The following is a 72,089-nucleotide window of genomic DNA, read 5'->3' on the forward strand; positions in this document are numbered from 1 at the left end:
TGAAGAACAAAAGAATTCTTTTTGCACCAAAATGTAATTGTCAGTCAAAGTTTTGTAAGGAAGCAAAGTGTGTATAGGGATTTTAATCCCATTTACATACAATGTCTGTCTCCTTTACATAAATTAGAAAATTGTGCTGTAAACTTTGGAGCAATACCTAGATTGGCCAAATACATCAATAAGGAAAGGTCCCTAATTTAAGGAAATATTTCCAGTTCTATAAAATTTTCCTCTTGATTTATGAAGACAAGATTTAATCCTTCCCCGTGTGTTTCTATTTTTAGTTTCAGATGGTTACTGAGTGTGTGATGCATTTAATGCACTGTGTTAGGTACTTTCAACACGCTTCTGTTTCTCTGAAAATACAATAAAATATAATTAAAAAAAGTTCTAGGTGGATTTAAACCCATCTTTAAAAGTAGATTTCATTATCTCTTGCTGATTTTTTATAAGTGGAGCAAAAATAATGGAATATACATTGTGTGTGAGTGAGTAGGAAGGGAGCAGTTATGCTCTGCAGATTGTGTTCTCAATAGGATTTTATTTACACAGAGTTGTTTATATTTGGACTTGTAATTTGCATTCACTGATTGGCATAACTGATAAATCCACTTATTTGCCCCTTTTCTATTTTTTTTCCCCATATATTTTAAGAAAGCTGGTACTTCCTTTTTTCACCAGATTTTTAAGGTTCCTTCTTTGACCTACCAGTTTGCCCTGTAGTCACAGCAACAGAATCCAGCTGACAAAAAAAAAATCAATAACACTGGGAGATTTTTAGGAGTTTTGCTACTATTGCCATAATCCTCTCTCACAAGCAGAAGCATCCACTGATGAGTCAGAACATGTCATGCCTCCTACCTTGTCTGCTGACCAGGAGTGGATGCACACACACTGCTGCCCTTTGGTTTGAGCCTGGCCAGCTGCAGTGATAGAGCTGTAGCTGCAAGGTGCCTCTGTAGGCTGCCCTAGATCTCCATGGCAATCTATGGCTCCTCTTTACATGAAACACTGACATATTAATCAAGAAAGTTGACACAAGATGATTATTAGGTACTAGAAACAAAATGGGATGTGCTAAATGTTTTCTCTCATAACAATGTGAAACTTCTGTTTGTTTTTAAGTAAATAATATGTCTGTGAAATGTGGTTTCTGAACATATTTTCAGAGGTACTTCTGTTTTTTTGTTAAGCACATCCTTAATTTTATTGCCTAAGGTTTTTCTCCCCACTGTTAATTTGCAGCTCTAAAGACTCCAGCTGGGACTGTAAGGAGTTCTTCCTCATTCAGCACTGTCCTTGCTGACAAAGTCTCCAAACTAAAAAGTGCAACTCAGAGCTCTAAGCTGGGTGACTCAGCTTTCCTGTACAGCACCTCCAGTTGCATCTTCACCTCACCCAATGCTAGGGTGTCTCTCAGCAGACATTGCAATCTTCTGCCTGTAAACTACTTAGATTATGTCCAAGGTGCTTTCTAAAATGTACTTGTATTAAACTCAGCAAGTATTCCTGAGTGTGTGAAAGGAAGGGACAAGGAGATTCTGGTTCTCTAATCTGTCCTCATATGGGAGCCATTCTGGATATGCAAAGGTCTACCTTGAACTTTCATGTATCTTGTTTAATAATTTTTTTTCTGAGGCAATTCAGGGAATTCAGTTTTCTGAGGTAGTGTTCATGTTTCATGTATGCACACATGGGTTTATTAAATGGCATCATTCTGTGCATCCCCTTCCTTCCTAACAGCCTGTTTTTCTTCTTGGCTACAGAGGAACACTGAAAAGGTTCTTTTAAAGATTCATGCAAAGTGACTCATGGTTCCTTTGCTGCATAGTGATTGCTGCCTGAGAGTCCAGCACTGTGTACACGTAGATAACTCCTTTATTTATGCATGTGTATATACAAATAGACTTTCATTATTGGCTATGTGGAACTGGCTTTTTTAATCTTCAGTTTTGAATTTGCTGTCTTTTGTCTATTTTGTATCAAAAGACAGTTCTGAAACATTCATAGATGGTTTTAATTCTGACTGCTCCAGACAATTTTGTATCATTATTCTCCAGTTTTGAATTTGCTGTCTTTTGTCCATTTTGTATCAAAAGACAGTTCTGAAAGCATTCATAGATGGTTTTAATTCTGACTGCTCCAGACAATTTTGTATCATTAAAAAACTCCACTACCTCACTACTCACCTTTTTCCAGACCATTCACAAATATGTTGAACATCTGGATGCCTGCAGGATTTCATCAGCAATTACCTTCCACAATTTATCACTACTTTTTGTTACAAATCTTTTTGAGCAGTTATTAATCCAAAGAAGGATCTTCCCTCTTATCCCATTAAATCCTATCTACTTTAAATGAATCTGATAACTGACCTCATCAAAAGATTTTTAGAAATCTAAGAACATTACATCAAATATGTGACCTTTATCCACAGCCACATTTTCTGCTTTGAAGAACTTTATTACACTAGGAGACATAACTTCTCTCTATGAAAGCCATTTCAACTCTATTTCTACCAATGCTTGAGACAGAAGTCAGACATGTTAATCTCTGCCTCTCCAGACATGCAACAGATCCTTTTAAAACCAGGTGCCACATGAACCTCTCTCCCTTCCTCTGATCATGAGGCTGATTTTCATAACTTATTCAAAAATTTCAAATTTACATTTGTTAGGGACTTGGGGAACGCTGTCTGTCCTGGAGATTTGACACAATTTATTGTATTGATCCATTCTGTAATTTCCTCCAGTGCTAGGAAGAGCTTACAGCTTATGATTAGGAATCCATATGCAAGGGAAGAAATATGGTTTGGATTTCCTCAAGCAGCTGAAGGAATGGGATGTGGATCTCTTTTCTCCAGCATGGGAGCCTTGATCCCTGTTATTTACTGGTGTGTGTGTGTGTGTGTGTGTGTGTGCTACATCTTGTGTTCTGCTGATTCTTACTAGATCAAACCCTTTTTGAGGTGAATAGGCTGAGGAATGACTGTTTTGCAGTTTTGGCATAAGCTAAACATCCTGTGAAGGCTGGGATGAGTCTCACTGAGCATGGATACAGAAGCTCAGCTGTTTAGGGACTTGAATGTTAAGAGAGAGGTGTCTGTAGAATTTAGGAGCTGTACACTTGAGTTCTACTCATATCTGCATACCTGCCATTTTATATCTATACAACAGTAAGCAAAGAGGAGTGAAGTTATTAATTGCAAAGATTTTTTTTTGTTTTAGTAGAAAAATAATTCTTGTAAGGATGTGTTTTGGTAAAGCCTGTGAAAGTAGAGTAATGAACTTTTCATCATTAATATGCTACCCAAACGGAACTTGTACCTGGAATTTTACTGTTACAAAGAAACATATCAGTCAGTCATTTCTGCAAGTTTTCATGCCAGACTCTTGCTGAATTCTGGCCCTTGGATTTACAGTGCTTCACTACCCTGCGTAAATAAAAGCAGCAGAACCTCCTGGCTTTGTAGTATCTACATTATGGCATGGTACATAGCAAAATCAAATCCCATACATCTCTTAAATGATCTTTTCCTGTAACTCCTGTCTATGTATAACTAGACATTCAGGCAAAGGATTTTTTTTTCCTTAAATATTTTATTTGACTTTTTAGGAAGCAATATTCAAGCAATATTTTATTTGACTTTAGGAAGCAATATCCAGAAACTCCAGAGTTAGGATGGAAGTTGTTTAAGCAAACAGAAGTCACAGAATGACCTGTAATTTTATTTGAGGCCCAGTGGCCCAGCATGTAGGAACCAGCCAGACGGTGGATCCCGCTGGGACCTCCGTGGAGTGACACTCCTGCCTGCTGCACAATTCCCATTTTGCTCTCTGCTTTTGTCACTCCAATGCAGATGGACAACCTCTGCATTTTGCAAGCGTGCAAATGGTTGCAGACCACCGAAGGTGACATTGTCAAATGTATTATTTCACTCTTGATCTTAATGTACATGCGAGAGTGTCTCTTTACATGTATGCTTCAAAGAGCTTAATCTAAGAGGCAGCTTGTAACAACAGCTTTCATGGTCTCTTACAGCCACTGTTTTGTAGTTTTACTAACCATGATCAGTGTAATGATCTGATAAGACAGTATTATATGTTGTAATATAGAATCAGAACATCAGTAATGGAAATTAATATCAAAAGATTGTGACCCACCTTTTCAAAAGCAGCCAGCATCATTTACCATCACCTAAATTCTACTTGGTTTCCTCAGGAACTAAAGTATAATTTCTTTCATACCAACCTTTGCAGATTTTTTCCTCTGCCCTCCAAGCCTCAATGACTGACCTTTTCCCATGGAGCACTGAAGCGGGGAAAATTACTTCATGTCATCCAACTCATGAAGTTCACAATAGCCCATGCAGGCAGAGTTTTCAGAGCATTATGACAATGTAGGGAAAGGTGACATCAGGGGATGAGGTGAAGATGCTGACAGAGGGAAGAGAAGTTCTATCCTAGTAGCAGGAATTTTATTGTCATCACAATAAATCCTACTCAGAGGAAATACAAACTGCATAACTGCAGATGCTCGTGTCTTAATCCCAAAACCTAAAGGGAGGGAATCTAGCTGGTACTTCACACATGTGGTGAAGTCTCAACAGTTGCTAAAAAACATGGGGAGTCTCAAAGTGTCAACATTTCACAGCTTCTTTTCTGAGCAGAAGGAATCACATGCTGGTGGATTTACCTCGCAGTGAATTGATTGATGATGTACCGAGACAGGAGAGATGCAAAACAAGAACAAAAGTGAGTGAGGGCCTGAAGAGCTGAGGAGAGGAATGGAAGAGGCAATGTGATATTTTTGCCAAAGAAAATTAGATAACAGTGCTTGAAAATGTTGACTCAGGCTAAGATTTCAGTGTAATACAGGGCAGTGCGATGATGTACTGAGACAGGAGAGATGCAAAACAAAAGTGAGTGAGGGCCTGAAGAGCTGAGGAGAGGAATGGAAGAGGCAATGTGATATTTTTGCCAAAGAAAATTAGATAACAGTGCTTGAAAATGTTGACTCAGGCTAAGATTTCAGTGTAATACAGGGCAGTGTGCTGTGGAGAGAGACAGGAAAATGCCCATGTGGCCGTGGAACTCCCTGAGCTGGTGCTGCATTCCCCACTGTGTTGTGAGATGTGCAGACAGGTAATTAATAGATATTTGGGACAATGGTGGCTCTGCTTGGATCAGTAGGGCTTTCATTCCATGCAACACAAAACCATAGAAACCCATGTGCAAGGACAGATTTTTGTTCATCTCCTTTCCTAAACCAGATGTGGAGCTTCTATAATGCTTTGTCATGAGTAATATTCTGGGGAAAAAAAGGATTCAGATGCTAATCATAAAAAGCTCTTTTTGCTTTGCATATGTGGCTTTATTTCAATTTGACACACTGTAAAATACAGGTAATGGTAGAATACTGGAAATGCCACCTCAAATTTTACAGTAATTAGTGGGAATCTAATTTCTAACTGTATGCAAACCCCTGAAACTACTGTTTATCTACTGGTGTTAGCATCAGTCTCTTTATGTGCTATGGAAAAAGGTGCTAAGATTTTTTTGCCAGATTCTAGAAAGGTAGACCCAGCTCAACACTCAGCTCCCCCATATCTAATGGGGAAGTAAGCTGGGGAAAAAAAAAAGACAAAAAGACAAATACACAGAAATGTGAAAAAGATTAATATTGGTAACTGAACAGTCTGGTTTTAAAGTGGTGAGCCACCAGTAAAGTTAGGAACACCACTGCATGATCTGCAGGTTTTTAGACTAGGGCAGACAATATTGATTTAGCCTAAAGAATGGTAAAGGCAGAGGATATAAAGTTCCTGAAAAGACAACCTGTCTGTTCCTCTCTAAATCTTGCCCTAAAAGTCTTAACATTTGTTTTCTTTTTTATTCTTTTTTCCTTTTTTTTTTTTTTTTTTTTAATAAATCTTGACCTTGCTGCATTCCTGGGACTCTTAGTGCTGGATTAAGGGCATATTTAGCTGTGACCAGTCTGTTATAGCTGAACTCCTGAGTCATCTGCAGTCTCCTGACTAGTGTGAATTGATGCTTGCCAAATGCCTCTCTCTTTTATTTGTATTTGCTCCACACTATGTTTGTTTCTTATACTTCAAGAAAGAGGATTTTTTTTCTTGTGACCACTTTCTTTTTTCCCTAAACATTTTCAGAATTTTTATTGATTAAAACTATAGGAAGAAAAACAGCGTGCTCGTTTTCCTCTGTCTTTCTCTCTCTTCTCTTTTTAACAATTTTTACAATGTGGATTTTATTTTCAGCTCATTTAACAAGGTTTGCATGTTGAAACACAAACTTAATCCACTTTGCTTGCACCATTCTCCTAAGCAGAAGTACACTACAATTTTGATGAGCTAGAAAACTCCTCTAAATTTGCAGAGGATTTATGGATTTATGGTCATATAACTATTTGAAGGGAGAAATTGCATGCTGGGTTAATTAATCCCAAGGTGTATTTTTCCCACACAGATCCAGGTACTTGTGAGCTTGGGAGGAAACCAGTAGGACTCCCCTGCATGTTGTGTCTCTGAGGTACGACCATTATTTTCCAGTAAAGAGAAACTGCATTCCTAGCCAGTGTGTGTGTTTGTGGTAATAAAGACCCTTAAATATCTTCAATTTCCACTTATAAATACTGAAGATGGTTCAATTTTCCTTTTAAAACTGGACTTCCACAAATTTTAGCACAGTGCTGATGACCAGCCATACTTTCAGCAAAGCTTAGGAAAGCAGCAGCCCTGGGATCAGGCTCAGTATTTCCTGTGGAATGGCATGAAACACATTGTACTCTGTGCCTTAATATAAGTGAAATAAAAAAGAGGTTAATATTTATTAAAACTCAAATGCATCTGATTGTCCAGCCCTTACAGGGATGAAAATATGTGTTTTCACATTTTTCTGTAAATAACTGCTGCTAATGCCGTTCCAAAACACTGCTACCACTCTAAAAAGAGAAGTCAAAACTCCCTTTTTGTTGATGGATGATTTACCCACATTTTAAAGAATTTGTGAATTAACAGATAATGTGGTGCTTATGTATGTATGTCTGTACTTGCTTGTACTAGATGATGGTTATCACTTAAATAAAAAACCTCAGTGGAATCAATCTGAAAATATTCCACATCTTTAACATGGTAACAGCTGAAAAAAATAACAAGTCCATTAAAGAAATCTTGCTCTTTACTTTCTTTTTTACTTTACTTTTGCACTACCACTTTCACTCTTGTATTTGCCTTTGTCTTAATGAAAAATTGCCAATTGATGATGAGAATAATAAAAATTCTTATAGGTGTGCTTTCCTGATTTCGTCGCGGTTTCCACCCAGCTTCTCAGAGGCAAGGCTGGAGGATGAACGGTACCAGGAATGTTTGCATTCCCGTTTCAGAGGCTCTGCGGTCCTGCCGGGGGTTCTGGGGCAGCCGAGCCCGTTCCCCTTTCCTGGAGCGCTGTTGACATCTAGCGGCGCGCCCGGTCCCTCCCCAAGATACAAGAGAAATTTAAATAAAGAGTTGGGGGTGAGCGTGGAGGGGGGTAGGAGCGAATGTGTATATATTTGTTTCCACTAAATACTAGCAGCAATCCTTCCGAAACTAAGGGAAGCTTTCCCAGTTCTTTCTCATCCCAACCTGGCTACTGCGACCCTCCCAGAACTGCAGTTCCCATGAGAAATTTTATGCAACGTGCTCTATTTTTAGGCTGATAATATCAAAGACACTCATAAGCTCTGAAGCTGAAGCAACGCACAGATAGTTTAGGACAGTGCAGTTCCCTCGTTCACAACCCAGTGGTACAAACTCCTGGTGATAAAATTTTGTCTTTCTGAGGAACAACTCAGTCCTTGCATAAAGAGAAGAATGAAGTGAGGACTGTCACCTCTCAGCTGAAACCAAATGCTTCTCACTGAGGAGATTTCCAAATCTTCTATAGGAGCTCCAAGGGTGGGGAGGCAGGGAAAAGAGAAAAGGAAGGGAAAGCAGATCAGCTAATTGTAGGAGAGATGTCTGCTTCACTTAGAGTTATTCTACTGATACTGCCAAGCACTTCTGCCTCTGACAGTGCTGGGCAGTGACTCAGGTGTGATGCTGTGATAAGCAGAGATAGAGGGGTGATATGAGGGCCAGTGGCTTGCTCCAAAGCCCTTTGCTCTTTTACTGTGAATAAAAGTTAGAAGCAGAGCCCATGTATTTATCTTTGCTGTTCCATCTGAACATCTCTCTACCTGCCTGAGTGGCACTGTGGAAATATTTCCTACTCCTCCCTGTGGATGTCCTTGCTATTAAAGCAGAAGCAGTGCCTGGGACCAGGATGTGTGGGACCAGGACATGTGGGACCAAGATGTGCCAAAATGCATTGCTGCATCCCTGGCAGCAATGCAAGGCTGACCCACACCCCAGGACCCAAGGGCTGCTCTCCTGAGCCAGCCTCTCCAGGGCTCCTCTTGCTTGCTGCATTTATCTGCCCCACCCAAGGAGCACCAAGGGTACTGGACACGGTGCCCTTTGCTGGGCATCCCTCCTGAGGGAGCCTCTCTCTTGCCCCATCTTTGCCACAGTCACAGTACATAAGACAAGAATCACAGATAAAAGTATGAGAGGGAGGAGAAATAAAGTGGGTAACCCCTTGGAGGCACAAACTATACTGGCTCAAAGTTTGCTGATCAGGGTCTCTAGAGGAAATATTGCTGTGACTGAAAGTGAATAATTTTCATTCAGTTTTGACCTCAATATAATTTAGAAAGTGTTGCAATACTAAAGGGGAAAGATTCCCCACCCCCATTTTTTTAAAATTTTTATTTTATTTTATTTTTATTTCAACCTGTTAGACAACGTGGACTTTAAATTTTCAGTTGGGATGAAAGAAACTTTTCAGAATATCATATTTTTCCATGAATCAGGAAACCTTAGTTTCACCTGGACTTTGCTGAAGTTAATAAGGATTCAAACAGCTGTTTTGGTTTGCTTTGTTTTGCTCTTATAGGTAACAGCTCCATTGAATAACCAGAATGTATTCCTTAAGACCAAGCTGAGAACACCAGATGAGATTCAAAATAATTTTCTTCTCGAACATTTTCTAGAGCACATACATGCAGAAAAGAAAAAGGAAACATCATCTTAATATATAGATTTGGCAGAGCTCTTTGAAGAGATTCAAGAACTGCTGTTTGATCTTAAAACCTGGAAGACTGATAGGATCATTTTATATGCCCAGTCCAGCAATGGTCACTAACCTAACTGGTGACTGAAGGAGGACAACAATTCTCAAGCTTTACTGTTCATGTACTACCCCTAATAAATTGTGTTAAAGTAAAAGAGTGAAACGTTAAGATCATCCATCATCATTAGCTCATGTGCAACTTGCAAACTGCTGAAATGGAATTGCTCTGAGCCTTCCCAGCATGACTTAAATTTTCAGAGCAAGTTTCTCTAATTATGTGCCCTTGGATAAGGAGTAAAAAGGGAATTTCAGACTGGAAAGTGCTGCTGGTTCTGACAATCATCATCAGCATCTCTCCACAGCAGTTAAATATGCAGCAGTAGAGTTCTCTGGGGCCTCTGGCCAGGAGCAAGTTGTGCTCCAGTTCTCCTGTAAGGCTGCCTGTTAGTTAGATTTATACATTTTGTATTTCTCCATCTCCTGTTCCTAACCCTTCAAAATGCATTTATTGGCAGCAACTTCAACCAATTCTCTTATCAAAGTATGAAGATAATATTTTAAAATTTTCCACAAATTTATGAGTAGGAAATTTTATTATAAAAAGGAGGAAAAAGTGATCAAACAAAACAAGCTCTGGGCAAAAGAGAAATTAGAGTTGAAGTAATCTAGGGTAGTTCTGTACAACTGTACCTCATTGTTGTATTTAAAGAGGGGTCTTGCAGAGCAAGCTAGACAGGAGTCAACACTCTGGTGGTGGTACTGCAATGTCTCTTAATATAAGTGGAACACACTACACTTGGAAGTAACTTCTGTAGGATAACTCATCTATTGAGAAAGAGAATTTAGGGATATAGATTGATTTCAATTTTGCATACCATTAATCCTATTTTTTTAATTGGGATTTTTGCTTATTACTTGTCCTGTCAGTCACAAACCCAGAGAACTGGTTATTCCCTTTTCCCCTTCAAAAGACTTTTCTATATTTGTCTTCATATGTGTCTCATATTTCTCATGTCTCATGAGTTCTCATCTCATCATTTTTTCTTTTTCCACGCTTTCGACTCTCAGCTCTTCTCCTGGTTTTGGCTGGGATTCCTCCAGCCTTTCTGAGTAATTTTTACACTTCTGAGTTAATTCCTGTGGTTCTCACCAAGTCTATTTTCAAATAGGTCCCGCTCAGCACAGAAAACCAAAAAGAGTATTCCGGCAAGGAGCAGAGAAGAACACGCCCTATATTTCAGGCTGGATTGTTTATACACCTTGATGTATATACAGGATGTTGTTGAATCAGCTTTGCCCTATGTGGCATCATCATCCCACAGATTCTTCTCCAGCCTGTGTTACCAACCAGTCCCCACGTCTCTCTGCTTTGCTGGAGTCACACTGAGCTCTAACCCTGCCCAACAACATTCTCAAGGACTGCAAATTTTGTGCCATCTGTCATAGACAGTTTTGTTGAACCAAACAGGAGACAGGTTGTACCTCTTACATGTTGTATGTACCTCTTGCATTTTGACACTAAACTGCTGAGAGCTACTCAAATATTTTTCCTGACAAGTTTCATATCCATCCATGGAAGTTCTATCAAGGCAAAAGATTCCTTTGCTTTTTTTAGAAAAACATCATGAAGTCCTCCCACTGAAGTTCACTACAGTCAGAAGATATCACATCTACTGCCTTTCTATCCATAAGTCTTGCTGTTCAGCCATTAAAGCAAAGTAAATTGAATTATTAAGCAATTTTTTTTCCAAATAATTGCTAATACAGAATATATTAAGACTCAAATGGTGGGAGGTAAGGAACATTTAGGAAGCCATACCCAAAGCTCTTAGTGCAGTAGCTGACTCCTGAAATCATGTAAAAAATAACAGCAGATATGTATAGTATATTGCAAAGTAAAAAATCTCATATCATGCATCCTTATACTTTTAAACCTGCATGACAAGGAGATGGATATTTATTTCTATCTGTATTCCTAGCCTGAGCTCCATCTCCAGAGTTTGCTAGTGCACTTTCCGGTTATTTGTACTATACTTACACTTTACTGAGTATTTACCCTTAATAAGAGTTCATTTTCAGGAAGGGCTTCAGAGCCCAGACTGACTCAGCTCAATTAACTTTGGGATGGAGACTGTAAGGACCTTAATCCATCAGGCAGACAGTCGCCCATTAGAATTGCAAAACGTGCTGGGAGTCTTCTGCAGCAGCTGCAGCAACGTGATGGGGCAAGCTCAGTCTACTTTGTGTAAATGAACCAGCAAGAAATTGTTTAAGGTAACAACTCTTTGAAATGCTATTGTTGAATGCGTGGAACACTATAATTCACATATATATATAGAAGTACAAGAAGCTGACAAAAAAATTCATCCTTTGCATTGCTTTTACTTAAAATTGCTTAAAGTCTTTATGACTAACTGAAGCGTTGAGGACTGGTTTTACATAGAAATGGTGAGACTTTGATCAAGGGGAACCACAGATTCATAGAATTTTTTGAAGTCATTGAGCTCTATCATTAAATTATACAACTTTACAACACAACTGAAATTACAATCCAATGTGCAGCTAACAACAGAAGTAGCAAGAGGTGATTGAGAAAGTGCCCTGCTTCCAGCTGAGATAGAGTTAAGTTTCTTCCTAGTAGCAGGTACAGTGCTGCGGTTTTGATTCAGTATAAAAATAATAATTATTATAATAATTGTAATTTTTTACTTAATTTCAATTATTAAACTGTATTTCAGCCCACGAGTTTTACCTTTTCTGATTCTCCACCCCATTCCACTGGGGTGTTGAATGAGAAAGTGGCTGTATGATGCTTAGCTGCTGTCTGGAGTAAAACTGTGACAGAAGGTGAAGAGAAGTGGTAACAGGCGAGTTTTTCTATATTCAACTAGATGACACTTTTAGAACAGCAGATGGCTCTGAACATGTTTAGTTTAGCATGACAAAGAAGTTATTATCCATATGAAAAATAAAAATCCAGAATCCGAAAGCCAGAATTGCTTTTCTCTATATTTCTTTATACTTCTCTATACTACTGAAGTATCTTCATAAGGGGCCAAGGAAGGATAAACTGATTTAAATTCAGACAGTAACAAAAAAATTCTGGTTATTCTGAGGAAAAGTAAAATAATAGGCTCCAGTCAAGGACAACTACAAGAACACTGTGTTCAGCTCTGGAGACTACCGTGTCTGTGTCAGAGGGACCTGCTGGAGGGAGTCCAGAGGAGGGACACAAAGATGCTCAGAGGGCCTGAAGCACCTCTCTTACGAAGACAGGGTATGAGAGTTGAGGTTGCTCAGCCTAGAGAAGAAAAGACTCTGGGGAGAACTTATGGCAGCCTTTCAGTATCTAAAGGGCCTACAGAGAGCTGGGGAGGGACTTGTAACAAGAGCATGGAGTGGCAGGACGTGGGAAATGGCTGTAAGTTGAAAGAGGGGAGGTTTAAATATTAAGAAGATATTGTGAGGGCAATGAGGCCCTGGCACAGGTTGCCCAGAGCAGCTGTGGATGCCCCATCCCTGGAAGTGTCAAGGAGAGGCTGGAGGGCCTTGGAGCAGCCTGGTTTAGTGCAAGGTATCCCTATCCATGGCAGGGGAGATTGAACTAAATGGTCTCTACCATTCCTTCCAACCCAAACCATTCTAAGGTTCTGTGAACAGAGTAACAGCAAAGCAAAGTAATTATCAGAGGTGTCTGATAGTGACCCTCCAGTACCAAACACCGCAACATCCAGGGCAGCGCAGGGCCAGTGGCAGCCACACGTGGGCCTGCTTCGAGGAAAGTGACCAGAGACCAGAGTCTCTGAGCAAAGAGCCTTCAGTGTCCAGCACAGAGCCACCCAGCACCCCGGAATGTCCTTGGGTGGGACGGCACAGAGGTGCTTGGGCAGTGCAGAGAATGGGGAGCTGAGGGAGCTGTGCACAGAGGTGATTTGCGTTGCGCATTTGGTGGAAGTCCTCTGGATTTTTGTTTCTTTAAACAGCACTGATCAATGCTGGACCCAGGTACATGAACTTGATCTCAGACAAATCACAGTTTCAGAATTTTCTTATTGAAAACACACATGGCCTAAATAAGCAAACAGAACACTTTGTTTAACACTGGTTTTAGATGTCTTTGTTTTTTCTATTGTGTTTTTAAAACAGTTTGAAATATGCTAAACCCCAGAAATTTCTAGTCTTTTTCTCTCTGCAGAATTACAGGCTTGTGAGTGGGAAAGATTTCACTGACACCTACTTAAAGACTTTCAGTGAAGAAAGCAATTAAGTTGTGACATGATTTTTTCTTTTACAGGAATCAAGTTAATTTCTTCTGAGCAATTAAAAAAGTAAGTTTGATCTGCCCAGACAAGAGCATTTCCACTTAATTAAGGATCAGCTCTATTGACTTTAAAATTTCTAGATTCCAAGAGATTGTTTAAGGATTATACATAGTGTCCAGGGAATAAATTGAACAGTAGGCCACTACTGAGTAGGAACTCAGTATTTTTAGGTTTACATAAATTGCTCTATAAATGATCCTCTGCTTCTTCCTTAAGGAGAAAGCAGAATATACAACCCTGCTGATAGCAAAAGCACAAAGTTTGCTGCTACCTATTTTCTACTCAAGCATGGTCTGACAAACCATTCTAGAGGGTATTTGAAAAGGGGCTGTAGAATGTTGAAAGCTCCAATAATATTTACAAGGATTTCCAACCTTTGCATCAGAAACATACTTCCAAGAAGATAAGGTGCAGGTAAGCACCTAAAGACTGAATGTCTAATCCCACACTGTTGCTGTCAAACTATTACCCCTGAAACCCTCTTTTAAGGCAGGAACAAAAATAAGCACAGAGTAATTTCCTAAAAAGTATTTTTTGACCTTGGCACTGAAACTAGTGTCAGCTTTCATCATTCAGACCTGCTCAGATTCTACTTGAGAACTGACTTGTGCCTAAGGAAATCTTGGGAATCTTCACGAGAGTGCAGAACCTGCTGCTGTAGCCCACAGACACATCCCCTTTGCCAGAGATGAAGCACCAAAAAAAAAGGCACAGTCCCATAAGGACCAAAAGTTTCAGCAGGTTAACTGTGAAATGGCTGCAAAACCTTTGGCTTAAGACATGAACAGCTGTGGGTGGGTGTTTAAGGAAGCTCTTCCTGGATTTCAGGACTTGTTACATAAAACAAAGAGACAGTTCTTTAACCACTACTTTTTTTCAGTAACTCACACATGCTGCAGTCTCAGCAATGCCTCTATGCTTCCCAGCAGGAGCTACACAAATGTAAAATCCATCTGTTAAATTCAGTCCTTGCTAATTGTTGGGCTTTTTACCATGCCAGGATATATTGCTTTGACAGAGGCTTTAACTAGAAGATATTTTTGCCAAACAGTAGTTTGCAATTCAATATTGTAAGCATCTAGTCCTGTTTATCTTTCAAGACAGATTGGTGACACTCACAGAAAGGGTGAGGAAAGCAAGTCTCTGCCTTGACAGTCACAAAGTTTCTGTAGGTTTCTTGTTTGTGCTTTCTGAGACTTCAGCAGGAGGTTTTCTTTCTCCCAGAGGCAGCAGAGGCAGTGTACCTAATTCTTTATCTAAAAGCTCTGTGTTTTTTTTTTTTTTTTTTTTTTTTTTTTACTTTGCTTACCAGCTCACGAAAAGCAGAGTACAATAGTGAGGACATTCACTCAGGCTTTTCAATATCACTAAACTGCAGTGTGAGTTCAAAGCAATACAACTTACCATCCAAATTGCACAACCCCTGTATGAACAGCAACTTTAATTATGTGAAATATTACACACGTAATGAATGGAATTGCACACAATTCCAAATGCATTCACCCATTTTATTGTTTTCTACAAAGAGAAGGTAACAAATTAAAATTATGCCCATCACCAGTTTTTTCATGATAACACAATAGCTGTATCATCTTTAGCTGGTATTCCTGAGATGAAAAAAACCAAAACAAACCCTTACATAATTTTAAGAGTTGCATTATAAAAGTTCAGAGCTTAAGAAATAAATATCCAAACACCTATTCTTGTCCCTAGCAAAGTTTTTGAAGACTGAAATAGTTTCATGCGTCACATTTCATACAACTGATCAACAGAGGGCAGCAAATTCCTTGCAAAACTCAGGAGTGCCATAGATTTAACAGATTCACTTAAACAAAGTGTAGCAAGGATAATATTTCTTAGATTCAAAAAGCTAGTAGAGAAATACGGGATTTTCAAAGAGTCCACTGTTAACTCAGCAAGTTCTTCAGTGTTCTGTTACATCAGCTGATGAAATATAAAAGCTCCAAGTCAACAGAGCACTTCCCAACATCCTAAGTTTCTGCTTAATGAAATTTCAGTTTAATAAAGTGTCTGCTTTGCTTTAAGCATAGATTCATGAAACTGGAACAAAGGGTGGGAGGAGCTTTTTGAATTTGTGCTCAGTTTTGAGAAATATTAATCTTTTGGCAGCATTTTTGGGCTCTAATGAGAAACCCCTCCCTGCCCAGACCTTGCAGGCTCCACACACCTCCAAAATCCCATCTCCAGCCCAACCTCAGCAACTGTTAAATGGCAATTTCTCTGCCACTGGCTGGCTGAACCCGAGGCTGTCTCTCCCTGAGGTCCTCTGTGGGGCAGGGGGAAACATTTTACACAAGAGGTCTATAAAAACTGTATAATAACTAAAGAATAATAACTAAATATATAATAAGAGACATAACGAATAATTAAATAATAAATAACTAAACAATGAATAAAAAATAAGTATTTTAAGTAATAAATAACTAAACCCATACTAACTAAAACTCGGTTTCAAGTGGAGTTGCTGGTGTTGGATTCTCAGTATCTAATGTAGTGCAAATTGAAGACTTCCTTGTAGCTGAAAAAATCCCAAATACTGCTTCTTTGATGTGAACGAGGGAAGGAGTTCCTGATGCATTCTCTCACCCACCAGAAATTATAAAAGTTTTTTTCCTTTTCTTCTATCTAACTGCTTCCCTACTCAAAATTGGAGAAAACCAAAACTTTTGAATCTTTTAGCACTCAGTCAAAATCTGTGAAAATTAGACAGCATGTTTAATCAAAACATCCAAACCCATTTTCTAGGGAGTGGGAGATAGAAATGACACATTGTGGAAGGTATAAACCTAATTTTATTAAAAAAAAAAATTTTAAAGACTTTTACAGAATAAGAATTGTTTTTTTCATGGGGAAATAAGTTTATATTTAAGAGGCATTAAGCTTCTGTAAATGGAGGTTTCAGGAACATAACCAATATACTTGGAAAACTGCTTTTCTGTTTTTGTCTTACCTGAGATATTATAAATTTTTTGAGAAAAACAAACTAAAAAACCCTTCCAATGAGGTAAGTTTATCCCTTTACTGAATTGTATTTTTTGGGGACAACATTGTATTAATAATTTGATATTTATCTACTGCCTCTTTTTCCTCTGCTGCCTTACAAAAATGAAGTTTGATTTCACCACAGCTCAGAAAAACTGTTATTTGCTCGTGTAAAAAGTTTGAATTTGTCCATCAAAACAGAAGAAAATGCATAGCATAGAAAGGCTTAAGAGACTCATTTGATATTCAAAATGATAGAAGTAAAAATATATATAAGTACAAAAATAACAGTGGAGAATATACTGTATGTTTTAAAACAAGAATACTTTATACAAGGGAAGTTGTCTGCTTAATTATTTATAAACCACCTTTTCTCTCACCAAACCTATCTGTAAGACAGAGAGTGAAGTAGCATGTTTTGGATTTATTTAGGCACCTTAATATAATGAAAAGCCTATCTTTGAAGGTGTGTGCTTACTCATTCCTATTGCTTAAGCTTCTATCTTTATATTGGATTGCCTTTATGACAATAACACAGAATTAAAGCTCAGAACATTGAAAATGGTAGATCCAAATGTATTTGAACATCAGCTAAGAGGCACAAATCCAACAAATCTAAGTGTTTCTGTCTGCTGCTGGGGATTTTTTCTTCCATCATTTGGTATTTTAATGACTTGTATTTATCTCTTCAGTTATAATCTCCTGAAAGGCATCTCAGAAAGGCTCACATCACTTATATAGAGGGATTTCTTATTTTCTTCTTATTGTCCTGCATAAACCCCAAATCAGGCACATTGCTCAATTTTTGTCCGTGCTGATGCCACTAACACACCATAGAGTGTTCTTCTGATTTACTAGTTGTTTAACAGCAGTTTTAACAATTCATTGCAAACTCTAGTGATGTTGAAAATGCTGAAGACACTCTGACAGGATATCCCCAAGGAAATGCATTGCGCAGCTTGGTTTATTATTCTCTCTTCAATCCATGACAGGCATAGAAGATGGTTTTATTCTTACTTTGTTCTAAAAGTAAGTTTATAAAATGGATTCCAAACTCACCTTTCTCTAAGAATTTTGCTATATTGCTTGAATCAAGTGAAGACAAAACAAGGCAAAGGTTTTTTAACGGGTTCTGTTCCTGTTCCTATTTCTGCGTTGTTAAACGAGGGGGATCAAGAGGTCCTTCTTCACTTTTCTTAGCCTAATTAACGTGCAAGGAAACAATTTAAATTATAGACAAAATGGACAGCAACCCATAAAGTTATTCCTGGCAAAATAACATAGGAACAATAAGAAACATTCCTGGAAATCAAGCCAATAAAACAGTCAATAGGAATAGAAAACAAATTGAGTGATACTTTAAGAAGCAATACCCCAAGAGCTAAATAACACACAGAGAAAGAAGGGAGCCAACATTTGGGAGGGAGAGTACGTGGATGTGTTTGGGTGAGGCTGCACAGCAACAGGGTCTCAGCTTTGCCACCAAGCTCTCTGAAATATGGGTTTGTAGCAATTAAATAACGCCCAAATCCTGCAGAGGTAACAGCTGCTAGCTATGGCTCCTTACCCAAGGAGAAGCAAAGAACAGAGACCTGTTGAAAGGCAGAGCACTTAATTAATGCTGCATGCAACAAATACACAAAGCAATTCCTCTAGATGTAGTGCTGCTGAAGTGGAAGTATTTAAAAACTAAATGTGAGAGCTTTTCTGGAAAGAAAAGCTTTTTAGCTGAAGAGTGGGAGAGTCAGGTCCCAGGAGGTGATGGAAAGTCCTAGTTACATCAGCAGAAACACCCCAGTGCAGCAGCACCTAGCAAAAGCCATTCTCTTAAAATAAAGGAAGATAAGCACAAAGTGTTCTCTCTTGAGTGGAAAAGCACAAGTGAATAGTTGTCTGAACATGCTTGTGTTTTACTTTAGCTGTATTAAGGTAAGGAAAATATATAAAGCAATTATTTTATTAGGGAATTTGACCTGAGGTTCCTGATTTATGTGGATTACAAGCATATAAAGAAGCTGGAAGTCTCTCTAATGAGGTTTTGGTACCTTAATTTACAACAGACATGGCTTTTATCAGGGTGTCTGGGAAAATTGTAATTTGATTTTTCTCTTTCATTATTTTAGGAGCAAACTTGGATCCTTGTGCATTTCTGAGATGAGTAAACTCAGCCTCAAGAGTGTTTTATCCATTTGAAATGTTTTGCATTGAAAATGGATAGTTTAATTGTTGAATGTTTTGGCTTCTGATGTGGGAGATAAAGTGGTAAATTATTAAGGTACCTGTGCTTGGTACTTGGCTTCTTCTATTAACTTTTAATGCCTAGTAGCATTCAGTTATTTTGGAGCAAGTGGGAGACAGCACCACTGAAAGGAGCAAGTTAAAATAATGGACCAAAAATATTAACACAGTAGTTTTGAGTATGCTTTAAGAAATACCTTTCTTTTTTTTTTGCTTGAATATTAAAGTTTGAGTTTCAGCATATGTCAACTATTTCATGTTTTTAATCATATCTCTTAACCACTTAAATGATCATTCTCTGGGGAACCAAAGTTTTAGAAGAGAAACTTTAAAATTATATCAAATGTATTCAGCATAAAATCTGCTAACCTGATTATCTCTTTTGACTGTGATGACTCACATCTCACTTGATAGGGGCTTAGTGCTTTGAGTTCTGGCTGCTGAGGCAGTTCCCACATGATTCCTGATACCTCTGCCCATCTAAGGAATTGTCTGTTAAATCTGCATCAGTCTGTGTTAGTGATAAAGGCAGAATAAATGCTTTTCTTTTCCCCTCTTCTGTGTGTGGGTAAAGGCCTACTTGGGTTATGGTAGTGCTAGGAAAAAAGGGCAGATCCACACCCTATTTATTTGGAAACCATGATGAAATAAAGACCGTATCAGTGAAAGAGTGAAGAATCACACCTAAAGTAGGAGAAGGGGGGAGTTCCAGTGTGAATCCACCAGTTCTTATGCTGATGTGGAGAATAAAATCATAAAATCATTAATGCTGGAAGAGACCTTTAAGATCATTGAGTCCAACTATTAACCCAACACTGTCAGGTCCACCACCCAGCCACCTCCCTAAACATCATATCTGCATGTTTTGGAATGCTTCTAGGGGCAGAGATTTCACCACTTCCATGGGGAACCTGTTCCAATACTTGGCCACATTTTCAGTGAAAACATTTTTCCTAATATCCCACCCAAACCTCTTGGTGCAACTTGAAACTGTTTCCTCACATCCTCTTTCTTGTTACCTTGGAGAAGAGGGTGACCCTTACCTGGCTACAGCCTCCTTTCAGGTAAAGTGCAGTGAGGTCCCTCCTGAGCCTCCTTTTCTCCAGGCTAAACACCCCCAGCTCCCTCAGCTGCTCCTCATCAGACCTGTGTTCCAGACCCTTCCCCAGCTCCACTGCCCTTCTCTGGACTTGCTCCAGCACCTCCAAGTCTTTGTTGTTGCGTGGGGCCCAAAAGTGGATGCTGGAGGTCTGGCCTCACCAGTGCCTCATGCAGTAGGACACTCACTGCCCTGGCCCTGCTGGTCACACAATTTCTGATACAAACCAAGATGAGTATTTTGAAGCACCCCTCTTACTTCCCTTTAAATCTGTGTGGATTTGCATGACTTTCAGTAATGTAGTCTGTTATAGTTGCAGGTTGCTCCTTTCCATTACTTAGATTTTCAAGGATGTAGAACAAGAAGTTAAATTCACAGTAAGAGAATGGACTTAAATTCTCCAATACTCCTTTCTCTGTGGCAGCAAACGTAAAACAAATGATTAGTTACACTCTATTGTAGTTTAGTCAAGAGCTTATGTTCAGTGCCAAAGTACTTTGTCTTCATTTAGACCTTGAACATATAAGCACTTAAGCATGTATCTGGAATTATTCATGAGTAAAGCTATTGACTTCAAAGCTATTGACTACCATATGAATCAAGTTCAGCTTTGTAAGGTTAAAGGTCTGGAGACATTGTTTCTTCACTATGCCAAAAAAAAAGTGGCTAAGCAAGCTCTAGCTTTTGTATTGTTGGCAGATTTTTCTTACAGATAAAGATCTCTAATGAAAATTGTTTTCAGTATTGTTATTCTGGAGATGTCAGGAACAGACAAGCAAAGATATTGTCACCTTCCAGAGATCTGGCCTGTGGTATTCAAGTTATTTTATACAGTACAACATTTTAAAAATTTGTTACTGAAAGTTCTTCTCTGCAGGCCTGGTGTATTGAAGATTGATCCAAACACAATTAAAACAAATAGACAGGATTTTTCTCCCCATCTTCAATTTCTTTTTTTTTTTTTTTTTTTTTTTTCAGTGCAAGGACTGTGCCCTCTGGGAATACACTGTGGTTGTCAGAACCTCTGCAAAAGCAGTAAATAACTGGATTTCTTCTGGGTAGACTAAAGAACATGGAGTCATGTCTGACATTGACTTGGTGCTGCTGAAAGCCACTTAAATATGGAACTTCAATGCTGCCTAGAACTGTGTCACAAGCCCTGGGTAAAAATCCTTAATTCCATCTATAAAAAGCCTGCCTTTTAAAGAGTAAATCCCAGCAATATGTGCTGAAAGCTATCCGAACTATTCACCTCTAATCATGTGACTAATGGACTCCATTGCTACCAAGATCCACTGCCAAGATGTCAGAGTTTTCTGTTGTGAGATCTTTGTGAGGCAACAGCAAACTATAAAAAAAATCAAACCAAGCCCCCCGAAACAACAAAACTAACAAAGAAAAATACCCCACCCCTAAATCCCCAATACCATTCATGCCCCCCAGAACCAACCAAAATAAAACAACCCTAAACAAAGAACACCCACAACTACCACAACCTTTTGGGTGAAAAACTCTTTATTTAAAGGAAGACCTATTTTTTTTTCTCCCCATCACAATAAAGATCATGACATGATTTTACTCAAGAACCTGGAGAAGGGGAGAAGTGTGTAGTGGTGGGTGGTGGGAGAAACACCATTGTAATTCTTCAGCTTTTGCCAAGGACTCGAGTTCAAGAGGGTGAACATCAACTTCTGTGTGGTTATTTGCCTGTTTGCCTTTTCTGTTTGTGATTTTGTTAAGAAATAATACAGGACACAGAGCTGAGTGGTCCCATCTGACCATGTGAAAAGAAGGCTGTTTTGGAAGATTATCTCCCCAGCTTGCAGATGTCTCTGTGTGCTCTGTGAGGCACCCTGCCATGAAGAAGTGCTGCTGCAGATGGGGCCATTGCTGCAGCAGGCAGAGCTCTGACATTGGGTGATGCTGTTCTTTCCCCACCTGTTGTCCACTGAAATCCAGTGTCTGCTACAGCTGCCCTGGAGTTGCACACAGGATCGTGGGGAAGGAGAGAAGTTGTGGTTTGCATTGCCAGTGTACAATACAGGAGGAATCTATAAAAGCAAATAAATAGCTTGCAGGTAATGTTTGACACCACCCTGGCCTCAGCCTGTCCAGTGGTGACAGATGGTGCTCTGCACTGTTTCTGTGAATAGAAATGTAGCTGTTGAACCACAGGTTGCTGCAGACTCAAAAAAGCTTAGTGGCCTACTTGAATCTTGGGAGAAGCTCCAGTGTTTGCTCTTTATAGTGGTTGACACCTTGCAAGTTGCTCCTCTTCTGCATCAGTCCTAATCCAGCCCTTTTGACTCCTTATAGGAATTATTCTGAATAGTCTGATATACTTCTCTGTGCATCCTGCTCAAACAGGTGCACTGCCTGAGAGCTATAGACCTTGTACAGGCAGAACTGTCAATAGTTCTTTTAGGACCTGCAAGAAGCTCTGTGCATGTCTTGGTTCTGAATCATGCTTTTTCCTTTGAGCCTCCTAGCAACTGTACACACATTTTATACTTCAAGGTAAGACTTCTACTAGAGGCCATATGAAAAATAACAGTTTCCTTGCTTAAGGAAGACACATAAGTAGTTTCAGAGGCTGGCTGTGTGTTTCAGCACAGTTGCATTGAGATGATAGTGCTGATGAGCATAACAACCTATTTCAATGTCCCATTAATATTAAATACTACCATTATGTTACTTGTTTTTAACTCAAAGCCCTGTAGAAGGAGAAACGGTATCTGAAAGAACACAGAACTAAGAATATTGGCTAATATAAAATAAATACAGTCAGGCTCTGTTGTCATTTCATTGCAAGCAGAGAGTTTGGAATAGGCAATCAGAGACATAAATTAGCAGCAGCTGATATAAGCTGATACTTTGGGCTGAAATGCAGCCCCAAATAAAAAGTCACTTGACTAATTCAATGTGCTTTGTATTTTCCCCAGGTTTACTTGCTGCTTACTGTCTGTAAAAGATGTTTTTCACTTTACTGAATCTTTTGTAAAACCACATCATCGCCTTGTTTTTCTTGTGAGTATTGCTGATGGAATTGCTACTGGGTGGTCCCTGGTGCTCAGCACTTCCACTGAGTAGTGAACCTAAAAGTGGAGGCTCCTTGGTTGATCCATCTACCTTTGGATAATTAAACAAAGGGGTTGTGGGGCTTCACCATTCCATCTGGGATCTCTGAAAAACTGTTTTCAGTGACTAACTTGGTTCACAAGACAATACAGATTTCAGCAACAGTCCCACTTGTAGACTTTATTACAACATTGTGGTCATGATTTATTAAATGGATCAAACAGTTTTAAGTCTGATATGTTTATAACCAGAGGGATACAAGAGTCCTCAGCTCTCAGTTCTTCCCAGTTTCAATGAAGCAACAAAGATGCTGAGAACCAGAGACATACAAGGTTGGGCCAGAGAGATATAGGGCTTTCTGAGACCATTTGTGTACAGCAGGCTAGGCCGCAGTTGTATGAATATAAGGCAGCAGGTGGACCTGAAAAAGGCTGTTTTATCACGGTTTGAAGACTTACTCAAACTGGAACTACAGCTGGGATCTCTGTACAGCTTGGATTTTGTAGAATCTTCTTTCTTGTGTGCTCATGGAGCATGGCTCCTGTGTGCAGTTTCTCCTCTCAGTTCCAAGTATCATTCTGAGACCAGGTTCAGAAGTCTTTAGTGCAGAGCCCCATGACTGGACTTGCATTTGTTATAAGATGTGCTCTCACAGGAGACAATGTAGTCCTATATCCAGTGAATTTTCTCTAAGGGAAGAATAGAAAAGACAAATGACTAACTGCATAAATTACAAAGAACAGTGCAAACTATTCTTGGTGAAAGGATCTTGATCTGTTGCAGAGGCTCCTACTTGGAACGCGTTAGTTATTTTCCAAGAATTAATCTATCAGGGGTAATAAAGAAACACAGCAGGTAGTATCTGTGAATGGTAAAATCAACCCTGAGAAAGTATAATTGGACTCCTGTTGTAGTTAGCTGAGGGTGGAACTGTTCCAGTTGGGCAGCTGCTCTTGGATATTGCCCAGTTTCAGCAATATGGACCAGCACAGCCAGCTCTGAGCAACTCAGTTACCTCCAGCCCATGGAGAGGAAGAGGGAGCAAAGACTTGCTGACTAACTGGAGCAATAAGACAATGTATGTGTGTGAAATTACTCTGTAAAAGATTTTAAATGCTTTCTGCTAACATATGGGGAGCTCACGGTCTAATTCACTCACCTTCTTGGGTTTAGTGATGCGGGATAATCGCTGTCCTTTGGTCGAGGAATCGAAGTATAGATTGACTTGCCCAAGCACAAACAGTGCTCTGGTGGGAAGAAATGAACTCAGGTCTTCTGCCCACAAGACAGCCTCATTTCTCTCCTGTCTAGTCTTGCCTGCCTGAACCATTTCAGGGTTCAGGAAGCAAGGAAAGGTACTGTGATCAATATGAGAGGTTTTACTAATTTGCTGGTTTTATTCCCTGATTTGGTTGATGAATCTCTGATAGAAGAGTAAAGCTCCAAGAGCTTTACTTCTTTTCATCTTCTTAATAGGTTGGACTGAGTTTTGTGACCCCTTACCTTTTATAGAGGTGAGGGGGTGTGTGGGAGGAAAATTTATGTCAACCAATGTATTTAGAGGTGTTCTGCAGCTGTTCTGAAACCATGCTTCTCTGATCCCATTTCCTTGCTCCTTTAATCCCCTTTTCCTTCTTTAACCCCCCAGCGGTGTGAATAGTTCCAATCTCCACCTTGGACCTGCAGGGAGATTCCAGGTCAAATACTATTATGAATAACAGGAAAAGAGGCATAAAATCCATTTAATGCATGGACATACTTGATAACAGTCCAATTTCTTCTATGAAAAGACTTGTAGGTGAGATCAATGGTAAAATGGCTTTAGTGTATTTGTGTGAGTGTGTGATATTGCCTGGCTTCCTTTCCTGAAGAGGATCCCTTCCTGGTGAGTATCTTGGTTTAGTTGCTCTGTGTGCCTGAAGCCCTCAGCTTCAATCTGATGCCAGGAATCAATATGGGAGGACTTTGGGGTTTTTAATACCTGGGCATTGGCCCTTTCCAGAAACTTAATGTGAGGGGGAAAAAAACAGAGGAAAAAGTAATTGTGATAAGAGTTGTCTGAGGTGATAGAATAAGAGAATGACTTCTGAGTCCTGTACTTTCAGGTCTTGGTCTTTTGTAAATTGAATTTTCTGACAGCATAGAAATAACTACACAAGCACGCTCCTTCAACATTTTAATGTAAAGATGAGTCTTTGTCATTATTGTTGCCCTGTGACTTTAAAGTGGTTGTGCTGTAACTTGCTGTTAGAACACAATACACTAGTTTTTGACTTGTTTATGATAAGAGAGCAGAAGATTGATGTGTACTAACTAAAGCAGAATTGAAGGGCATGTGGAATAGCACAAAGTTGAAAGGAGATGGGAGGGAAGAGTTTTTGAACAAAAATCTATCGAAGAAAAAAAAAAAAAAGAAAGCTCTTTGCAATAATAACTGCAGCTTTTCAGGGACACAGAACATTTCACTCTTGTGGTTAGGTGCATGCTGGTCCTCCAAGGCAATTAAAGTACACAGGCAGAAGCTGAGGAGCTGAGTTCTGGCAGCAAGGGAACAAAACACCTGAGACCACTTCAGTCAGTGGGAAAGGAAAAACATAAGTAAGGTGAAGGGATGATTTAAAAAACAAGAAACTACACTTAAATGAAAAATGCAATATTGTGGCAGGTCTGCCCAACTCCTCATGCTGGCATCTTCCTTTGTGGGAAGACCCATCCCAGTGTGTGGAAGACTGGGGAATGCTCATGAGGAGGGCCAGCCATCACCAGGAGGTGGAAGCCATGCTACAGAAGTCAACTGGGAGGAGAGAAGTGCCCCCACAACACAGTGCAGTGACTCTAAGAAATCCATCTGATGCAACTCCTGCTATCCCACTCATCTTCACAAGGGCTTGTAGAGATGTTTAGGTATCGCGTGTCAATTAAAATGTGAAAATGCATGTGGAAATGATGAGTAGGTAATGAGAACTTGGATATTTGGTATCAGTTCACATCTAATGAGCAACTATTCTCTGTTGCTCTTTACAATAGTTAGCACTGCATAAGAATGTGTGCTACTTCAAAAGAGGGCCTGTTGTGTACTCCAGAATGGCTCATTTTTGTGGCTTTTTTTTTTCCTTTTCTTTCATGTTTTATTATAGTTGGGGAAATAAAGGAAATTTCTTAGAAAAATAAAGAAAAAGGCATACTTTGTTCTTGTAGGATAATGACTTCCTTACATTTATTAATCTTTAAACAAATGTTGTTGCAAAGGAGTGGGGTCTTTTGTTTTGAGTTTTTCAGTTGATTGGTGGTTTGAATTTTTTCAATCATCTTTTCATCATATTGCTGCTCCTTGTGGCTGAATCACCATCAGAGGACTTCAGGATTCTTCCTTACTTTAATATTGTTTTGTAACTACATTTTCCTTTTTCAACATGTATTTCTGGGAACATGGAAAAGTTCTTAGGGTAAACTGTGGGCCAGAACATTGTGTAGTACACCTGGAGCAATGGCAGGGAGATAAGGAGATGGCTGCATATATGTATTTGAGTTTATGCCTGCAGAAATGATAATCACAACACTTGCCTTTCATCTAGTAGTAAGTTGGCTCAGTCACATCTAATTGTAATGTGTTCATCCAAATAATGCACTTGTTGTAAATCCCAGAGGATTTTGTGCATGATGGTCTTCCCCCTATCCCCATGGCATTAATAATGCAGTAGGGGTATGTACTCCCTTCTTGAGACTCTCTTTTCTGTATAGCATGCAGCATTTATGGTTTGTTTGCTTTCTTGTTTGTCTTTTTATTTTTCCCTGCAGCTTTCCATTCATAGATTGCAAACTGGAATAACTTTGCCTGAACACCACTGTCAGGACTGAACTGCTGCAAATGAGCATTCTTGGTGGCATTTTTGACTAGGTGCACTCGTAAGAGTACACAGGAATGCCACCCCATTCAACTCATCCCTAGTGTCTCTGAGGAAGATGAAAACCAGTGACAAAAATCCTGTCTCTAATGTGGATGGTGGGGATGCCTGAAACTAATGAATGCTTTGCAAACTGTGGATGTTCATCTCTGTTTATCTGACTCATCACAGGACCTCATTCCCACAGGATGGAGTAGAGGCCAGGAGTTTTCTCAGGGCATGAAAGGAAATTGGTCCAGTTAATGGCAAAGAAATCCATAAACGTGGAATAAATGCATAGAAATATCTAAGGTGGGAAGTTGCTGAGATGAAAGTAGAAGGAAAGTGGAATTGCTGAGGAAATGCAGTACCCTGCCTCTTCCCTGGGCATTCAACAGTGACTTCAGGTGAAAGGGAGCATATTTAGAACAATGGACCCTTGCTCTGACTAAGTAAAGTACTTAATGTTTAAATAACAGGTCAACTGGTCCAAGTACAGTCTCTACTATTCAAACAGTGTTACTCTCTCTTGAGATTTCTCTTTTAAAACACTGAATGAGCAGCTAGAATGTCATAAGCACTGGTGGGAGTAGCTGTGTCTGTTTCTCTTGAAAATAATGCAGAACAATGAGTCCTGTCTGCCATTTCTTCCCAAAATCAGGTTATACTCTTAAAAATGCTGCTCCTGTTCCATGGAGGACTGCACTCAGGAGGGAGAAGGGGAGGTAGCAGCCAGTGGATTGCTTTTACATAGAGGTGCTCCTAGGATACTCAGCACAACAATTCAGGTAGAGATAGAAACAGCATCAAATGCCATCACGCAATGCCAAAGCAGTACTAAGAATTACTCATATTTAGATCATTCAGTCAAGGATTTAGTTGCTAAATTGCCATTTGACTTTAGTTAACAGAGGAATAATATGAGGCCAAAAGAGAAAACCACATCAGAAAAGGCTTCTTTTATTAAACTCTGGATACACTGAGACAAGTTGCTTTAAATGCATCATTCCAAGAAACAGAACAGTGTTAACTTTTACATTTTAAGGGTCTAATAATTGTATGCTTTAGTGAATTGAATATAATACAGGAGTAAACAGTACTCGGGTCACCCAATTACCAGATTTTTTTTGTTTGTTTGTTGTTGGTTTGTTTTTTTTTCGTTAAATAGCAAAACTTCAGGATATAGGTAACAAACTGCCATAGGTAAGGAGTAAAATAATCTTTAATGTAAAATATATATTTGTGTGCCTAAAGGGGAAAATACTCTAACTTTTTCAAGGGCTCTTATAAGCAGAAGAGAATGTGCTTAATTCAATAGGTTGTTCTAACTCTCACCCTGCAATGACCAATTCCTAAACATCTTTGGGAACTCAAGGGGCTTGAATAGATTAGTTGTTCTTGAACCTTTTACCCCAAGACTCTTTTGAGAAAATCTGAGCTGCTGTAGAAGCCCTCAAGAAGCCAATGGAATCACTGAATAAAAAAGGAAATGGGACTTCTGGGCTTAGCACAATAGAAATAAACATAGTGTGAACTTCTGCATCTCTCTTGAGTTCTTAATTTTCCTGGAACAAAAAACTGAGGTGTTCTGGCACAGGCTGCAGGATGTATACCTACGGGGCAATGGAAAACAGAGAAGAAATTGTGAAAGAGAACTGGAAAGTATGAAAAATACAACAGTATTAAAGTGTCTATAAATTTTCTTGATGTCTGAATAAAAAGTGAGAAGAAGATAGTGTAAGGGGAGACTTCTCTACAAAACTGGTTGAACTGCTTCCTGCTTGATAACTTATTGCAGTAAAGCACAATAGGCTTTCAAAGAAAAGGATGAATGTGCAGGGGAATTTATAGCTTTCCACAAAACAGATGAAAGTAGTATTGTATTCCTATTTTTCTCTGCACTTCTGTTTAAGAATGTCACTTAACCCACAGCTGATGAAGTCCAATCCCTTTCATTTTCATCTGGGAAGAAAGCTAAACAACAGGCCTCAAATTAGAGGGGTTATGTATATGCCAGGATGGTGTACTTGGTATCTTGCTAAAAATTAAGTAATTTGTTGTTTTAGTTTTGTAATTAGAGTATAACTTTATTTTAAAATGCATCTCTGTATTCATTTGGCTGGAAGATGGATGGGGTGGAGAGAGAAGAGATGTAGTCTTCTGAGTGCTATTTTCCATAATCATTTATACAGTTCCAAAGACTTTTTGGAATTTTTACAGGAATGAAGTTAAGCACAGATTTCTTGACAGGTTTCCATTGTTGTGCTGTTGTGATTTATTAAATAGTTTGAGCTTGTTAATCAGAAATGGAGATGTAAATATAAAGACGTGGGTGTTAATGAGACCTTTAAGACCATGAAATTGTTAGTAATTCTGCTTTTCATATATTTGTTTGCATGCTGTGCTGTTCTGTCTCAAAAGTGCATTCCATCAGATCAGAAGGCAGATTTCCTTGGTTTGCAGGATTTGTCTTTCATTAGTTTTGGTATGTCTTAGTATTTATGAAGATGACAATGCCAGTAGGAACATTAGATTACAAAGGTAATTCTGAAAAGGTCAGCAGGTCTGACATGCAATTTGTCTTGTTCCATTAGGCTTTATATTGATGTCCTGTCTGTCTAACCAGTATGGTAATCACTCCAAATATAAATGATGTGTGGGCAATTATTGTATGGTTTTGTTTGAAAAACAGTCTGAACAGCTCCAGTGACAAAGCTAATAAACGTTTAAGCTACAGTGTGTGTTTCTGTGTTGGCTTTGATCATTAGGTCTTGTAGTCTACCTGATTTAAGAATTTAATAGGCAAAATAAGTGTCCAGCTGTGGCATCTGTGAATAAGTTGAGAAATACTGTCTGGTTTTCATTACTTACCTGAATGGACACATCCAAAATCAACCCAAAATGCATGAGGCATGCTCACTACATCTTCTTTAATCTAATGCCTGTTGCTATGATCCAGCATCATATTGCAAAATTCAAAATATATTGACCTGTATGATCCTCCAAAATGCTTGCTCTGCATATTTACTACATGTCTGATGCTGTTCAGAAGAATATGAAGAGCAATTGTCTACACTGATTTGCTAGAAGAAATGAAGTAAGGATAAGTGTCTTAAGTTTAAATAAAATAGGTGTTCAGCAAACAATTCAGGAGAATTAGAAATTAAAATCCAATCAATTTCAATTATCTATCATGGCTTGCCAGTATCCAAGGATTTTCTTCATTTGCCTTAACTTTGCTTTCCAACAACTCTGAAATTAAATTGGAAATTATGAAAAAGAGTGGGATGTGATCTGCTTTCACAGCACCTGCCTGATTATTTCAGGGAATGGTCTTTCTTCCTCTTAATGAAACAGGAATACTCATTTATAATTTTATAGTGCAAAAGGACATTGCAGGAATTCAAGTAAATTAAATTAAATCTTTTGAAAGAATACTCTTTGCTAGTCCCAATGCTACTAAGAAATGTAAGAGATTAGCATTTAGAACAAGCAACTGTCCTTAAATATTTCAAATTGTCCTTAAAACTAGTTAATGCTTGAACCTCCTTTAATGACCTATTACTTCTGCAGTGCCATTGAAAGTGTGTCTTAACCCTCTTTTAACATTAATTTTTGAGTCCTTTCTCTTTTCAGTGAAGTATTGATATTATTTATCAAGTCACAGAAATTTACGCATTTGTTTTTTCTTTATATATCCATAATACTGATTCAAGTATTTAGGTATTTTAAAACTGCTCTAAGTATTGTCCTCTTCTATTAAAGCACTTTTATTCACAACTTATTTACCTCACTCTAATGTGGCTCTCAAGAATGCAAGTCTGGCTTCCAGGGGGGCCTTCTTTGACCCAGCTTGTACAACACATTTTTGGAAGTGTCAGGCAAAAGAAGAAAAATAATACTTCTCTTGGAGTAGAGACACTGCTGGTGTCTGAGATGAAGTGGTGTCCTGGATTACACAGAGGCTTTTTTTGCTTGTTTTTCTTGGAAATATTGAAGCCTGAACAGTAATTACTAGATAAGGCTAAAAAAAGTGCTATTTTCCTTGATGGAAACTGGCTGTAGGAATTCACATTTCTTGTACATTGTATAAGGAACTGAGAAAGAGACTATTTGCTTGTACCTTAAGTAGTCCTGAAATATGTGGAAATATATGGAATATGTCCCATATCCCTTTGTAACTGCACAGGGTGCAATGCTGCTCAAGAGATGATGCCAGCTCTGCTCCTGCTGTCCAAAAGCTTTGCAACATCAGGTCAAACTTCTTAAATGTTATGGATGCCTCAGCACTAATTGCCTAAGCAGAAGCACTGAAAGACTGTCCCTCTGGAGATAAAATGGCAGATCAAAAGGTGGAAAATGTTCTTTAAAACTCCTACTGTAATTGCCTGTGCTGGCCTTGACTTCAGGAATCAAAGTAGGCAGGTGAGCATGAGCCTTCAAATACCGCCAAGATCCACTTGTGAAGTAGAAAGTAATATTTAGTGAACCCAGTGGGTCTTGCTGCTCTGCAAGCATGTCAGAACTTTGAGTAGATCAGAAAGGGACTATGAAAATATTCAGTGATGAGGAAAATGACCTTGTGAGGAATACTGGGGAGCTGTTTCTGGTTATAACCAGTCTTGGGAGACAATCCGGCATAACTGCCTTTATGGAGGGAATACATCTGGAGTAAAGCTTTACTTTAGTCAAGCAAAATTTTAACTAGAACTTGTGCTTGGGAAGGTGATCCAAGGCAAGACTGGTATGTATAAACAAAATGAACAGTCTACTACCCTCTTCTCTCTCAAAGTGGTTAAGATTATTCCAAGGGCTAAAATAATAAACATTAAAAGCCCCTTTTGAAGAGACAAATGAGTAACTTATTTTAACTCTAGTGTTTGGTTTTTACTGACTCTGACATCCTGAAGAAGAAAGACTGTAAGGCTTACATTAATAACAAAATTACAAACGTAACCAAAATGGATAAATAGCTGAATGGTCTTTGTCCCCTACCACACCACTTTGAAACAGAAACCAGTTCTGAAAAACATATTTGAGGACCTTTATAATTTACCCAGATGTGTCAGGGTATTTTAGTAGAATGAAGGGGCTACTTCTTTATGTCTTACAAGGCAGAAGGAATATCCACCCTTCCTGAAGTTTAATTCTTTTGAATTTTGTATTCACATAGCTTGTGCATCCTGATGGAAAAAAAAAAAAATCACATGGTTCTAGATATCCTGAACATATTAGAAAGGCTTTAGTGAGGCCCAGGTGTCTGGCATTAGTCTGCCCATTTGTTCCACAAGGAGAGATTTAATGTAGAAAGGGACTGCAGGGTGTGCATTCATCTGCTGACACCCCCTCCCTTTTTTTCTGGGACCAGGCTTAGGACAGGAGGCACATCAGACATGATTCTGCACCTGCTGAATGGCAGAAGCTGGCAGCCCTGCAAGTCCTGGCACACATGCAGCAAGGCTAAGGAAAGCTTTGGAGGAGTCTGGCACTCAAGGCATGCCCTTGTGCAGTACAGGCCACATTTCTGGGAGGTGTGATCCACAGCAGAGCGCTCCAGTGCACTGTACAGGGGCTCTCCTGAACCGGGGAAGCCTCAGGGGGGTGTTGAGACGTGGTTCTAGCATGGCCTCTCCAGCCCCTTCACTTGCATTACAGGGACAGGCTGTCCACCAGAGACAGCAGCTTGCAAGATGTGTGGGGTTAAAACACCACACTGGTCAGAATTTTCTGGTAAAACTTACCACATTTCAGCCTTGGTTCAATGAAAGATGTATGTGGCATTCACATTCTCTAAACAGAGAAAGACATAATTTTCTCTCCCGGGTTTTTTCCAGGAGAAGCACAGAGAGAAGAAGAGAAAATAATTCTTATCTCTGTTCTCTACTCCTGTTGTTTTTGCATATGTGGAATATGTTAGGAAGATTGTTTACCAGAAGTGATTTGTCAATTAGATTCTGCTGAGGTTGTTCTATTTCCTCAACCAGCTGGGAAAAAGCTGTGCCTGAATGTCTGGAGACAGTCACAGGTTTTTCTTTAGTATTCTTTAGTATCTCTTTAGTATGGTTATAATATAGTATTGATGTAATATAGCATAGTTTTAATAAAGCATTTGTTCAGCATTCTGAATCAATAGAGTCAAATACCAAAAATTTTCCTTTGTCAGGGGCACCCTGATACTATAGGTGTATTCTAGGGGAACACACATTTGACGAGGTCTCTAATAGAAATGATAGTAAATGCTTCACTCCATGATCAAAGTAGTTCTCTGATTAAGTTTTTAATTCATTTAGCAGCTGACAAAGATATCACAGCATCTCAGCATTCTGTGGGATCACCTGTGCCAGGAATGTGCACCCTGAGCTAAAGGCAGTATTAGATAAAAGTTTTGGGAAAGGAGTCTCTCAGCACTTTGTGTGTCTGCCAGCTCAGCTCTTAGCATGTGGGGCATGTCTCACCTGCCCTGGGATGGCTTTTGCCAAGGGGTGTAATGACTGCTGTTACCATTCTTTGCAAAGGATACCCAGGTAGGAAGGTTCCTTGATTTTGAACACTGACCTAAATTTCCATGACCAAAAAAAAAAAAAAAAAAATCCATTTTAGTACAGAAGCAGCAACAACAATGCAGAAGCCCATACAGGTGGTATTGGACAGCAGTTTGAAGCAGTGGCAGGTCTCATGTTGTGGTATAATAATAAAGGAAAAGTGAAAAAATCCTGAACCTGACCCATATCTGTAGTTGATATGTATAAAATTTCTATGCTACTGACACAGGATTAATAATCAAGACCTTTATATTACCTGTAACTAAAATTATGACAATTCAAATGATGACAGTTCAATTAGCTCAGCTAGGGCCACACTGAGATGCTGCCTCTGAGCCACTGAATCTGTCCTGCCATGATGGACTTCAGAGGTGTTTTTTCTGTTTGTCTGGTTTTGCTTACCTAATGGTTGTGCATCATGTGAGGAATAAAAATGCAAACAATTTTCTCTTTGGTATGATACCTGGGGTCAGAGGGCCAAATGTGCACAGGAAACACTTGAAGGACTGCTCAGACTCTAGCTCTCCAAATTTGTATTCCATTTTTGCCATTACCATGCTGTAGCAAGTAAAATTTTTGTCAGATTAGAAGCCAAGAAAATAGGCTGGCTGTTAGTATTTTCATTATTTGCTCCTTCTACTTATACCATGGATTCTTAAAAGTTGTTTTTTCCATTAGACTTTACCTGTATTTGTGTTAGTGGTCTAATATACTTGGTAGCTTCAAGCTTTTCAATAGGAGCCATTCCAGCTTTATCATTCTTTTTGTAGGAAAATATATTATGTTGCTTTGGAAATTATCTCTATTTAGACAATTATATACATGCCCTACATAAATGGTGCAGCAGTTTAATTAAATTAATAAATCTGGTTTAATTTCCAGAATTCCACATGCATTTTCTAAGTCTCAGTTTAAGTTTTTCTGCAAGAGACAATTCATGGCTTCTGGAATGAAGCCTTTTCTGCCAGAAAGACTAAGTCTGTATCTTAAAGGATACCTTACTGCTTGGTGTACTGTCTTGTTGGTCAACAAGTTAGACAAAGGCAATGCCTGTGCTATTAAATAACACAAGCCCATGACACAGGTGTGAGCATTGGGTCACAGCCATCAGTCACCATTCACAGAATCACAGGATGGGTCAGGTTGGAAAGGACCAGAGGGGGTCACCTGGTCCAACCTCCCTGCTCGAGCAGGATCATCCCAAAGCACAGGGCAGAGGATTGCTTCCAGTTGTAAATATGATCTCTGGTAACCTCTGGGGTCTACAGCAGCCCAGAACAATTCCACGTGGAAATCCCTTTCACTGATACTTCCAAATATGAGCTGTGGATGGGTGACAGTGCAATTGAAGCCCTACAGCTTTCATGACCCAGGACTCTGTGTCATTTTCTCTGCCAGTGCCTCCCCTTGGCATAGAGCTGGTGGGCCTCTTGGGACCAGGATGCACAATGTACAGCTCAGTGATGTACCTTGAGACATGGAAAGATAATTGCTGATTTTGCTTTTATCTGCTGACTTCTACAAGTCAACTTCTATTGAGTTCATTACTGCTTGGCCTGGAAAACTTGTGTGGATATCCCTCTTCCATGAGGCTAGAAATCCTAGGGAGGAAATAATTTTGGATCTCAGAATTGTCTACCAAAATGTTTGAGAGATGGACCAAGCACAAAGACAATGCTCCATTGGGTTGTCCCTGTCACCAGACATGACCCTACCACCCAGCATGGCAGCAGAATCCTGAGCAGAGCCGTAGGGAGATGTGGTTTCTGTGTTTGCTCTCCATGACTGAAAAAATCCTCAGGGATTAACACAAGGGAAGAAGTTCCTGCCTCCATTCCTGGAACAGCTCCCAGGGAACCATGGAGAAAGTACTGCTCATACTGACAAAAACTGCCTTTGTGGTGTGACCAGGTCCTGCTCAGAGAGAACTGGCTCTTCTGGGAGATGGAGCACTTTGGTGAGGGATGTGGATGTTGGCATCTCCTGAGACATGAGCACCTTGCCCATCTGGGCAGTGTGGATATACTTGACCATGTGGGACTGATGTTCCAGGCTGCTGAAACAGAAACCAGGAAGGATGGAATGCCTCCTTTTTACTTACCTGACCCCATGAACGACTGCATGATATCTATTCAAATAGCAGCTACATATGCCTTTGTTTCTACCTCCTTTGTGGTGATGAAATAGATCTTCAAAAGTTTGTTTTGCAAAGAGAAACCATTGAAAGCTGAGCCACAGCCATTCAGCTGGGGAGTTGTAGAAATTATTCCTGCTGGGATGCTGGCAGGTGATTGTGTAGGGGGAGCATGAGTAGAGAGGTGGTAGCAGTTCATACATGAACAGACAGGAGGGGATAAGAATGTGGATCCTCAGTTACAGCAGTGGACAACAGGACTTATGAAAAAGGAAGAGTTAACAGAATGAACTGTCAGCATGGATGTGATTTATTCCATGCTTATAGCACTGTGGGAAGGAAAGGCACAGGCAGAGGAAGGGCTGTGTTTAGGGAGGGAGGGGGTGAATGCTGCTAAGTGCTTGTGAAGGTTTTGATGGAAATATGCATTATCCAAATTACCACCTTCAGTTCTGGAATTAGAAGAGGCAGACAAGTGTGCAGGGCCATCTGTGCCTGAGGGGCCAGGCAGTGTGTGTGGGAACTGAGGGCTGGCCCCTGCTGGGATCCCTCTCTCTGCCATGAGGATGCTCAGCAGCCATTTGGATTGCACAGCAGGAAATGGCACTATGAGCACTGTTGGTATGGATTTCTAGGATGTCCCTCAGTGTCCAAAACCCTGTGGTCAACCAGCTGGACACACACTCCACTGGTGGTCATTGGAAACTGGACTTATGACCAATGATCAAGAGGGAAAGCAACATTTTGTATTTTACAGTATATAGAGAGCATTCCTACTACCTCTAATTCCAGGCAGAAGGGGCACATTTTAGAAGCACTGCTGTTGTCCCAAACTAGAAATTAATCTGCCATGGAGCCCCTAACTGAGGGCAGCTGGCCTGGCTTCAGCCTGAAGAGTGAGGCAGGACTACAGATGGGCAGTATGAAGCATGGATAACTGTCTGATAACCATATGGAGAAAATGCTGGGATAGGGAGGTTATCCCTGGCAGACAGCAGGATGTTGTCACACCTGGTGCCCAGCACAGATTTCCAGCCTGCAAGCATAGAACAAGGTGTACTGGAAGGTTTCATACCCTGCTGCCTGCTTCTGGAGTGTAACCACCGCTGAGGTCGTGGGGATTCATAAGGGCCAAAGCATGTCAGAGCTCTGAGCCAGGGCTGGCTACCAAGGATTTGTAACTTGGATGCAATGGCTGTGTTTCAGGAGTGGCTTTCAGCTGATTCAGTGGATATGGATCAGTCTGTGCTATTTGGCCTTGGAGCCTAAAGGTCCTTAGCCTTCTTTTCATCAATATAAACAAATTTGTCTAGGCTTACTGAGCTGGCTCTCAGCTTTTTATCGACTCTTCAGCTGGATATCAAAATTTCCATTCTCAGAGCTGTAACTACATGTCTTTGAGCAAGTCTACAAAACTTGTGGAGTGTAAAAGAATAAGAAAAGAGCAGGTAATAAGGAAAGGGAATTTGTGAAATTATTAACTTGTCAGTTTAACATCAATTAAGAGGAAAAATTCTGGAATGGAAAAAATCAAACCATCTGTAACCTCTTGGAAAAATATCAAAGAGCTGAGTAGCTGCCAACATGGTCCATTTGTTCAACCCAGTTTCCTTCTGTGACTGAGTAATTGCCAATGGATAAAGGAGGCACACTAGATGTCACATTTTGAGATTAGTAGAGTTTTTGCTACTCCCTTGCATCATGCTTTTGCAAATACATATATTCAATTACGTGATGAAAAGCCAAGTGACTTGGATAATCATGCTCAGAAAATTGATCTGATACCTGAACCAATAGAAACATCAAATGAGTTTTCACGGGGCCTTTTGAATGTAGTAGGGAGTTGGCCTACCACTTATGAGCCTTAGCTAGAAGCAAGCAAACTGGCTTTATTGTTAAGCTAGTTCTCCAGTCTTGATAAAGCATAGAATCAGAAATAAGGATAGGATTTAGAATCACGGAATGGTTTGGGTTTGGAAGGGACCTTTAAAAGTCATCAAGTCCAAACCTCCTGCAATAAGCAGGCACATATTCACCTAGATCAGGTTGATCAAAGCCCCATCCAACCTGACCTCGAATGTTTCAAGACACATGCAACTTCTCTGGGAGCCCTGTATCAATGCCTCTCCACCCTTGCCATAAAAATATTCTTCTTTATGTCTATTATAGACTCATAGAATATCCTGAGTTGGAAGGGCCCCACAAAGATCATAGAAGGTCAGCTTCTGGCACTGCTCAGGTCCATGTGCTTCTTGTCCAGCCCTCTGGTCACTTTTGTGGCTCTCCTCTGAACACAATCCAACAGGTCTATACCTTTCTTGTGCTGAGTTCTTCAGATGTGGATGCAGCACTGCAGGTGGGGTCTCATCAGAGTGGAACGGAGGGGCAGAATCCCCTCTCACCTGCTGCCCACAGTGCTTTGGATGCAGCCCAGGACATGTTTGGTTTTCTGGGCTGTTAGGGCCATGGCTGGGCCAGATCCATCTCTTTCAGCCTAAGTCCTTCTCAGCAGGGCTGCACTCAGTTCCTTCTCCCACCAGCTGTGTTGATACCAGGCACTGTCCTGACACAGGTGCAGCACCTTGCATTTTAGAGAGGGAAGGGTGAGGTGTGAAACTCTTTTGAGAGCAAATATGTGATGAGTGGCTCTGAAGGCTTCCTGGAAAATGAGATGGGGAATCATGGGACTGAAGATGCTATATGACTCAGAAGCACAATGCTGGTTTTATCTGGCAGGAGAAGGAAGAAAATGTTGTATCAATAAACATTTGCATTGCCAGCAAAATACAGAATGTACTCCCAGTCTGCTCAACATTATTGAGGCCTTATTTGTAGTGATATGCCCAGTACTCTTCAGAGGAGTATGGACTCCCTGAGATTTTTCTGGCAAAGGAAGGCTGGAGTGATCATCTGGTTTAGAACTGAAGAGAAGGCTGAATGCAACAGGTCAAATAAAAGCTGTTGTGAATCTGTTCTTCAACACGCCTGTGATACACAGGATGATAACTTTTACAATGGTTTAGAATCATAGAAAGGAAGGACCTTGTGTATCTTAATTTTCTTTCTTTAGCTGACTGGGAAAACTGTCAAACACTGTGATGGGTTGTTGGAAGAGTCTGGGGCACCTTTGCTTTGAAGACCCCACAGAAGCTTTGAGGCTTAGTCTTAGGTATTTTGTCTGTTTTATGAAGAACTAATTGTCTAACAATTTTCATTGTAACATTGTTTAGGTTATATAAGGGCCAAAACCCTAAAATATTAAGTAATATTTCTTGTCAAGATATCAGGAGTCTTCCTGGCTAAATTTTAATCTGTGTAAGGAGAGCAAAACCTTCAGCCAGGGAGAAGCAAATGAAGCCAGTTCCAGATCTTACTGAACCATTGTAGACTCTGACTCTTTGTATAGAGCTGCATCACCTATGTGAGGAGAAAAATAGGGGGCACCTGTGCAGTGTAATGTGGGGGGATAGAATGTCAGAGAATAGAGTTAGTGCAGAAGGCAATCTCACCCCTGAGGAGTTGCAACTGTACTAATTACCAAAGATTAGGAGCAGGCCTGCCCTTTATAGGCTTTAGCTGTGTTCAATAAGGATGGGTGCTATCAAAGAGTGGGTTAGCTGGTGAAGGGGAGAGTTGGGGTTTGGTGGCTGTGCTGTGAAGAAGATGGTGTTAGTGCTGTGAGGGGCTGCCCACGAGGAATCACTGAGAAGGTATGGAACTTTTGTAATAAGAAGACAACAGCGTAACACAGCTCTTGGGCCTCAGAGCAGATGATACCTGGAGGAAAATAGGATTTTCTGGTGATGCAAACCTCTTGCAAGCTAGATTTAAAGTCAGCAGCTCAGACTCCCGCTGCAGCCCAGCAGATGTTTTCCTTGGCTGTTCCCTGGCTGGTGACAGTTCAGATGTCAAGGCTACACAGGGAGATGAGAACCTTTTCTGTATGGACTTGGATTTTCAAGAGGTGGTGAATGCTTCAGAGATTCTTCCTTGTTTTCCTTTTGCTGAAAGCACAAGCCTGGTTGGCTCACCATGAATTTTAGAGAAAGAGATAATATGTGCCATGGCAACGATGTCCATCCTGCCCTGAGGTGCCATGTAGATTATGTACAACAGTATCTAGACTATGCACCAAGTCATGATTTTTTTTCCACACTAGTATGATAGTGGGGTTATAGCCAGCCCACCCAAAAAAGGGATCATCCAGCCCTTACCTAAGTCTGTGGTATTTGTCTGGTGTGCTATAATGCTCCCCACTGCTGATTTGGTCTCCCATAACTGCTGATATTTATCTTTGGGATGATATGTTCCTTCTATGATTTGGTGCAGGAATTTAAAGTTTTGGGGATATGGCAACAAGGAACCTCTTTTTTTTTCCTTCCCAATAAAAGTCTGTTGAAGCATAGCCAAGTTACCAGGCTTCATGCTGCCCCTGCCCTTCTTGTGGAAGGCAGAACAGTTTGTGCAGGTCACTGAGGAGCAGGAGCTTTTATAGGCACTGCCTCCAGCTGAGCACATCTCATCATTCCCATGCAGCTGTCGTGGGCTGGCCTGAGCACAGAGTCCAGGCTGAGACTGTGGGGTACAAACAGGCATATAATTATTAATCTCTGTTAATGCCATCACTTGGCACCAGAACAGAGGAGTGGGTGTAGAGCATTCAGAAGCTTTTACCTAGTGCATAGCTAGAGCTCTTTGAAGCTTGTATCAGTTAATAAGCAGCTAATGACCTTCAAAGGTGAGAATTTATTAGGAAGAGAGCAGTCAAGCAAATTGTCCAGGGACAAGCTGCTGCACTTCACAAAGCCTGTCATCTGTGTAAGGATCACTGCCTTCCCTCCCCGTCTGCTCGCTTTGGGGAGCAGAAACAGAACCATCCCAGGCTGAACTGTGTAGGTAAGAGGACATAGAGCTTAAAAACAGGTAGAAAAAAAGAAAGAGAGGGACTTTCTCTCCTTTAGGAGTGGAAGAGAGCTACCTGAAGTGTGCTGGAGTAAAACCTGGAGATTTAAGCAGAATTCCCATGTCTCTGTTCCCTAGTAAGGGCTTGCAGGGTGTGGGGCTTTCAAGCTCCACTGTCCTGGCAGGGTTCCTGTCAGTTTGAAATGTCAAAATCACAAACCTTCATGGTAGCTTGTGATGTGGTGTCACTCCTGCTGCTGATATTTGCCTTTACAGAACATAACCCCATTACTGCCTGTTTTTTTAGGTCTGTGGTCTGGTCCTTCAGATAGCAGCATGATTAAATTCTTTCTGAGAGAAGATATCAGTATGCTACATCATGCCCTATATTTTACATTACATAGTCTCTAGTTTATGTGTTTTGACCAATTTCTATTCTGTGCATGAGCAGTTTAATGCACAGATCTGCCGAGTTAAGTTTGCACTAAAAGCCTCCTGAAAAGTTCCAACTTTGCAGCTTCAGGGCAAAGATGCTTTTATTAAAAACAGCAAGCCTCTGAAGTCTGTAGGAGACATACATAAGTGTGTGTTGTGGAGTAACCAGTGAGACTGTTTACTGGAACATGAGCCTTTGTTTATTGCCTTAGAGGAGTGAGTTAGGTGATGTTTATACTGAAAAGCTGCACTGAACTTCCACTGGGTACAAGTACATGGGTGTGTGTGGCTTTTCTGTGGGAAGAGACCTTGGCTCATGCTGTTTTCTGGAGATCTAAGTTGCTTGTAGACTCTATTGCTAGTTTTATTGAGGTCCAGGTGGTAGGAGGGTGAGTGCCTGAGGTCCTTATGTGCCATAGCTTTGGCTTTATGGAAAGTTTTAGTGTTTTAGTTCTGCAGAGTATTCTGCTCTGCATTTAAAGAGCATGGCTTGTACTTGTGTGAGATTCCCTGCTCATTGCAGGGAAGTTGGACTAGATGACCTTTACAGGTCCTTTCCAATCCAAACTCTTCCATGATTACATGATTCCAGTCTAGCACATACCAAACATATCAGGAGTTTATGGTTAGAGTAATTTTGACGTGGGAGGAGTTCAGATGGATGAAAGGCTGGAAAAACTTCACAGCTACCTTAAAGGAGATTCCCTATACATTTCTATTTAAATTTACACTTGATTAATTTAAACATCACTATGCAGCACTGAAACTGGATTCTTCGTTCTTTGGGATTTTTGGATTTTTTTTGTTTATAACTTTGAAGTGGGTGGCTTTTCATACCACCATATCTCAGGCACTTATTACAGATGCTTGTAGGTTATCTGTGAAACTAAAAACCTTTTTACTAGACAGGAGACCTCAGTTTTGTCCTACTTTTGTCAAACTTTTTTTTATTGTTGTAGTAGTGGCAGAGAGGAGAATGCTTTAACTCCTGCTGTAAACAAACATGTCATTTCTGGGAGAAACTGAACTGCTTTTCTAACTAAAATTTTGCTTATGGCGTGGCACTTCAGGTTTCTCTCACTTGTTACAGAAAACCTCATCACAGTTGGGATGAACATCTGACTGCTCTCCTGTTGTCCTCAGTACAAGGGATCCACTGCCTTGCAGCTTTATTGTAGGTAAACAGCTGTATTTAACAGAACAGCAGTGATTTTGCCTTTGCTCTAGCTTTGTGTGCCCCTAGCTCACAAAGGAAGAAAGAAGTTAATCACATTAAGTTTTCCTAAAGGTATTTCACTGAATAATTCAAAATCAACAAAAATTCAATTAATTAGACATATATTCGTATTGTTGCTCTTATTTTAAAGTGGTATAAGATGGATTTGGCATCAGAATGGATTATAAAATTGTAGATAATGGAGGAGAGCTGAGGACTTCACATATCTAGCATGTATTCACAGCAATACTTGTTCCACCTATTCCAGACCAGCAGATCTTTAGTGGCAAATGCATTTTAGAGGGTTTTTTAACCTAATCCAATGGGTCAGGTACTAAGTAACAGAAAATTAGATTTAACTCCTTGTCAAGAGGGAGCCTCAATTTGTCTTAGATTTCTCATCTTGCAGCTCAAGGTATAGTTGGAAAAGTAGAGGGTGCTGTCACTGGGGACATTGAAGTGGTCTTCAACAACACCTTTTTCAAAATCATTAAAAACTTGTACTTTTCCTTTGGGGTTTGAAAACACATGCATCACTTGTGGTGCTACCATAGTGTTAGAAAATATAATGTCTTCAATTAAAAATATATATTGTTTGTTTTGGTTAATCTTGGTTAATTACATTTTGCTTTATAGTCAAAGGGAAGATTTTTAGGCTGGTTTGAGCCAAGACAACTCAGAGGTAGCTGTGCCAAGTGGAGCTCCACACAAAGCTGCTCAAAGGGATGTGGTGGACATGAGAACTTGGTGCTTTTCATGGGCTAACTTTGCTTCTCACTGCAGGCTGATGAGGCTTTCCAGTGATTCTACACAGTGAATGCCACAGTCACATAACTAAAAATTTTCATGTTTGTTTCTCATTTTTAAGCAAAGTAACAGTGTGAGTCTATCTACACATCAGCAATGAGGAAAAAAATGACTGCTACTCACCTAGAAATCCAGCAGCAGCACTTCTGTCCCTTTAAGAAGAGCTTTTTTAATCTGGAGAGCTTCTCTTTGAGTGACCTCCTCAAGTCACTGTCTGACACAAGAACCTAGTGTATGAGCTCTTCCTTGTGAGCTGGAAGTCACTTTAAATCTGCCAACACATTTGCTTAGCTTTCCTTTTAGAGCAGAGCCAGCTGTTCTTCAGGGTCTCTGGAGTATCTCTATGCTCTCTTAAACTCTCCTTTCTGGCTAGAAAATAGTGACAGTAGCTAGATTGCTTCCCATACTGAAAGTGTAACAACCTTGGGTATTATTACATTGCTCAGATATGTTCATGGTCACAGTTCAGTCCCTGCTTGCCCTTTCTCGAGGCTTCATCAGCCCCATGTGCAGGCTCAGCTCCTGGAGCAATGCTGGCTTGTGTCAGCCCCCTGGCACAGCCCACCTACCCTTTGCTTTTCAGAGCTGGTGGCACTTGACTGATAATTGGCTCTTCTGTCATGACCCAGATGAAATCCAGGAAAAAGTGGAAGGGATTCTGTTATCTGAAGTTAATTAGAAGTTAACGAGGCTTGTTTGAAGCCAGCAATGGGAGTCACAAAACAGCTAGTGATTAGAAGGGATGTGAAAAGGGCTGTGCTGGGCCATTAATTAGACAAAAATAAGCAAACAAGCAATACTGACTTCAGGATGTTTTCCCCTTCTGTTTTCTAAGTATGAAATTCATTCCTAGGACTAAACTACACCATTGTAGAAGTGAGATAGAGCAGTTTTATGAAAGGTTAAAGATGCTAAATGGGAGACAGAGGAAATAAGAGGGAAACAAGTTTTATTCATCTTGGTTACTGGCCAGGGAGTTCATTCCATCTTCTGTTGAAGGGTGCATGAACCTGTGCTCTCTGTCTCCTGGAATGAAAACTGTTGAGACCAAGCCGTCTTCTCCCAGGTGAATGCACACATTTGTACTTGTTCTTCCCCTCCTACTCTCAACACAGTGAGAAATCAAATCCCATACCCCTGAGCTGGGGTAGGATGGAGGGTAATTTCTGCAGGCTCCTGTAGCCTGCTCTGCCATGTCCACCAGCAGCATTGCTCAGGGATTTGAAGACAGAAATCAAAGCAATTGTGTGATATGATCAGCACAACTGGGCTGTTCTGTAGATGCCAGAATCCTACTGGCAGAAGAACATCTAGCCACAAGAGTAAGCAAACGTAAGTATAATACAAGGGTTGGGTTTTGTTGTTTTTGCGATGGTGGGTTTTGTTTGTTTGTATTTAGGTTCATTTTTTTTCCCTCCCCAGATGTGACAGGTGGCTGAGTAAAGTGAGGCTCCTGAAGTGTTTTCCCCACAGTCCTCCTGCTTCCCCAAATATGGAGAGTAATTTATGAAAAAAGCTGTTGAGAGAGGAATTTCAGAACTAAAATATTCGCCTAGTGTTCAGATACTGGACAAGGGAATTTTCAGTTAGTGGTACTTCTTTTTCTCTTTAATCAATGCTTTTTTCAAATCGACAGAACCTTCAAAGTAGGTCCTGTGTTTTCCATGTTTCTGAATTCAATATATTTGTGACTTCTTTTTCCCCTTTTCAAGTGCTTAAATTATTGGAAATAATTACTTCTATAAACATCAGTATCCATACATTGATATGCCTGATCATGCAATGAAAGTGGCTACAAAGTCAGCCAAAGCAAATTCAATTTTCTTTTTTATGAATAAAAATACTGAAATATTTGTCTACTTCAGACAGAAATAGTATTTTCATGTTTTACTGTGCTATTTCGACTGGTTCCATTGTTTGCTACATTCCTGCTGCATTTAGAAGATCCTAATATTTTAACAGGCAAGTAGAAGGTGGGTTAAGGATGCTAATGAATGTCTTTATTGGAAAATATAATGTGTATTATTACAGGTTTCCTGTGAATGAGAGTATTCCAACAGGAACCCTGGACCTGCCAGTCAGTGGTGCCAAGACCTCTCTTTCACTAGAACCCATTTAAATAATTTTCTTGGAGTTGAAGTAATGAACTGAATATAATATTCAAGTAGTGTTGAGTATCATGATTTTATGTAAATGACATTGCATTTCCACTTCTTTTTCCCCTTCTTAATGAAGCCTCTTTTTGACTGCTATGCACTAAGCAGGATCCCTTAGTGAGCCACAGAGTGACAGCATTCAAGTTCTTCAAGTGAAATGTAAAATGTTGATCAGAAATTATCTGCATGTGGCTTGTTTTTTTTTCTCCTTACCACTCTTTACTGCCTTGTATTCAATTTTCACTGCCATGTTTGTTTTGGCTGTCTCCATAACCCTGCTGTGACCTCTGTCATCAGGATGGTATATTTTTTCCCTGCCTTGTGTATCTCCTCTGTTTACTTCACAGAACTGAACAAGACCAATGTTGATCTGAATGTCTATTCACAGCTATGTTTACTGGCAGTATTTTCCCATGACAAAATTTTTGTTTTCTTTTCTCTGGCTTTTAACCAGTTCCTAGTGCATAACAGGACTTAATTTTCTATCTAGTTACCCTGCTATCCCCTCCTCAATTTTTTTTAATAGTTCTCTCCAGAATTAGCTTTATATGCATGGAAAATGTATTAGACATTTGAACAGTGTTTTCCATGCACTTAGGCTTCCAAGAGGATCTCTGGATCCCTTGAACACAGAAGAAGGAAAAATATATCCAGCCTGGGATATTTAAGGCAAGTACTCTTGGTAATGCCATGCCATATCACTGTCAGTAGACCTCTGGAGTTGCCTCCCAGAGTACAGGATGAGGAAGACACTTCCCCAGAAGACCAGGGACATGCTCTTTCTAAACTGATAAAACTCCAGTTTTATCCTTAAAACTCCATTAAACTCCTGCAGAATTGAGTGGTCTGAATTCCTTCTACTGTCCTGGGTAGCTACCTCTTAACTTGAGTTAGCCAATTTAATTCTACAAAAAGGGTTGTCTTGTCTCTGAAATAGGGCTTGCTTCATGTGGTGAATCAGACTCAACTTTTGTAGGACAAAGCAGGGAAGCAGTTCTCTCCCTTGCTCTCATCTGACAGAGCAGCAAGAAGCTGCAGAAGTTCCCTCTGCTTGGGGGCCGTGTGCCTTAGGGATTCTCTGTAATCTGGCTCATTCAACCTTGAAAGGTTTGCTCAGAAAAATTCTACTGAGTTGTCTTTTACACTTTCATGTACAGAGACAACCTCTTACCCTCATTAAATATGAACTGTGACTTTATATTAATACATTTAGGGATTGAAGAGATATTCCAACTCTTGTCTGCATTATACAGAGCTATGCTGCAAAACTGAGAGAATGGAGGTGCTTTATTAGGTGAAATTTGTGGACTTTTTGTGGAGAAGATATCTTACAAGGATGTGGCTGCTAATATATCTGATACTTGGATATTGCAGCAGCTTTCAGGAGGGAGGAATTTAGACTCAGTGTAAAACCCTGACTGAAATGGAAAACAAGCCATATGAGATCCAGGATCCTGCCTCTAGTTTGCCAGGGCTGTGAATGTTTAACTAACAAAGAAAAATACCTTCCTTCTTTTGTGAACATTTTAACGGGGTCTGATTATTATTGCCTGGAGTAAAGGAAATAAGTGCATGGCTGTCTTTTTTTCCATCCCTTCCTCGATAACTCTTATCAAACAACATTTGACATATGTGGGACTCAGCAGGAAAACTTCAGACATTGTTGGTTTTCTGCTGCTACCCATGTATCAGAGAAGTGGCACATTGACACTGAGTGACAGATGAACTTGCCTGTAGCAAAATGCAGCTGATCACAGATGTGTAAAAATGAGACAGCAGCATAAGTCGCCTGTTAGGAGAAAGCACCAGGGATGTTTGAGGGGTTTTTGGAGTTATCTGACCTATGCAACTGTGGAATATTGGATGCTTGCTGGCCCACATGAAAGGTTTTCTAGGTGATAAACTGAACACCAGCTTTCTACAGGTGTACTGCAAGTGTGTGAAGAAATGGTCTATCATGACTGATATAGTGCTGGATGCCTATAGAATTCTTTTAGGATAACTCAACTCTGTGGTTTTCACCGATTTATTTTTGAGAGCCATAGTGCATTCAGTTGTAACACGTCTCGTGCACTTAACATAATTCAACCGTACACTAGAAAGTGTCATGAAAATTGAAAACACCTAAAATACTTTGTATAATAAAATATAATCAGGTGCTGGTTAATTTAAAGGCTGGAGAATAGACGTGTGAATCTAATTTTATTTTCTAAGTGAAAATTAATATTTATTGCCTCTAGTAACAAAAGGCAAGTCTGATTTCAATTTAATGGACCATATCAGAAGACTCTGAAATGTCAACCTCCAATGAATTTAGTGTGATAAGTTCAGCCACTATTTTTGACAATGTGAAACCAAACCCAATATCTTGTTCTCCTAGGGGGGAAGAAAAGAGAAAGATTTGAACCAAAAGAAATGCAATCTGCCCTATACTGAGGAACTGTACCAAATCAAGCAGCTCCCTCACATGACTGCTATTTATCAAGCAGTTGTGTCAGTGCTGTGTCTTCACATTCTTAATTGAGGTGGTATTTCTGTTTGAGTAGCCTTTGTGGATAGCTAGAAAACAAGGGAACCATGTTTTTGCACCAGAAGACAACTTTCTGTTATCAGAGAACTGGAGTGGCAGAAACTGCCCACTCAAATAATCACCCCCATGGGGCATAAGTGCATCTATGGAAAGAGCTCAGGGAGAGAGAGGTTCTTTTAATGACCGGATGAACCAGCCATGGTTATGAGGAAATAATTCTTCAGAGTGCTGTCAGAGTGAAGCATAATGTTCTTCAACTTCTGGTATTTGTTATGTCCCAGTAAATATTCTGATAAGGACACAAGGCACTTTTTTAACAGCTTAATATCTCTTTCTGCTTTATTTCTCTGCTTTTTGAAATGGAGCTACTTATCCTGTGAGTTAATTAATTTTTAAAATCTTAGCCAGTAGTAGCTTCATATCTCACCTTGAAACTAAATTCCATTATAAAAGTGCCATTTCAAACTTATGAGTCTGAAGTTTTTAATCTCCCTTCCCTCTTCCTTTAAGTGCCGCAGCTGCTATATGGATTGCTTTCTTCTCTTCAGTTCTTAATGATAGTTTCTGAGGCAAACATTATTTTTGAACCAAAAATAACTCAATGTGAAATTTGGCTTAATGTAATACTTGTATCTATTGCTAAGTCAAAGAGGTTACAACGTTGATTTCAGCATTATCAGTGCGTGTCTTTCTTAAACTCTTGCCCAATTTCTGTTTGAAGAAAATAAATTGTAATTGAGCAAACTTGTTTATGAGTTTTTGAGGTTAAATATTTTTGGAGCTGTGTCTTGTTGATTTGAATAGGGTTTTTTGAACAGTGGCCTACTTGAAATAACATTTACTGTTGAGAATCATTTATCATTTCCTTGGCGAATGAAAATGTGCGTTGCGCTTTTGAGCACGTCTCCATTTGGTTGCTTGCATTTCCAATCTTCTTTTAAAATCACAGATTTACTTTAAAAAAATAAATTAAATAAAAAATCTTTCTTTTAAAACCACATTCAGATTTACCACAGCATGTAAGTGGTACAGTGGCACTTCCAAGGGTGACGTGCCTGGAGAATTTGGTTCTGTTCACAAGTACCTCTTGCCTGGGCTGAACCCCAGATAGTGCATGAATTATAGCCAGGGACAGCCTGGCTGCTGCCTCCCCTCTTTGTGTTTACAGCTGTTTGCCCTCCAAAGATGGAAACTGCTTCACTGTTTTCCAGAACTGAGCATTCTCAAAGCGCTGCTGTGATGCTGCTGATGGCTGTGCTGCGTTGTCACCTGGCACCAGAGCAGGCTCAGCTTGATTCAAGGTGAGAGCTCCTGCCTGCTGGAGGAGGAGGAGAGGACTGACCTTGCTCCTCCAGGCTGCTTGCTGCAGAGACCAGTTATCCATAGTTAAATCTGCAGCTGCAGCAGTGCTTTTGCTAGGGCTGCCTTTAACTGGAGTGTCAAGTCTAAGGCAAGAAGAGGAAAGTACACTCTTGCATCCTTGAATAAGATTTAACAGTGACTGAGATTCCTAAAATTTGAAATATCTCAGATTAAAGACAGATTTTAGGCAACAACTAGATGTGTTTTTAGTATTTAAGGTAAACAAATATATTCAGCATTCCACTGTGTCCCTTGACATGTTGAACAGCATCCACTATAACACTGGATTTTAAACATTAGTGGTTGTTGAAACCAATTTCTGTAATAGACTATCTGTAAGTCAGAAATAATTAAAAAGTTAAAGTAATATCTGTTGCTTGAAATGGGGAGAACTCTTGAGTGCTATTCTTGGGTAGCAAAGCCTAGAGGAGAAAAGACAATACTATTTGCTTTTTGTGGGAGTGGTTCCATCAGTTCATTGTGTCTGAATTTCCGTGTTCAGTATCACACTTTCCTTCAAGTCTGATTAGCCTTTGTTTTTTCCTCCACCTCTGCCCCCCATATTTTTGTTTTCCTTTTTTTTTTTTTGATTCCCTGGATTGCCAACTGCTTTCTTAGTGTAGAAAAGCAGCAGAAGTATATGTAAAGTCACTCACTAAAAAAGGTCTGTATCATTTCTCATTCAGCATTCTGAGAATTGTTCTGTGGGAACCTGAAATTTCAGCTTCTTTACAATTCTGTTGTACTATGAAAATCTGAAATTCAACAAGAGATGCAAAATCTCACAGAGCTGTTGTTTCAGCTGACTTTTTACTTTTGGTAACATTTGAGCCTTGCCTGGATGTTGAATGGGAAGAACATAATGATGGATACATCATCTCATTGGGATGGAACAGGTCTGAATGCCATTTGGACTCTACAAGACCACCAAAAGTAGCAGCAGGTGCCTCCTATTTGTGTTTTAAAGGAAAAGGGCAGTGGCTGAGTTGTCTGAAGTGTCTGGTTGTCTCTGTGTTATATTAGAGAGATGCCCTGGTCCTGCCCTGCCTGGTTCTGGGATCAGAGCCGTTATGAGCCCAGAGCAGGGTCCCAGAAAAAATGTCATCTCTGGGAGAACTGAGGGAGTCATAAAAAGGAGAAGACTAACACAGAACATGGGCTTGGGGGTCCTAGACTTGGCCTGAAGTTTGAGAAATACTAATTTTACACAGCAACACTTGTTGCTTAATTGTTACGGATTAAAATAAAATAAAATAAAATATTCCTTAATATTCTTTTTTGGATTAATGGTTTGGCAATTACAGAAGTGTCCTAAGGAGTCTCAAAGAAGTTCTAAATTTCTGACAAGTTTTGGAAATATCTTAATTTTACATTTTCCCAGAGATTAGCTTTTAGGGATAAAGCCTGGGATAGAAAATGCTGTAATTTTGTTGACATCAATATATGGATAGTTCGGTTTCTATTTCAGTTTTTTGTTTGGTGTTGGGGGTTTTTTTGAGGATTTTGAGTTACTTTTGGGAAACCCTCATATTTTTCTCACCTTTGAAAATTGGAAAGTTGAGTAGATTGAGTTGATGTTGATGTGGAGTACTTGCAGAAACTATTTTCACAGTTTTTAAATTTTAAATATCAATATCAATCTTTCTTGGAATGGAATGATTTACTTCGGGTCAAACTAATAATTTAATTTTAATTTTTTTGTTTTCCTGTGAATGGAACAGTCTTAAATTAATTTTTGACAGCTGTAAGAATGCTTATGTTTTCTATTCCCCATGCTAAGACTGGGATATGAAAAGAGAACTTTCCAGTAATGTTCTTTGCACAAAGAGAAACATTTTCTCCCAATGTTGATTAGCACTTTATTTTTCAGATCCTCTGGAGGTCTTGGAATTGCCTTGTTCTCTCTATTAAAACATTTAAGTTCACCTATAAAACTGGGCTTTTTACAGAAGCAAAGAACTCCTGCTCAGATCCAAGACTCAAAATCCTGTAGCAAACACTAGATGTTGCTTAGCAGACTTAATAGGCTTTTGCAATCAAGCTGCCAAAAAAGAAAATCACATTTGTGTGAGACTTCTGGAATATGAGGACAATAAAAAAGTATAAAATTGCTTGTTTTCAATAAACTAATGCACTTTAACAATATAAAAGGCGGTTTACCACTTTTTCTTTTAAATTCTGCAAATATTTTGTCCGCTTCAAGTATATAACTTGCTAAATGATATCTGAATTTGGCTTGCTCTGAACCAAAGTATTTTTGCCTCTTGTGAGATCAGAGAAATTGATTAATTTGAGTAGAATAGTTGTCATATTCTTTTCTCTGTCTGAACCCTAATTCCAATTGATTCCATGAGTGTTCATTTTATTTTAGGAAAAATTTATCATCTAAGATGATGAAAGCTACAATTTTCTCAGCAAGCTGTCAAACAACAGTTCTATTACCCTGTCATTTGCACATGAATAAAATGTCTGTGAGAACTAATAATAAATTTGCCTTCATTTTAATGTGACTGGTGATTTCTTGCTATCTCAAGGAACACTGCAGAATACTACAGGAAGTGCAACTGAGCAGGCAGTGATAATGTCATTTTGGCCCAACTTCAGTTAATGGGAATCCCATCACAATCTGAAATGTTTATTAATGTATGTAAAGTATGGGAAATTAAGGCCTGTCCCAACTGAACTAATGTTTATTTAGCTACTATGACTTAAGGGTGATAATATGTGAGTTAGAGTATGTGAACTCCTGTGGACTGCTGGGTGAATAAACAATGTGACAGAGGTTTTGCAGTAAGCTTGTCACAGCTATTTGCTTTTTGTTGTGTTGGGTTTTCTTTCTTTTCTCTTCTTCCTGCAGTGAATATTCCTAAAATACAGGATTTTTTTTTAATGCTCCCGTAAATGTTTAAGAGATGTGAGCATGTGAGCATGCCCAGTGTAAATACATAAATATTTCTATTTCAGATTCTCTTTTGTGTTTGGAAATGAGATTAGTCAAAGGGATGGAGGAAGAGGGAGAGCATTCAGTCAGCTGGAGAAGAGATTAAATGCTCTTTGATCACAAGCAGCAGGGCTGCTCTTCCCTTGCTGTGTCCTGCAGCTCTGACTTTTAAGTCCTAGAGTTGAGAAATACACTATTTCCACTTCTTTTTCTCCAGCAGCAGCTGTTGCTACCTGAAACGTGGAGGTCTGGATTTCCAGGGAGGTTTGGAGCAGGACTGCCTTGCCAGGGTGCAGGCTACTACCTGAGAGCAGGCACGTGGCCTCCACAGCCCTGCAGAGGTACCTGGTCTTTTGGGGGATACAGCTGAAATTAAAAGGACTGTAGAAAAGTGTTCCTGTCATGTCCCACCTTGTCATGGGGTGTATGCTCTGGGAGAGTTTTATATAAAGCTGTAAAACTTGCAAATGACTGAGTTGTCTTGCACGATCCTCCAGCTGGTAGCTTTTTTTGTAGGATGTCCCTGGGATCATGGAGACCCTTGGTTTCTGGGGCAGGCCAGCAGATGCTTTTACTTGCTGGCATAGCTGGATGCCACAGAACAGACAGGAGGCATCCTGGCCAGGCCATGGGAAATGCCAAAGGATAGGTCTTGGGCTGTGTCCCTAAGACAGCAAATTTATCTGTGCCTCCATTTGTAATTAATGGCCCCAGAAAGGAGCCAAAGCTTTCCTTTCAGAAACAAAATAGGGTAAACTTTGAAACTGGTGATTACACTGTTTTTTTTCTCCAGTATCTGGCATAGTCAGTAGAAGCCATCCATATCTCTTCTCTGCTTTACTGCCTTAGACTGGCTTGTACCTGGCATTCCTTTGGATCCGAATTGATTACCTGTCTGTGAACCAGAATAATCTCAGCTCCGTGGGAACAACACAGAGTCTCTACCCAAACATTTATTGAAGTCTCCTGGAAGGCAGGAAATCTCTCTTTGGGCAGATCTTGACTAAATCCTAAATCAGAGCTCTGGCTTATGGGTGAACATGTAGGAAGAGGAGAGCAGGGGAGAGCAGGACTGGGAAGGACTGACAAAAATTCTGTGTCACTGGATCACACTGGGTCAGGCCAAAGGACTGTCCGGGCAAGGGTCTCTGTCTAGAGCACCCCAGTCACCATGACAAACCCATGTTACAGCTTTCTTTCTGACAGCTCTGCTAATCCTTCTTGTAAGTCCTGTATAAATGACCCAATTCCAAACATAAGGCTGCTTTGGGCCAGCAGCAGGAGAAGAAATGGGAGGAAAGAGCAGCATCTGCTGAGATCTCCTCCCTGTTCCATGTCACCACTGTTTTGCAGGAGGTGAAGAACATGAACCTACTTCTGAGCTTCCTATACTGACAAGAAAAAAATACAACAGGCAGAGACAAAGCAGCTTTTGCCATCCAAGAAGAGTTTGGTGGAATTCATCAAACTAACTGTGTTACATTACCTCAGGAACTCCCAGCCCATTGAAATGAGCTGTCCAGGTAGTCCTGAGCTCTAGATTAGGCTTTGTGCCTTCATGAACATTTCACAGTCCTCCCTTGAGCTGAAATTTAGAGGTTCTGAGCTCAGTAGTGACTAGTGTAGGTTGTCTGGAAGAAATGGACTCTGGTTCTGTGGAAACTTGGTTCTGACTTCAGCTTAAACAAGTGATAGTAAAACATTTTCATCAGAAAAATTCCAAATTGTTCTAATCACAGTAGAAATTAAACTAGAATCTCTTCCAATTTCTCCCATTTACTAGAATATTCTAAATTACCAGGATAAGAAACTGAATGGTTTTTCTTGCTGGACCAGTCAATCTTAATTTCATTCCCTCTCCTCTTGGTTTGGGCTGAAAAGGATATAGAGGTGGTGTCTCAGATATATTATTTTATTTATTCTTTTTTCAGTAGGAAAGATAAAATTTCCTGCATGGAGGCAGGCATTTCAGCACTGACCTTGAAAAGAACTTATATGACAAAGGCAAATACATATGTGACCAACTACTGATAGTCACTAGAAAAAAAATGCATAATAGTTTCTGGAAGTATGATTATCTTTTTGATATTATTCAGGAATTTAAAAATTTCTACAATTTTTTTTTTTTTCACTGCTGGAGAATGGAGGTTGAATAAATAGTTATATTTTCTTTTGTTTTCCCTGTTCTATTTCCTGTAGAGAAGCAGAGTTTCAAGGAGTTTGATTTAGGTTTCATTAAGCATTAGTTGAACTATTTATTTGTGTTACAACAAAATGAATAAGTGGCTATAATATCAATTTTTTCCGGGAAATGTTTATGCTGTTCAATACCTATTTTTTTCCTTTTCTTTAGTTCTTTGTGTAAATAAAGATAGAAGCTAACACATACAAGAAACAATCACCCTCTCTGCTATGTTCATTGTTTTTTCACTAGGATCTCAGACCATAAATTACCTTCAGGTCTTGGCAGAAACTTCAAGCTATGAACCCTCAAATTATTTTTAGTATTATTCCAGAAGAGTGAGGCCACAGGATGCTTTGTATTCTTCTGTTCTCTCTGTCCTTGAGCTGGTTTTGGTGCCACAATTGTATCTGTGTGTTGTGGTAGGAAGAAATCATATCCACCAAATACCTGGTGTAAAAGAACTTCTGCCACTGGAAATACTGGATTATTCTTTCATCACCCATTTATCCATTGTTGTTTGGTCTTTTCTGGCTTCGAAAACATAAAACTTGTCACAGCTCAACTTTAGGATGAAGAAATAGAACTGTTAAATTGAATTGTGACAACAAAAATTCTCCTATCTAAAACTTCAGAAATCAAAGAGCATTTCTTGTTTCCACAAAGTCAGCAATTCTAACACTAACTGCCAGGGATAAATTCCTTTCGGTCCTGAAGGAAGAGTGCTGTGCAGCTCAGTGTGCCTGCGGAAGGGGGGAACCTGTCTGAAATAATTTGCTCAACTGCAGGCTTTGTGTGAGATTTTGAGCAAATGAGCTCTGCTTCTAAAAATACGAAGAGTAATGAAAGCTTTTCTGCATCTTCTTTTAGTTTCTAAGCTGGAGGATTCAGAGCTTGTTAAGAAAGACACAAAACGTGATCTTTCTTTAAGTCCTGTATAGGGCTTAGAGAGCAGGAAATAGCAGGGGGTGAGTGTCCACCTGTGCTACAGCCTTGGAATTTGCCTTCTGTACACTTATTTTCCTGGCTTTGGTGATGAATTGAAATTGTAGGATGCTACTCTCCAATTCCCTCTGCACATTGACTCAAGTAATGCTGCTCCCAAGTTTATAAGTCTCCAGGGGACGGGATTTTCTGAGAGCTTGGATTTATAGAGCCTGTGTCTGGTGGTGATAGAGCATGATAAATGGAAAAATAAGAGGGCCCTGAGGTTTTTTTTAGCTGTTTCCTTTTATATGAATATGTTAAACTATGATTAGGCCATATTCTTAAAATGAAAGATAGGTGAGATCTTAGAGGAAGGTTTGTTTTTATCTATGTGTGTTTTCTGTCATTTTAGTCTGACAGCTTCTGTCATAGTTCAGTAAGAAAAAAAAAGGTGAAAAAAGTGTGTTTTTTCATTTAAATTTGGTTGTTTTTTGCACATCAGCAAGTGTGGTTTTGTTTCTTGAAAGAAGTCTGAGAATAGTATTTTAGATTGCAAGGTGGTAATTCATTTCTAGCCTAAAATTTGGGTTACACTTATCTTGCTTCTGAGTAATAACTTTACAATTCTACACTGATATACAGCACAAGGGTTGCACTAAGCTGTTTTTCAGGGCTGCTGATGGTTGACCATAAAATATATATATATATACACACCTAAATTGTTCCCTACTTGGAAAGAAGCTTCCAAAGTTCACTGTGAGCAAGGACAAGGTGGTAACCATTTGCCTGTTTGTCACTTCTTGCTTTGGCTTCCCCTGCTCCAAGCTATGGGGTGCTACCACCTTCTTTGCAGATGTCAGAGACACTGCCACACCTTGCCCTGTGCCAGTTTAGCCCACTAAACCTGCATAAACATAATCTGGGGTTTTCTGCTGGGCTGCTGAGCTGAATCTGTTCACAGAGGCTTCCAGCAGCTGCCAGGTATGTCAGGCTGAGTTATGACTGAGCGTGACTGACAAGGTGGAAAGAGAAAAACAGAAAGATAAGGAGACAAAAGTCAGAAATACCTCTTGACTCCTATTTTTGAGGGTGATTGACTATCTTGTCTTGTACTGGGGGACAGCCCCCAGTAAGAAGAGTCAGCAGAGTCAAGCGTTAGACTATGAACTCTCATCTCCCTTAGCTCACAAAAATCACTGGAGAAGGGAGCCTATTCTAGGAGGCCATTTGGGAAAATAATGATGGATTTCAGTGCCCTGGAATACCCCAGAGGGACAAGTCTCCTCTCACTGAGTACTTTATGCATCTGGAGCAATCAGCCTCAAAAAATTAGCCTGTGCAATACTTTTCCTAAAGTTTTGTTCTCTGGTCTTTCCCCTGAAGTTATGTTCTGTGGCCTCTCCCTCTCTTACCATTGCTGTCTCTGGTGGGAATATCTTGTGTCCTGGGCCTTTCAGGACAGCTGGGCTCTATTGACTGCTCTGAGCCAGAGGATCTGCCAATTCATTGTAGACCTCCCCTGTGTCATGTAAGAGGTACAGAGTTTGCTGTTTCACATGCTAGAAATGATAGTCCAGTTGCCCCTTTAACCGTGTCCCTTGGTGTTTCTGTAGACAAGGGAACCATGATAATTTTACTATTTTTCCACTGTACTTTAAAAAAAATATATGATGAAATTTCTCCTGGCTCCCACCCCTCCCAGTTTTCAAAATATTAAAACTGAAGGGCTTTAACTGCCTGACACAAGTTAAAGTTCACTGTGGCTGTGGGGCACAATCTGAGCGAGAGTGTAGCTTCTTCCCAGTATCTTTGAAGCAGTGCTTTTACAACCTTCTTATTTTAATGCCACTTGAGCGGATAAAAACAAATATGATTGCACAATTACCTGCAAAAGACATGTGGTTGCAATTTTACTATTTTAAGGACCATGCTCTCTCTAGGCTCCTAGCAGTGCTTCTGAAATGTCATTGGGTTTTTCTCTCTTCCTGTCTCTCCTGCAGCTGAAGGGCAAATTTACAGGCAGTAAATAAATGTTTTTGTTTTTTTTTTTAATTGAGAAAAGAGTTTGTTGCATTAAATGATACAAGTGCAGCCATATTTTAAAAAGGTGGTATTTTGTCTCAGTGCATGCCTCATTTAAGAATTTCAATGGCTTTTTTGTTTGATTATCAACATATTCCCTTATTTTTTTGCAACATGCTCTGAATCAGCAGCTTATTTGATCTTTTGTTGCCTTTGTTTCTTTTCTATAGCCTTGCTACTTCTAGGCCTTCATGGTCTACCCTTGTGCCTGTGTGTGTGCAGAAGTTTTTATGTATATGCATAAAATTCCGCCTTAAACTGAAACAATAACATTAAAATCCCTCTGCTCTGGAATAGTGTCATTCCTGTTCACTGCAGCTCCTATAAAAACATGGACTGTGTATTTTTGGCCTGTCTCCAACTTCTCCACACTTCTCCTCTGCCAGTTCTAAGATTTGGCCTTTTGCTGCATCCTGTGCTTGGGGTGAAATTCCTCAACTTTTTGGGTCCCTATTTTCCAACTTACACTTTTAACCTTTGATTTAATTTGTATTTCCTGAGTAATGTGATGCATTAGCAATTCTCAAGCATTATCCAAAATAGAGAGACCGTAAGTACTGTTACAACATTATGTTCTGTTTTCTGTCTTCTTAAATAAAATGTTTTAACAATCTTCTGCCCTTTAGTTCAGAAGGTCATCTAATATTTTTGGTTACTATATTAAGGAATTGAAGATTGGTCCAAGGTAAAAACGAACTTAATTTATAAAATCCAGAGGTATGTGGAAGAACAGTTAGTAATTTAAAAAAGTTGGAAAGGAAAAGTGTGAAGGTGGCTTTGGTTTGTGTAGGTCAGCTGTTCAGTGCTGACTGGGACAGGGCTCGTGTGGAGGGTGACAGTGCCAAACAACCACGGTCCCAAAGGCAGGCAGAGCCAGTTATGAGCAAATGCATAAGGACCATAACAGAAAGTGGATGGATTAAATACAGAATGGACCTAAATTTTTTACTACTTTCTTCATATACAGTCAGAGAAGAAGGGGAGAAGTAAGGTTCTGTCTTCCTTGCATTGTTGCTGCTGTTCCACAGACAGCATCAAGCTCTGAGTGCATCAGTCTGTCTTTGTGAGCTGGTTTGAAGTGCTGGGGATGAATAACTAAAGTGCAGAGAGACAAGCTGACCCGCACAGCCAGAGGCAACCTGCACAGCAGGCTCCACAACCCTGAATCAGGGATCAGATTTCTTTCAAATGATAAAAGACAGGTAGCCTTCTCAGGGTGGGAATGAGTAAATCCAGGATCCTGAGCAGAGAGCTGTACTGCAGCTCTGTAGTCGGTACAGACACATCTGTGTCTCTCTGGGGCTGCTGCTAGGAGTGGGTGGGAGAAGACAATGGCATTTGGCACTGCTGAAATGGATTTACCAAGGGCAAGCCATACTTGACCAGACTGCTCTCTGTGATAAAATGACCGGGTCTGAGATGAGGGGAGAGAAGTTGATGTCACTTACCCAGACTTCAGCAATGTTTTCAGCGGTGTCTCCTGCAATGTTTTTGTGTCCCGGCTGGAATATCAAATCTGGATATTTGGATCACCAGGTGTGTTGATAACTTATTGGAGATTTGGGCTCAGACTGTGGTAGTTAAAGAGCAGTAAAGTTGTACAATTTCCATCCTAGAAATGTTTTGTGCCCTACCTGGACAGGACACTGAACAGCCCGCTCTAATGTCATTGGTGATCATGCAAAGAGCAGGAGACTCTTAATGGAGACATCCTAAGGTCCCTTCTACCCTGAGTTATCCTGTGAGTCTCTCATTCTAGTGTTTGGGTGCATAGCTGTCCAGTTGGCCAGACCAGAGCTGGCCTCATGCTGACAGTAGGAGAACATAAGGTGCTGACCCTGATATGATAATTCTGTAGTGACAACCTTCCTGTTAACAAGCTTAAAATAAAATAAATATTTTATAAAATATAAAATAAATGTTAAGAAGCTTACTGTGAAAAACCATGAGTTCATATTACATTGTGTTTTCTATCGTACAAGAAGAAGACTTTGATTTAGTGGTGTTAATCACAACTATAACACAGCACACCCACTTGCCAACATAAGGTTTCCAAGTTTCCTGTCCTCAGTACTTCATACTGGTTATGTCTTGGACTGCATTGCCTCTTGTATCCCACCTTTTATGGGAGGGTTTTAAGCTTTGCTATTTACATGCCTGTAGATTTCAAAACGTGCTCAAGTGCTGAACAAAAGCAAAGTTGTCTTGATGTTGATGCTGAATATTTTTCTACAGACAGGTAGGAATTCCTATGCTTTTCTTATTTTATAATCCCATCTTATTCCCAAGGCTGTCCATGTTCTGATCATGAGGGGTGGTGGTTTGACTGTTTTTTGGCTGCAGTAAATTTACTAAAGGGGAGGAGAGAGACCCTTTTGCTAGTCTTCAGGATGCCTTTAGTGTGAGCTATGGCTTTGAATGCCTGAAAAAGATGGAATTTATTCACCAGAATACATTTGGGTTCATGTCTTCTGGGGGAGGACAGACTTATTCCTTAAATAATTTTAACTTACTAGCAGAATGTTTGCCAAATCCTGTCCTTGGGATGAAACTTGTGGAGAAACTTCTGGCAGGGCATCCTGAGACAGTCCCAAGGGAGTACCTGAGCCATGCAGCGGTGGACCAAGGTGCATGCACAGTTCACAACTGAATGGGACACTCTCACCCACCCGGAAAATACAGATATGTTTGCACTTCGGTGTTCTCATGAGCTCCTTGTTACCTTGGGGAACTTGCTCTTTCATGGATCTATCCCCAGCTATTTTGTTCCTGAGAAGATACAGGACAAGCGTTTTGAGTATCTGGAGCCCCTGGTGATGCATGTGGACAAGACTTTCTTCTTGCCATTGTGCTGAAGGAGTAAAAAGGTGTCCACAAGGGCAAAGCAAGTTGTAACCCCAAGCCACTACCCATTTTCCATTGTCTCACCCTTGCATTCCTAGACACTGAGGGCAGACAAAAGTTAGGGCACAGATTTTGTAGCAGATTCATCTGTTCAGGCTCCCCATAATAAAAGCTCTGGTGACTTTGCATTTATTCTGCACTCACCCTATTTTCAAAGCAAGGTGAGCTACCTAGTTTTGTGTTATTCCTAGTTCATGTTAAGCCTATCTTCATTGAGTACTAAAGCAGAAACCAGAGGTCTTAGTAAATTCACACTTTTCTTTGTGTATAGCTGTATCCTTGCAAATCACATCTATACAAAAACCTTGGCTCTTAATGGAAATATATGTTGCTGTAACCAGAATTCAGTCTTTGGTGGCTGAGAATGAAACTCAGTATGAAAACACAATTTTCTTTTCTTCTTGAAGTTACGTTCTGATGTTGGATGTCTTGTCAAATTTTCTGGTCCTATTCCTTCACCAGTTCTGCACATAACTGGATGGGGATGCAAATCTTCACAGTAGTCATTCCAACTAGAAAATGAGGTGCAAAACCCATTTTTTTTTCTTTCCTCCTTCCCTCTACAAAAAGTAAGGGTAATGTGAGGCTATCTCAGCCTATGTTCTTCCTTAGATCTTGAATCATGCCCAGAAATGTGTCTGTTTTTTCTACATCTAAGTTACAAATCCTGAGGCTTGCTATAATTGTGCTATCAATCTCTCCTATGACAAGACGGAGGAGGAAAAAAACTGGTTTTTGTCTTTTTGAGCTTTTATAAATTAGATTTCTTCTTCTTTTTTTCTTTTTTTTTTTTCATGGATTAGTCTTGAATTTATTTCTGTGGTAACAAAAAAAAAATCTGCTTTTTCTTCTAGAATTTTCTCTCACATTTTACATCATCAAAGGCCAAAGAGTTGATTAGCTCAACTTCTTTGACCTGGTCATTGCTCCAGATCACCAAGTTTCCTCAACACCTCAGAACTTCACTTTAACTCAATCCCTTCCTTCCTTAGGAAGCTCCATTATATGCTATAAACAGAAACTTTATGCAGAAGTTTTCAGCTTGTCTTTAGCAGGATGACTGCTGCTTTAGGCCTGCAGAAAAGCCTGTGTGCTTGAAAGTCTGTCCTTTTTTTGCTTGTTTGTTTATATTTATCGCCCCTGGCAATGTTGGTTTGTTGAACAGAGCTTTTTTCCTCTCCTCTGAGTTTTGTCTCTCTTGTGGCAATGGATTGTTTCAGCTAAGACAATGGTTAAGCAGCAGCATTGACTCCAGAATCAGCAGCAGCTTTGGGAACTGAGTGGATGGCCGAGTGGTGCAGCAGACAGGTAGTCTGTGCTTCAGAGAAATGTGGGAAACCAACCTCCTTCCTAACTCATGCAAGAAAAACATCTGCAGAATTTATGAGACATTTTAATGAAACAAAAGAAAATCCGTTCTAATTGTAAGGAAATAAAGTTTATTTATTGCAATCTACAATCTGCTCTTTTGTAGACTGCAGAGCTCAAACTTCAAATTAAATACAAAAAAAATGTTCCATTACTCACTTTTCTCTTTCTTTAGAGCACACTGGAAAACAAGCACGTCGTCAGAGGCCCTTTCTGAAAGGTTGCTAAGAAATAAAAACTGACCCAGTCCCAAGTGTACAGGACAGAACAAAAATACCCTTATTTTCCCCCACAAAGTTTGCTACATAAACACAGGAGGTAATGATTGTATTCTGTATGAATAAGTAGAAAGTTCACCCAAACACCACTACTGCGCTTGGGAGCAGACAGGGAACAGTCTCTACCTGCCAAGAGCCTGGCCCAGAGTGGGATGGCAGGGCTGCACCTCGCTGCGCACACGCTGCAGGGGGAGCTGCTCAGGTGCTGACGCTACCTGCCTGCAGACAGCTGCCTGCACTTTGCCAGACCTCTTGCAGTGCTGTGTGTTTCATAAACATGCTTAAAGGTGTTTCATAAATGTCTCCCTTTATCTTGGAAAGACAAAGGAAAGGTGCCTGTGTGGAAACTTAGAATAAATAAAGTGTTGAGAGCTATTACTGCTGTTTCAAATCCTGTCAGGCATTTGATTTTTGAAATGAGAAAACATTCTTACTCTGACTGAACCATCCACAGAAAAAGGGCAGCAGGGTGGGGTGGATGGAGGACTGCAGAGGGACATGTGTTTGTGTTTCCAATTTTGACCCTCCTGATTTGTTTAGCATATGTAGTTATTCCATAGTTATTTCCTATGTTCTGAGTGACTGACCTGAACTGTTCAGCTCTGAAGTACAAGAACTTCATAATCTCAGAGGCCTGGACCAGAAATGCAAAGGAGTTTTGAAGAAAATTTAAAAAAAAGAAAAAGTAACTTCTAACGTAAACTTCTTGTATTGTAAATACACAGCATGAGAAGAATCCTGATGCTGCTGCTCGTTACACCACTGCTGCAGCATCCTCGCATCCTTGGTATGTTCATCCCAGCTTTTGCTCCCTGTGAATTCAAATGAGAAGGGATGAGAGCTATCTATATGTGCAGACACGTGGGTACTCGTTGTGGGGGTTTCACCAGGAAGCCACTGCTGCTGTCCCAGTGATCAGAGAGCAGAGGCTGGCGTGGGAAGCAATGGGCTGGAGAGCAGAGAAATGGCATGGTACAATTTCCTTTTTTTTTTTTCCCTTGACTTAGTTTCCTGGATTTCATGAGCAAGGTCTTTAAAGGCAGCTGGGAATGTATCTTTCAAGTGTCTGAATTATTTCCTTTATAAGAGAAAAGTTTTGGCTGTCTTCATCCCAGAATAATGGGATTTTGAGTTCCCTCTTTCCAAGGCTGGGAGCAGCTGTGACACTGATGAGTTACTCTCCTCCCTTAACTTCCTCACTTGGTTCATGCTCTGCACTAGGTTCACTCAAAGAGGGAGGCCACCCCTGCTCCCAGTACTCTGATTCAGCAGTGCATTTCCCTATATTGTCTCAAATTCTGACTTCCCCTTTGTCAGGCTAATTTCATCATTCTTATATCAGTTTTCTTCAGCTGAACTGAATTCCTCCTTTGTGAGGAAGCATAGATATTTTTTAAAACTATTTTTAAACTTCAGAAGGGTATAGAAAAATCAAGGGTGAAATTATATAGATTGTGGGAAGCAGAAGATTGAAGCAGGGCACTTTCAAGCCCTGCAGATGCTCTAAATGTTCTGGTGGTGCTTAACAGGCTTTGCAGGGTATCATGACACAGCAAAGTCAAAAATACACCTGAGTAGCCTTGGCTTTTAGTGATCTCAATGAGCTCTCCTTGGCTTTTAAAAGATATGATGCCTGTGTGTTTTGTCATTTTTTTCTGGTTTTAATGGATCTGCAGTAGACTCCCATTATCATCTACAGTTTATCTTCCTGCCTTTTGCAGCACTTTGAAAATTTTAATTTTATTTGAGATTTAAATGCATAATCCAGAGCCCACAAATGCATTTACAGATGTTCTGAATGTTGAAAACTGAGTTGAGTCTGAGCTATATATAATTCCTTTTGATGCCAAAGGGTGCTGAGACAAGAATAAAAATTCAGAATGCTCAAATGTTTGCATTTTCACAAATCAGCTTCATGGTTCACAATATCAAGCTGTTATAATTGACTCTACTTCCTTATCATATATAAGTTTTATAGTAATATAACTCAATAGTAATAATTTTGCATCAACAAGGATGCATTTCCTAGCCGGGAAATCATCTTTTAATTAGGAATGGAAGGAAAAAGCCTCCCAAAGCTGAACTAATACTAGGACATAATGGAATAACAGCAGTAGCCCAGTCACTTACACATTACTTTAGTCTTGAAGTGCTTTAAAAAAATGCTATTTAAAAAAAATGACTGCTATAATAGAAGATAAAGACTGCTATAGAAGATAAAGAATTCACAATAGTATTAAGATGTCTTAAGGTGTAGGCTCAGGTGGGGTTTTTTGTTTGTGTGGGATTTTTCCCCTTCTAATCTCACTTTTCCTCTCTCTCTTTCTCTCTTCAGGTTCCCAGTCTGGGTTGTCTCCTTCTGTCTGCACTGTTCAGATTCTCTTCCTTCAATTTCTGCAAAGACTGACCCTCACCGTGCTCCACTCTGAGTTAGAGCAGATGTTAGAATGGTTTTGAAATCTGAGAAAGTAAGAACCCTTTTAATCTAATTAAAATTGTTGTTTATCGCATAGTAGATGTACTAGATAAATTTTCTGCAGTTATCATTAAAAATGAGTAAAATAGAGCACTGGCTCTGTCAGTGTTAGCTATTATGGATTTGGCTGGGGAAAGTCATGCAAGTTGGAAATGCTTTCATTATTTTTTCCAAGGCATCACTAACATATTTTGTAGGTCAGGTTAGTGATGCCAAATCCAGCAGTGAACAATGCCATATGTTTCATAAAAACCCAGACCAAACAGCACATTATTGCAATGGGCTCATTCTGTCCTCCTTTTCCCGGGTAATACTCTTTTTTTTTTTTTTTTTTTTTTTTTTTTTTTTTCTATTGCTATGTGTATCACCATTAAAAAACTGATCTGACTTCCTGCTATATAAGGTATTTGGGTGTTCCATAGGAGTGTCTCAATCCTTTTTATTGACACACCCCTAAGTTTTTCTTATGCCTTCTTGTTTGCCTTTATCTTCTCCCACTGCCCAGACTTATTAGTTCTCTAGTGATGTACAGCACCAATGTCATGTGCTAAAGATATTCTCAGAGGCAGAAGCCCCAGCAGTTTCCCAATAAGCATAGATGTGCTGATTTTCCAGGAGGCTAAACTGAAGCTTTATCTGAGCTCTGTTGTTTCTGCTCCTCATCATACTCTTTCCACAGCATAATTTGCAACTTCCAGAGGAGCACAGCATGGTTGTGAGTCAATGGCAGGCAAGGACATGTCTGGTTAGCATGGTGGTCACAAAAATATTTAGGGCATGCATTTTTGTATATTTTGTGAGGCTGAAATATTTCAAGGTTTATAATTACCAAATACATACTTTTCAGTGAAGTGTTGTAAATTTGAGGTTGAGAGGATGGACCACATTTTAAAGGAGTCATTTAAACGTCCTTTTAGTCAACAGAAAATATGGATTTTCTTTCTTTTATTTTTTTTTCCTCCTGCACTGTTAGATGAAAGTAAAATTAGGTTATAAAGGGAGATAAAGAAATAGATCTAATAGCAGTACAGAGCCTAGCGGTTGAGATGCTAGCCCCAAGGATATTTTCAAGTTGATAATTGCTAGAATTTCTTACCTGTCATCTTAAACAGAGATGCAGCACGGAAAGCAATGTGCCAACTGGGATGACCCTGTTGCATGACAGAGCATGGCTATGTTCTGTACTTGTCACACTTCTGCTTCCAAATTGCCTGGTGATAAACCTCTTCTCACACACGAAGAATTGCTTTTAAGATTTTCCTTTTTTGACTTAGTTTTTGTCTGCAACATTTTAGAGTAATTGTGTCCAGTAGTGGTTGTGCAGTTAGGCTGAAAGAAAGAGAATCTCTCTTACAAGGAAAGGCTGAGAGAGCTGGGCCTGTTCAGCCTTGAGAAGAATGACTGAGAGGGGACCTCACCAGTGTCTAAAAGTGTCTGAAAGGAAAGTATCCAGAGGATGGACCAGGATCTGCTCATTGGCAGGGCAAGAGGCAGTGGGCAGAAATTGATGCACAGGAAGTTCCACCTGAACATGAAGAAAAACTTCCTTGTTGAGCAGGTAACTGAGCATGGGACTGGCTTCCCAGAGAGGCTGTGGAGTCTCCCTGACTGGAAACAGTCAAGAACTGTCTGGATACTATCCTGTGCAATGTGCTCTGGGATGGTCCTGCTTGAGCAGAGAAGATGGATCAGGTGACCCACTCTGGTCCCTCCCAACCCTGACCCATGCTGTGATTCTGAGAAAAAAAATGGTTTTTGTATTAGTAGAGCTATTACAGTTGTGACTATCTACAAACCTGACAAAATTTTGGAGAGAGTAAGAATCAAAATTAGACCAGATTTTTTTGTGAATGCAAACACTCAGTTACTACATTATGGAAATCATTACTCTCTGGAAACCCATCAGGGGATTAAGAATAAATACTTCAAAAATTTAAGATGTGGGGGATTACTTTGTGTGGTTGGGTGTTGGTTGGTTGTTTGTTTTTTGGGTTTGTTTGTTTGTTTTGTGGTATTTACAGATTTTCCTAGAACCACTTAGTAGGTTGGAGGGTGAAAAAGTGTTTTAATAATGAGAGGTGAGAGAGGAAAGAGAGGCTTAATAGGAGAGATGGAATTCAAATTAGAAAGCATGCTGACATAAGAGCACACATTAAAATGTGAGTGTGCAAGACTCTCTGGGATGCAAACCTCAAAAAAGATCCCAGTGCCAGGAACAGACTGTGCATACCCACATGGATGGTGACTTCTGCCTCTTTTAGCTGGTCTCCAAGGAATACAGCACGAGGCAGCAAGAAGAGAGCTGCTCAGCCTGAATGTTCATTCTTATTTTTGTTCTTCAGTAATTAGAGGCTCTCACTGAATCCAGCAAGTCTTTGCTATAACAGATTATTCTCCATGCTGCCAACAGGAACATTATTGTAAACTGAAAGAATGAAGCCAAAGCAAAACAACCTCTCTACCCCACCAAAACTGGAGTCCAAGCTTGCTCCTAATCACCTGTTTTCTTCAAGGGAAGGAGAGGAGTATGGGCTGGAAATGAAGAATCCTGTGAATTAGAGTTAGTCATAGTGAGGGAGAGAAGAGAAATCTCCATAAGAAAGAGGTTTGCTTCGCAGCTAGTGAGGTCTCCTTAGAAATGATGCCATTGAAACAGGAACATAATTATAGGTTAAGCTTCCTGAAATAACACTGGCAACGTTTTTTTCTTAGTTCAGCAAATGTGATGTGAGAATTATGAAGAGGAGTTAAATTAAATACCTTCTGAAAACCCTAAGTGAGCTGTTTCCTTCCTAGATATTATACTTTAATAACAACATGCCTGCCATCTAGGAGAATAATATTCAATGATGCTACTAATACAGACATAAATGCTGCATATTTGTGTAAAATCATATTCACCAAGGCAGATATCTGATGTGTTGTGCAATATACTATCTGAACCTGTCAGTTTTGAAATGATATGTTAGACTGAGAAGACAGCAAAATAAAATCTATGCTTGTACTTATTTTGTGTGGAGAAACATCCCCTTAATTTCTCCATCTCTGTCAGAGTGGGGCTGCATAGCATCACTTGGTTGGTCATGGTGGTGTCAAGGAGGTTTATTCCCCTGTACTTTGGGACAGAAAAAAAAATGCATCTGATACTGTGAATTAATCAAAAATTAAGAGGATCATCTTCAGTCTCTGCAGGCAGTTAAACTTCTGTCATCAAGGACTACTTAAAAGGAATTTGTACTCAAGTCTCTCGACTTGCCCCTTCAAAATAAAGCTTACAACTATAGTAATCTCTTTTTTTTTTGCCATGGAAAATCAGATTGCAAGAGATGTGAATCAACATGAAGACTGGCCTACTTCCATATCAGGTTAGATTCAAAATGTGTTGTAATAAGCTTTCAGGTTTTGGATGCTTATCTGAAGCATCTTAATTTTTATTTTTTTTTTGTCCCAGAAGTTAGGTTTTGTATCTGAAGAGAAAAGGTGCTCACAGCTCTTCAGAGCTATGGTTTGATGTGGCAGTGGAGAAACCTTTTACTCTCCTACTTCAAGTAACAGGGTCCCTGTGTCTGCATGTACATGTGTGAGTGGGGAATGAGCCAAATGTTTCACAGTCTCAACAACTAAATTTAAGCTGAGGTTGTTGTTATAGCTGAACACTGGCTCCAGAAGAGATCTCAAGCATGAGAATTTGGGGGGTTACTGATTTTCTTACTAATAACATCTTTCTCATCACCACCCCAAGTGCCCTGAGAGGGTGGTGGGAGTAAGCTTGTACTGTGCATGGGTTGTCATACATCTGTTTTAGGAGAAAAACAAGACATTTCAGTTACTGTCATTCTGGCACTTCCTCTAAGCCTTTGATGCATTTAAAAAGAGCTTTCCCTAAACAAGTCTGTAATTTCTTTGTCTTTTTGTATCTGGATCCAGGCTGAGGCATGTGGCAGATGTAATTGCTTGGCATTACAGCGAGCTAGGAGCTCCCATTTTCATTCTCTTTTTATAGGAAAAAACCCCACAAAAATGAACTCCCAATTCCACAAACCACCAAACACCCAGACCCCCCAAACCCTGTATTTTCTCAAAATATCTTCTCTGATACCTAAAACCATAGATGCGTATTCACGTACTTGATATGAAGCTCAGCTTCCTTCTGTTCCCAGCAGAAGGAGTCATGGTCAGCTGTGGCTGGTCACTTGCCCACTCTGTTTCCCAGACATGTGTTTTTCCTATCAGTGAGAGGCTCTGCAGAATGCTGAATTTGTGCAATGGGCTTCTCAACTCCCACAGGGTAAGTTGATCAAATCTTATTTTCATCTGAACAAGATTCTTTCGCTCTCTCATAATATTCTACTTGTGCATTAATTTTGAGGAGTTTGGTTGAAATACTTCAGTAATTTTTAAGAACATTTTGCACTGAATGTTGTCTTTTATTTAATAACCTGTAATAATCATTTGCAGGTAGAAGCAAGTTGTTACATTTTCATCTAGAAAATGCTTTTATCTTATCTGTGATCTATTCAATAACACTTTCATATGTCAATGCTAGGTGATATATGGACAAAGAGATACATTAGATTTTTTTTTGTTTTGTTTCCTAAATGCATTCATAATTCATAAGTAACTCACAGAACAGTCCAAGTGAACTAATTACAGACTATGGGTACTTTGTAAATTATTGAACTGGACTATTTGTGGCATGTTATAGAAACAAATTTTCCAGTGAGTGTGACAAAAACTTCTGAATTACAGAATAACAAAGTCAGAAAATACTAAATTGTAAACAGAGGACTTATAGTATCAAATTTTATTTATATAAATTTATGCCACCCTCTGTAAATTTTATCTTGTCAAAGGTTTGATCCTGAAAAACCATTATACCTGCTATACCTTTTTGTGAAAAATACCTAAAATTTTCCATATTTATTTTTAATCTAATGGCAGAAAAAATAAAACAAGGATATAAGAAACTGAGTTTCATTCTTCAGGTATGTTTTCAGACCCATAAAATGTATTAAGTTCATACTGTTTTTCTGTTTTGTTACAGAAAGAATGTATCTCTGGTTTCGGTTATTGTTTTCTAGTTGGGCGTTTTTGTTGTTTTTCACGTGAATTTGTCACACGCAGGATTTCAGTCGGCGTTATCCTGTTCAACAGACAGCACCCTACTGAACTATTTTATTTAAATATGTTGGCCTTTCCCACTGGTGTGTTCTGAGTGGAAAAGGATAAAACTGGTATGGCTTGTCAGCCATTTCAGTAGGGCAGCTGGGGCAATGCCTCCGAGGCATTACCTGTCACTGGCTGCACTTGGATTCCATCCTTTGGAGCCAGCAGGGTTGTATAAAGCCTCAGATTTATTTTCATTTTGACTTTAAGGAAGTCAGATAACTTCTCTTTCCAGAAGAAATTATTAAAACACACCTGTTTATCTTTTGTGTTTGGACTGGTGCCTGTGGATGCTGGTGAGAGCTTTGCTGCTGCTGCCGCGTGTCCCAGGCGGGTCAGTGAGCAGAAGGGCTCTGACAGGTTATTGCTGTACATTTCTGATGGCACATACAGCCAGCAGCAAAACCAGGAACGACTTTCGATTCAATTAGAAGTCTCCAATGTGAGTGAAATGCAATTTTGTAGAATCCACAGCTCCTTTATAGAACTGTAGTTTTCACCCTGCAATTTGAGTGCAGAAAGGGAAACTCTCCTAGAAGGCATCAGGGGTATGGGAAGTTGATACAAGTTTACTTAAAGGTTCCAACAGGTAAACTCCCCACCCTCCCGTGGAGTAAGGACAGTGAGCACAGATACACAGCCCCAATCCATAATTCAAATATTCTCCTTTCCTTGGGAAACATACTCTCCACTGTTCTAATTCCATTTGCTGAAATTGTGTTTAATACTGGCAAACCTCAAGTTTCAGCCTCTGTCAATAAAGTTGACTGACTGCAGCCAAACTGTTCCCAAGTGAACATCTCCATGAGACAGGGCAGAATCAAGTCTTCAGGGAGCAAAGCAGAATTTTTTTTTCCAGGCTGAGAAATTATTTATTTTTAATTCCTATATTGTGGAGACAAGCCTCGCCCCACCTCCCCCAACCTTTTCTTACTAAAGACAACATGAATTATTAAATAGAACATCCACTCATGTTATGCTCTTACTTATTAATTTCACTTTTGCAATATCCTATTCACAAATGTCCTTTGGGGATTTTTTTTTTCAATGAGGTGAGTAAAATTTGTTTTCTCAGCATCTTTATCCATTGTAGTAAAAGGCCAGCAAGTACATTTTGCTTGTCTGAACATAAACTTAGAAGAAATATTTGCTTGACTGATTTTCTTATTTCCTGAGACTTGTTTCAACTTTATTCTAGATATGGATAAATAATAAGATAATTGTATCAAAGTTCAAGTGATCAAATGTGTAAGAACAATCTGAAACACATATGGTCAATCTCAGTAATATTTACAATTACAACAAACATCCTCCTTAACTGTGCAACTTCCCTTCCTCTGCCCTCAACCAAGATTTTATTATCTTGTTTTCTATCGCAGCCCTGGTATTATTTATTTTTGTCTATTTCTTAATATTCAATCTAAAACAATTTCAGGAAAGGAGCCTTGTAGAATATGTGGTCAATTAACAAATAAAAGTTGTGGGAAGAATATTCTCCTTGCACACCTCATGAAGATGCAGATTTGTGTGCAGCTGCTATTTTGAGTCTTGCTACAGGAACATGGTTATCCCAAACTTAGAAGAGTGTTTGGCTGGAGCTCTCTCTGAGGGAAACGTGCTGCATTCCCATGTTTAGCCCTGAATCTCTGACCTTTCATGCTTCAAGTTTCCTGTTGGACTGAGCAAGATTTCGAGCCAGCAGAGGTTGACTCTGACCCCGAGTGCAGCTCCTCAGCACAGGCTATGTTTAGTGCCACTTACACGAGCTACTCTGTGGTTTCTTTACACAGAAGAACAAATGCCCCAGGCTCCCCAGGTATTTCACTTTCCCATGCATGCCCTCCTGTCTGCTCCACACTAGAGAAAAAGCTGTTTTAAGTTTAATCTGGTTTAATCCTTTTGGAATGGGTGAAACAAGCTTTTTGATAACCCATTCCAGATCAGCTCAAGAGAGCCAGAAAGAAGAAAAAGGTTGGGTGGTTTTCTTTTTTCCATTTTTGATATGTCATTGCTCTCAGAACCCCTTGGGATTAAGAACAGTATTTCTTTAGAAAATCCAGGACTAGCCTGCACCCCTTTTTCCTCCTCCTTGTGCAGTCATATCATGTTCTTCAGAAAGACACATTAGAGTGTAGTCATTTAGAAGAGGCCCTCAGCATTCCTTAACTCCTTCATCTCCTTGTTCTACCCATCCTCCCCACTCAATATGTCACTGCTGCATGTGACATTTCTGCCACAGCAGCTGCACTGGTGTGGCAGGTTTCTGCTGTGAACAGTATCACAGATCAGAAAACAGACTTCTGAAAACCCAGCTCCTTATTTGAGATGGTCATAACTGCTCAGAGTAGGTGTGCAGAATATTTCTTCCAGTGTGTGACAACTCTGAAAAAAACCTTGCTTTTCTCTCACTTATGGGACATTTGGCAATGCAGTCAATGCAAGGAGTCTCTGGAGCATGAAAGTGAGCTGACAGCTTCTGCCAGACATTGATGAAGCAGTACAGATGTTACCACTCCTGGCTCTGGATAGCTCTGGAGTACTACAGATAGGGCAAGGCAAGGAAATAAAGATTTTTTTTCTAGCTAAGCCAGAAAACAGAAAACTGGGTCTGGATTGAAGAGTTGTGGTCCTGGGCTGGCACGTCCCGTGAAGCATTTTCAGGTTAGCAGTAGACAGCATGTTCTCAGTAAGTGAGACTAAAATGATGCCCACAAAACTAAAATTTAAGTTTATTGATGAAGTTTCTTTCTAACTCTGTTAGAGTAGATGCTATGTAAATATGCAGCATAAGACTCATTTCTGTTGAAAGTAGGAAAGATAATGTATTTTTTCCTCCCACCCCTGCTCAATACAAAAGTGAACTGGGGACAGTCATCTTGGGGAA

The sequence above is a fragment of the Onychostruthus taczanowskii genome, unplaced genomic scaffold, assembly GCF_017590055.1.
Source record: "Onychostruthus taczanowskii isolate IOZ18803 unplaced genomic scaffold, ASM1759005v1 scaffold2, whole genome shotgun sequence".
NCBI classification, from domain to species: Eukaryota; Metazoa; Chordata; class Aves; order Passeriformes; family Passeridae; genus Onychostruthus; species Onychostruthus taczanowskii.